At 43.3% G+C, this 59,911-nt stretch overlaps 2 protein-coding genes across 4 annotated transcripts in view; both read left to right on the forward strand.

The window, feature by feature from the left end:
* The first annotated feature begins 13,774 nt into the window (after positions 1–13,774).
* HEBP1 (heme binding protein 1) lies at positions 13,775–38,434 on the forward strand. 2 transcript variants are annotated; one of them, XM_025995197.2, is made up of 4 exons: positions 13,775–13,932; positions 22,541–22,679; positions 24,871–25,051; positions 37,845–38,434. In XM_025995197.2, the coding sequence occupies exons 1-4, from the start codon at positions 13,855–13,857 to the stop codon at positions 38,014–38,016; spliced, it is 570 nt and encodes a 189-aa protein (XP_025850982.1). In that variant the 5' UTR covers positions 13,775–13,854; the 3' UTR covers positions 38,017–38,434. The 2 variants fall into 2 exon arrangements, with proteins under 2 accessions (XP_025850982.1, XP_072622103.1); XM_072766002.1 differs by lacking the exon at positions 13,775–13,932 and adding an exon at positions 14,303–14,353.
* An 18,968-nt stretch (positions 38,435–57,402) lies between these two features.
* Positions 57,403–59,911, forward strand: part of GPRC5D (G protein-coupled receptor class C group 5 member D) — an 8,654-nt gene continuing 6,145 nt past the window's right edge. Inside the window, exons 1-3 of one of the 2 annotated variants that reach the window (XM_025995593.2) lie at positions 57,403–57,591; positions 57,701–57,846; positions 58,570–59,507. In XM_025995593.2, the coding sequence (XP_025851378.1) occupies positions 58,613–59,507 (895 nt within the window). In that variant the 5' untranslated portion in view covers positions 57,403–57,591; positions 57,701–57,846; positions 58,570–58,612. The remainder of the gene's footprint in view (positions 57,592–57,700; positions 57,847–58,569; positions 59,508–59,911) is intronic. The other variant, XM_072766003.1, reaches the window with a different exon arrangement.

Raw genomic sequence — 59,911 nt, forward strand, 5'->3', positions numbered from 1 at the left:
AAAAATTAGGACAGAAATTGATGATATATAATAGAGCAAATCAACAAAACCAAAGACTGGTTCTTTAGAAAGATCAATAAAGTTGATAATCCTCCAGCCAAGCTAAGAAATGAAAGAAAAGATACAAATCACCGACATCAGAAATGAAAGAAGGATCATGACTACTGGTCATACAGACACCAAAAGGAAATAAGAAATATAAGCAACTCCATGCCCCAAATCTAACAATTTAGATGAAATGGCCTAATTCCTCGAAAGACACAAACCACCAAAATCCATGCATAGAGAAATAAATAACCTGAATAGCCCCATCTCTATTAAAGAAATTGAATCAGTAATTAATAGCTTTCCAAAAAAGAAATCACAGGCCCTGATGGTTTCACTGGTGAATTTGCCAATCTATATGGAAGATAATTTAGCAATAGCTATCAAAACTTAAAATGTGGGATCCCTGGGTGGCGCAGCGGTTTAGCGCCTGCCTTTGGCCCAGGGCGCGATCCTGGAGACCCGGGATCGAATCCCACATCGGGCTCCCAGTGCATGGAGCCTGCTTCTCCCTCTGCCTGTGTCTCTGCCTCTCTCTCTCTCTCTCTGTGACTATAATACATAAAAAAAAAAAAAAAAAACTTAAAATGTATACATACTTTGGCCCAGGAATTTTTCTTATATATACTTGCACATGTGTAGGGGGTTCTTCACTGCAGCATTGTTCTCATTATCAAAAGATTGAAAAAATGTAAATGTCTATTGATTGGCTACTTTCTAAGTAAAGTATGATACATTCCCACATGGGAATCTACACAGCTGTGGGAAAAATGGGTATGTTCCTGGTATATCAATATGGAATTATTTCTAAGATATATTGGCACCTAAAAGAAAACAATGTACTAAAACCATGAGTATAGTATACTGCCATTTGTGTAATAAAGAGTAGGGGGAAGAATATATGCATGTATTTGTCTACACAAATCTGGAAAAATATATCTGAAAATAATATAGCAATATATGCTTCTGAGAAAGGGCAGTGGGTAACTGAGAAACAGAAGCTAGAAGGAAACTCTTTACTACATATCCCTCAGTACATCTTGGATTTTTTTTTTTTTCAAGTAAGCTCCATGCAGAGCGTGGAGTTCACTGAGGGGCTTGCACTCATGACCCTGAGATTAAGATCTGAGTTGAGATCAAGAGTTGGATGCTTAGAAAACAAAACAAAAAAAGAGTTGGATGCTTAATGGACTGAGCCACCCAGGGGCCTCACATTTTTAATTTTTCAAACGTATACTTTACTCCAAAAAAGTACATGAAAAATTTTAAAAGGTGACTATTTTCCTCTTGTCCCCTCTGACTTTGCACCAAGGAATCTGCATTGATGCAGGAGATACAGGAGATGCCAGCAACCCATTGTGAGCAGCTCAGATCCACACCACAGGACCACATACCAAAGTATTCAAGAAGAAGTTAAAGAGAGCAGTGAGGCTAAAGAGAGCTAAAGATGACATCCAGGTGTTGATACCATAGAATCGGGAAATTATAACATTGTTCTAAATAGGGTAAGATGGAAGAGGAACTTCCCAAAATAAAGGACAAACCATTCCATGTAGATCTAATTGGGAACTCGATCCTTGTATCATTCTAGCTGCAATCTTAGTATAGATGCTGTCATCAAAAAGAAATCGCTGACATTACAATTGAGTTATGGATATGTCAATAAAGTTCCTCTCTTTTGATTCCTCTTTTTCTCCAAAATTGCTGATTATGATCAACCTCTAAATTTTAAACAAGCAAATTTTAAATGACATTTTCCTTCTCCCTTCTAAAAAAAATGTCCTTGGTATAGGATGGAACATTAGACTCTAACACACAAACACACACATACAGAATCTCTCCAATAATTGTTTCATGTTGCCAGCCTTCCTCCTAGAGTTCTGCTTCTCTCACCCCACCCTATCCCATCCCACCTTCATTTATTCAACAAATATATGACAAGAATTTATATTTCTGACCAAAGGTACTGGAGACAGAGTCCTAATCAAAGTTCCTCCTCTCGTTATGTATACATACTAGTGGAGAGAGGTAGAAAAAAATAAAGAAAAGCATATAAATAAATTCAATATTTTCAGATAATAAGTGCTCTGGGGGAGAGGGAACACTCGAGATTGGGTAGTCAAAGGAAGACTCTCTGAAGAGGTTATCTGAGACCTGAATGATGAGAAGGAGCTAGCCAAGTGAATTTCTAGGGCAAGAACTGGATTCCAGGCAGGGGAATTGTGAGTGCAAAGGCCCTGATTCTTGAGGAATACGAAGAAGACTAGTATGGCTGAGGCATAGGACACTAGGAGAAGAGCACTAATGTATTGGGTGAAAGAAGTAGGCTATATGGGTGAGTGTGCATACCTACTTCAATTTATCTCCACACTATCAGGCTGGATATATCATGCCACCTGCCCCCTTGATACTTCAGTGTGTTTTTCCTAAGAACAAGGATATTCTCCTGCACAACCACAATACGGTTATCAATTTCAGAAACTTCAACACTGATACATTTATCTAATCTACAGTTCTTATTCCAATTTAAACATTCAACTAATGTTTTTTATACCATTTATTAGTACAAAGTCTGGTCCAAAGTCACAGACATGTAGCTGTCATGTCCCCCTAGCTTCCTTTGATCTGGATCAGCTTTTTTAACCTTTTCTTGTCTTTCAAAATATTGGCATTTTAAAAGACTACAGGCCAGTAATTTCATAGGATTTTCTTCCACTTAGGTTTTTCTAATATCTTTAATATTAGATTCAGGTTACAAATCCTTGGGTAGAATGCTACATGGGCAATTTTCTGTTCTCAGAGTATCAATCCAGAGAAACATCATGCCTTATTGGCAACGTTAATTTTGATCATTTGGGGAAGGAATTGTCCAGGTTCTTCACTGAGTTGTTACTCTTTGTGGAGAGATACACATTATTTTATACCCAACAAAACTAACAGTGATTCCTGGGTTCAGTGTTTTGGATTATTTAGAAAAAACTTTAACTTTTAATTTATTGAAATCAGGGTCCAAAGAAGGACCATACAATGCATTTAGTTGCTATATCTCTTACGCCTCTTTTGACCTCAACAAGGGATCATAAATTTTCTTTTTTAGATTTTATTTATTCATGAGAGACAGAGAGAGGTAGTGACAGAGGCAGAGGGAGAGACAGACTCTCTGAAGTGAGCCTGATGCAGAACTCGATCCCAGGATCCTGACAGGATCATGCCCTGAGCCAAAGGCAGACGCTCAACCCCTGAGCCACCCAGGTGCCCAAGGGATCATAAATTCTTACCAATTCTTACAAGCATGGAGTTCCACAAGGTGGAGAAGCATCCCAAGCACACGTTGCAAGGTCATTCATTAGTCTATTTCTGGCACCTGACACAGAGAGCTCATGAACTTTTGGTGAACTGCTAGATCCTCACTTGCCTGACATGTATGCACATGGTCTCATTCTGCTGCGGGGAGTAGCTGTGCTGTGGGCTCTCCAGACAAAATTAAAATTATGGTGCTGGGCAAGGAGAAAAGCTGGGGCAGGACTCCAAGACATTAGCATAGCTGGAGTCCCCGCGAAGCCTGGGCTGAGACTGCTCATGGCATGGAAATATCCAAGCACCTCCTCAGGAGGCAGAGGTGTAACATGGAGAAAGAAAGGCCTTCTTTGTCATTCCCTTGGGCTCAACTGTCCAAGACCATGTGTTCCTTGCTCTGACAGCCGGTGTGGAGAAGAGCTTAACTCCGGCTGGAAATATCTAGATACTATTACAGGGAATTGTAGAAGCTGAAAAAACTCACTTCAAATCCTGCAAACTTGTTGGGAAGGCTGGGTATGAGTGTGAGTGTGTGTGTGTGTGTGTGTGTATGTGTGTTGCAACAAAGGCTCGACTTCCAGCTTAGTGCAGGCTCTAAAATTGGGGAAAACTGCTCAAACAGCATAACTTAGTGAATGTGAAGCATAGTTTAGTGAATGGCAAGATTTGGGAAGCTGCAGCTCCCAGGAACCAAAAGACTCTGAACATTGGCAAAATGGGTTAACAGTTGTGTGAGCTGAGGCAGTCAGTACACACCGCCTCCTTTAGGCAACAAAAACAATGACCATTTTAAAGTAAGAACTTCAGCTGTGCTATAGCGGAAAACTAATGGTTGTTTGGGGGAGGATATATTTGTCCTTATTTGCTCAACTACAACCAAGAAGCAAAGAAGCACGCAGGACTGACTGAGTCTGCATCTAATCTGCAACCTCGGGATCCCTGGGTGGCGCAGCGGTTAGGCGCCTGCCTTTGGCCCAGGGCACGATCCTGGAGACCCAGGATTGAATCCCACATCAGGCTCCCGGTGCATGGAGCCTGCTTCTCCCTCTGCCTATGTCTCTGCCTCTCTCTCTCTCTCTGTGACTATCATAAATAATAAAAAAAAAATAATCTGCAACCTCACTCCTGAGGAAGGGCCATATATATAGTAACTACTACTGTCCTACATACTGTATTTTCTTTCTTTCCTTCTTTCTTTTCTTTTCTTCTTTCTTTCCTTTTTTATGTAGGCTCCTTGCCCAGTGTGGAGCCCAATGTGGGGCTTGAACCCACAACCCCTAGATCAAGACTTGACCTGAAACCAACTGAGCCATCCAGGTGCTCCCTACATACCGTATTTTTACAGTTGCTCAGGCCAAACACCTTCAAATCATCCTCAATGCCTGACACCCCATTTCACCAGCAGAATCCCTATTCGCCCATGGGCCCCTGCATTGCTCGGTCAGTTAAGTGTCTGTGTTCGGCTCGGGTCATGATCCCAGGGTCCTGGGATCGGGTCCACATCAGCTCCCTACTCAGCAGGGAGTTTGCTTCTCCCTCTGCCTCTCCTTCCTGCTGGTGATCTATCTCTTTTTCTCCCTCTCTCTCTTAAATAAATAATAAATAAAATCTTTAAAAAAAAAAAAAAAGAATCCTATTAACTGTACCTCCAAGTTCACCCAGAACGCAATCACCTCTCAGCATCCCTGAAGTCTTCATCCTTGTCTGAGCCATCAACACCTTTCACCTGCATTAATTACCTCAAGGGCCTACTAGCTGGCCTCCCTGCTTCCACCCTTGCCCCTACCTCCAGTGGCTTCCCATCCTCCTCAGAATAAATCCAGAGTCCTCACAATGAACCTGAATGACCTATAAGGTCGTATATGATCTGCCCTATACCCCATCTGTATGAGGCAGGATTCTCATACAAATTTATATAAATATATGTATTTATTTGAATTTATACTCATATATTTATATACAATCTTATCATATTTAATTTTATATATTGCATATGTAGAGATTTATTATAAGCAATTGGCTCATGTGGTTATGAAAGCTGAGAAGTCCTGTGGTCTGCTGTCTGCAAGCTAGAGACCCAGGAGAGCCAGCAGTATAAGTTCCAGTCTGAGGGGAAAAGACCAATGGTCCATCTCAAAATCCGACAAGATCTTGAATTCTCCGTTGCCCCTCATTTTGTTCTATTCAGGCCTCTACCAGATTGGATGAGCCCCCCCCCACATGGGGGAGGGCAATCTGGTTTACGGGGCTACTGATTCAAATATTGATCTCATCCAGAAACACCCTCACAGACACACTGTGACACAGTGTCACAGACACACACACCCTCACAGACACACACAGAATAATGTTGAGGCAAACACCTGTATATCCTCATGACCCGATCAGGTTAACACATGAAATTAACCATCACATCACGTCAAGTCATTTTTCTTCTTTCTTGGTTTAAGATGCATTATACAGCACTTATTGTATGCCAGGCACTGTCCTAAGGGCTTGACAACTATTTATTCTTATAACAAGCCTATGAGTAGGTGTTATCATTATCCTCATTTTACAGATTAGAACCGTGAGCCCCAGAAAGGACAAATAACCTGCCTGAGGTCACCAAACTTGTATGCAGTAGAACTAGGATTTGAACCTGGGCAGCTTGGCTCTAGAGCCCATGCCTGAAGCCACTCTTGGGACTACTACCTTCTTCCCTTCTCAATCACCTCCAGCCACACTGGCTTCCTCACTTGCCTCAATATACCAGGTATTTCCTACATCAGAACCTTTGCCTATGGTCTTCTTACTGACTTAAAAATGTTTCCCCTTGCTATCTCCTCAATTATTCCCTCATTGCTTTGGGTCTCTGTTCAGATGTCACCAGGCTGTCTAAAGTGACATACATTGACACACCTCTGCCTTAACACACACCACCTGCCCTATTAGATATTTATTGGTGACTCTCTCCCACATTGAACTATAAAAAGCAAGGGTTTTTGTCTGTCTTGCCACTGCTCCAGCATAGAGCCTATGTAAGAGCTTAGTAGGCATTCAATAAACATGTGCCAAATGGGTATAAGACTAAACAAACCAGACCAGAAGAAGGGTTGAAAATTAAAGGAAGGGATCCCTGGGTGGCGCAGCGGTTTAGCGCCTGCCTTTGGCCGAGGGCGCGATCCTGGAGACCCAGGATCGAATCCCACGTCGGGCTCCCGGTGCATGGAGCCTGCGTCTCCCTCTGCCTGTGTCTCTGCCTCTCTCTCTATCTCTCTGTGACTATCATAAATAAATACAAAAAAAAAAAAGAAAATTAAAGGAAATAGGAAATAGGGGGAGGGGTAATTGGGGGATGGACATGAAGGAGGGCATGTGAGTAATGAGCACTGGGTGTTATATAACTGATGAGTCACTGCCCTCTACCTCTGAAACTAATAATACACTATATGTTAATTAATTGAATTTAATTATTTTTTTAAATGAGGGGAAAAGAAAACTAAAGGACGTGACCTTTTGTTTTGTGATTTGGAAGCAAAACCGCAAGGAAGCCATTCCCTGGTGAATAAATAGCTGTAGTAGTGATTTAGTGTTATGTTCTAAGAGGAGGCAGAGGACAAACCATCACTTTTCTGAGCAGAGAGGGGACTCCCCTGAGGTTGGAGCATGTGCACAAACACCTGGTAGGATGTCCTGGATGAAAAAGGCTCATTTGGGATGCAGTCTTTATGCAGATGAGGGAAGAAGGTAATGAAGAAGGAACTCCTTCGTCTCCAAGCCTCAGGCTCTTGGATCTGCACTCAGAAGCATCTTGGTTGGGCAGCCCAGGTGGCTCAGCAGTTTAGCGCCGCCTTCAGCCCAGGGTGTGATCCTGGAGACGGGGGATCGAGTCCCACATCGGGCTCCTTGCACGGAGCCTGCTTCTCCCTCTGCCTCTCTCTCTCTCTCTCTCTCTCTCTCTCTCTCTCTGTGTGTGTGTGTGTGTCTCATGAATAAATAAATAAAATCTTAAAAAAAAAAAAAAGAAGAAGCATCTTGGTTGCACCAGATTACACTCTCTGCTAATGTGAGGCAGGAAGACCAATTATTTAGCCATTCTCTGTAAAAATCTTAGTGGATAGATCCCCTCTACCTTGACCAAACGTTCTAGCTTTCTCAGTAGTGCATACAACTGTGTTCTGATGCCTTATTGCCAATCATTATTTGACTTGCAGATGCCTTGCCTAAAGGGAAAGAATGGTCCCTGTTCTGTCCTGTATCTGTTCCATCATTTTCATAACCTACTCACAGGGAAAAGAAAAACCTTCAACCTACAAAAGCATAGACATCTATACTCATCTCTTCCTCCTTCCCTCTTTGTATAATGGAAGATATGTCTAACCTCCTCAGAATGGTCTCCTCTATTTTAACTTCTTAGAAATATCACCCGGTTGACCACCTCAATCCTGCATCTTCCTTCTTCCTTGCTCCTTCTTTTCTAAATTAAAACTTCAATCCTTACCATGTTAAAAAAAAAAAAGTATCTTGACCTTCCCTCCTCATTCAGCTGCCATGTATTACCCTCCTCTTTTTAACAACCAAACTGTGTCATCTACTTCTGGTAAATCTACATTCTCCTTGGATCACTCAGTCTGATTTTGCACCTCTCAACCCTTATTGTAACTGTTCTTGCCAAGATCAGAGGCATTCCTTAAGAAAAAAAAAAATATATATATATATATATTTAAGAGAGTGAGAGAAAGAGAGCAGGGGAGGAGCAGAGGGAGACAGACAAGTAGACTCTGCACTGAGTGTGGAGCCCAACCCGAGGCTCGATCCCATGATCCTGAGATCATGACCTGAGCCAAAATCATGAGTTGCAGACTTAACTGACTTCCACCCAGGCGCCCCGAGATCAGAGGCATTCTTGTCGTTACACCGAATGGATGTAGCAGTCCCCTTCAAACGACTTCTTAATAGCATCTGATACTGTCCATCGCCGCTTCTTGGATATACTCTTCTCTTGGCTTCTTGGCTCAGTGGCTCTATGGATTTCCCCTCCTTATATCACAACTTTTTCTCATTCTCCTTAGTGCAATTGTCCCCTACTCTGGCCCTTTGAATGTTGGCATTCCTCAGTGTCCTCTCAGGGCTCTCTTTTCTTATTTTACCTACTCTACCTGGACAATTTCATCACTTGCAAGGTGCCTGTGAGCAGCCGAAGATAGACTTTCATATCTATTTCTCTAACCTACATCTCCCCACTGAGACACCACAGTTGAGCCTTATCCTCAGCCTCAGCTTTTAAGGCTTGGAAACTTGGTTTACTGTTTTTCAGAGTGCCTTTTTTCTTAGAGGAAACAAAGTTATAATCGTCATGTAGAAAAGATGCCAAAGATGTTAGGAGCCATCTTCAATGATTTCACTGATATTATTAGTGGTATTGTTAGCATATTCATCATTTTAACTAAAATGCCAATTTTTTAATGTGCAAGTGATCTTTCAAACAATAAACTGGGGACTCCTGGGTGGCTTAATGGTTAAGCATCTGCCTTTGGTTCAGGTCATGATCCTGTGGTCCTGGGATTGAGCCCTGTATTGGTCTCCCCACAGGGAGCCTAATTCTCCCTCTGCCTATGTCTCTGCCTCTCTTATGAATAAATAAATAAATAAAATATTTTTTAAAATAAATAAATGAAACAATAAATTGAACCCCATTCTGAAAGGGGTGGGGCGACCAAAAATAAAATGGCTCATCATTCCTGTTGCAATAACATACAACAATGGAACGAGTTTCCAATATTCTGTCTAATTTGGTGGAAAAGATTTTATATCATACAACCTCAGTATAGAGTATGTTTTTGGGCTTCAATTCAAAGGAAGAATAAAAATAAGACTCAAGGTCAATTAGATGTTATCCAAAGTCATTGAACCTCATCTCCTTTTAATTAAGGCCAGGCTCAACTTTTGACTTCCCATGTGACCCACTGACCTGGGAAAGTAGGTTGACTTAATGAACATTTCCTGCAAAGAAGGAAGAGGCAATTACCATATGTATCCAAAAAAAAAAAAAAAAACTTCCATCCAATTAAAGTGACTTTCCTCCAAATCTTCCTCTCTCCTCAGCAACTGAATTCTCCTTACCACACTCACTTCACCGGTTTCTCTTCCCACAGCTCCTGGTTTTGCTCTCTTCTCCTTGTATATGGTGAGTAGGCAATTTAACATGCATACAAGTTTGGTTGATAGAGCTCTGCTTTGTCCTGTCTTAACACATCAATATTACCACCTGCATTACTTCATTCTTGGCCTGGGTAAACTCTGCGTCTAAATGTTTCTCCCATCAAGCTCCAACCCTTTTTTGAGTGGGTTCCTCTGCTGTAGATATCAACCCCCACATCCACCCTCCATCTCGTGAACTCATCTCTCTTCCTGGGTATCATTTCCTGGGTAAACTCTGCGTCTAAATGTTTCTCCCATCAAGCTCCACCCTATTTTGAGTGGGTTCCTCTGCTGTAGATATCAACCCCCACATCCACCCTCCATCTCGTGAACTCATCTCTCTTCCTGGGTATCATTTCCAGGGAAACAAGCAGCTGTAGTGCTTGCTCTGATTAATTATCTAGTTCTCCAGTGCCTTCTTCCCCACCCTCTTCAGCACCTGGTGATTTGGAAATGGGAGGGTCATACTTCCTCCTCTACAGCCCTAGATGCTTACAGAAGGTGCTTGCGTGTGAACCCTACCCTCTCTGTTAACTAGCTGCCTGCTCTTAGGTAGATTACCTAGCTTGTCTGTGTCCCCAGTTTCTTAACCTACAACATTGGGTAAGTACAGGTACCTTCCTTCCAGGATTAGGGTAAAGTTTAATGAGATTAAACAAATAGAGCACCCATGGTGCTACGGCTCATATCCAGCCCTCAAGGAATATAAGTACGTTATGGTTGTCCCTCTCCCACAAATTCTGCTTCATTGTAACATTTTACCCTGAGAACCACTGCATAAACAATATATACGGTATCTTTTGTCTACAATACACACGCAGCCAACATTATTCAACTTTCATACTTAATAAATTGCAAAGGGAAGTATCTTGCAACATATCAAATTCTTCAAAGGAAAACTCCTAATAATCTGTTAAATGATGCATTTTAAATAATCTTTAAAATGATGCATCCATGTGATGCCCTTGAGGTCTGTGGGTTCAGTTCTTAGTAGAAGAACCAACTTGACCCTGGGGGTGCGGAGAGTCTAGCCCTTAACAGTGCACGCAGTGGTTTTAAATGCCTGGGCAATATCAATCCTGCCAACAGCACAGTGAGGAGACATTATTACCTCAATATTGCAGATGTAGGGACCGAGGCTTACAGAGGTTTGGGAATTTGCAGAGGAGGCATAGCCAAGTTGGAATCCAGATCATCTGACCCTATGTATTCTGATTCCCAAATGTTTTTGCTACTTGACCATGCTGAGTAATAGGTCCCATTTCACTGTAACTACTTTAGTAACTAAAAGATGATTAGATTTAATATCAAGAATAGTTTTGGGTCACCTGGGTAGCTCAGTTGGTTGAGCATCCAACTCATGGTGTCAGCACAGGTCATGATCTCAGGGTACTGAGATCGAGCCCTGTGTCTGGCTCCATGCTCAGTGCAGAGTCGGCTTGAGATTCTTTCCCTCTCCCTCAGCCCTTCTCCCTGTTCCCACCTTTCTCTCTCTAAAATAAATAAATAAAATCTTTAAAAAAATAGTTTTGTTAATCATTGGACAGTTATTGAGCAACTCTTTGGTAGGGTAAAGCCAAAGAAAAATAGATCTTTGTCCTTTACTTATTTTTTTTTTAAGATTTTATTTATTTATTCATGAAAGACACAGACAGAGAGAGAGGCAGAGACACAGGCAGAGGAAGAAGCCAGCTCCATGCAGGGAGCCCAATGTGGGGCTCAACCCCAGGCCCCCAGGACCACGCCCTGGGCTGAAGGCAGGCACTAACTGCTGAGCCACCCAGGGATCCCCAGATCTTTACCCTTTAATAAATTAGTTTGTAATAAAGGGGACATGGCTATGAGGAGGAAAGACTCAGGAACTCTCACAAAGCAACATGCAATCTCTTATGAATTGTAAGTTACATGCTATTTCACATTTTAATGTCTCTGGATGATTTCAAATCAATTAAATGTCATAGCTTATTAGGTAGCATTTGTTTTCTTTCTTGACTAGCACATAAAATAACACTGACTCATACTCATCATTTTAGAGTCAAGAATATATAAAACAACTAAATAGCCACTTATTTTATAGCAATCCACAAACATTAGTCAAAAGTAAATATTTTTATACATAATTAATAAAGTTAATATCTGTTACCACAAAACTAGAAGTCATCAGTATCACCCTTATTGATTCCCACTATCTGGCTCAGGTTCAAGGTCCCCTCTGTCAAGATGCAGGCATAGCCAAAGTCCCCCAGGGTTGGTTCAGAGTGGCCTGCACAAATGAGGCTATCAATCAGGTTAACAATTCCAGATGACAATATAACCAGTGAGTTAAATGTGCATATAAAATCTTTATATAGGCAGAAACATTTGAATACACAAAATGGTAGGTGAGTTCAGATAGAAGGGCCACACAGTGTTTCTGGAGATACAATGAACGTGTACTTTCAAAGAATTCAAATATCAAGGGGTGCAACAGAGGGTAATGGTCTGGTGGAGGCATCTCCGTAGCACAAGGGGAGGAACATACAGAGGGTATTTGGCAAGTAGTGCCATATGTAGCTCTGTAAGAGATCAAGTGACAGGGAGCAAAAAAGTGTTATGTACTTTTTTTTTTTTAAGATTTATTTTTTTATTAGAAAGAGAAAGTGTGGGCTGCGATCGAGGGGGGGGAAGGGAGAGACACAGGGAGAGAATCTTCAAACAGACTCCCCAGTGAGCTGGGAGCCTGCCTAAGGGGCTCCATCTCACCACCAATGAGATCTGGACCTGAGCCGAAACCAAGAGTGGACACTCAACTGACTGAGCCACCAGAAGCCCCATAAAGTGTTGTGGATATGGACACCACATTCATGAATTCAAATCCTGGCCAAGCAGTGCATTGGTTTTTGACCTTAGGAAAGTCACTTAATTATTCTGAGTATCAGGTTCCTCCTTTGTAAGATGGCTATAAAATACGTATGTTTAGTGGTTTAAGAAGTAGAGATGATATTATAAAATACTTATGGAGGAACAGGCAATCAACAAATGGTAACTGAAGTGGTGAGAAGGCTTTGATTGGAAGGACGGAATGAGCAAAGCCGTGCTTTGGGAAATTAAGGTGGAATTTGTGATTAAAACTGATTGGAGGAAAGAAAGTAGTAAGGAGAAAAGTAGTTAAGATGGTTTTTCGGGGGATCCCCAGGTGGCGCAGTGGTTTGGCGCCTTCCTTTGGCCCAGGGCGCGATCCTGGAGACCCGGGATCGAATCCCACGTCGGGCTCCCGGTGCATGGAGCCTGCTTCTCCCTCTGCCTGTGTCTCTGCCTCTCTCTCTCTCTTTGTGACTGTCATAAATAAAATAAAATTCTTTAAAAAAAAAAAAAAGATGGTTTTTCGGGCCCCGAGGTGGCTGATTTGGCTCAGACCATGATCCCAGAGTGCTGGGATCGAGTCCCACATCCGCTCCAGCTCGGCCGAGAGTCTGCTCCTCCCTCTCCCCCTCCCCTGCTCATGCTCTCTCTCTGAAATAAATAAAATTCTTAAAAAAAAAAAAAAAAAAAAAAAAAGATGGTTTTTCAGTCATCTAGGTGAGAGGTAATAGGGTGGAGGGGGAAAGAAACCAGGATATCTATCAGTGGAGATGCAGCAATCAGGTGTCTCGGGGCGGGGACGACAGAGGTTGAATCTTGTCCGTGCGGTACGTGCTGGGGGCAGAGGCTTGGGGTGGAGGCCAAAAAAAAAAGCACGAGAGGAATCCAGAGGCTTGGAAGTCTGGCGCTCAGGTACCTGAGAGCGGAAGCCCGGGTGGACTGAGTGGGGGAGGGAGGGAGGGATGTAGAAAGTCACGGCCAGGGATCCCTGGGTGGCGCAGTGGTTTGGCGCTTGCCTTTGGCCCAGGGCGCGATCCTGGAGACCCGGGATCGAATCCCACGTCGGGCTCCCGGTGCATGGAGCCTGCTTCTCCCTCTGCCTGTGTCTCTGCCTCTCTCTCTCTCTCTCTGTGACTATCATAAATAAATAAAAATTAAAAAAATAAATAAATAAAAAAAATAAAACCTAGCTGTAGGCTGGAAAAAAAAAAAAAAGAAAGTCACGGCCGCCTAAATCCCAGATGGAGGAGAATCTGCGTCCAGGCCCTGCGGAAAGTCAGGCTCAGCGGAGGAGGAGGGGCCGGCGGCGGCGGAGGGGCGTGGTCCCCCGAGCCGCCCCGCCCCGAGCCCCGCCCCGAGCCCCGCCCCCGAGCCCCGCCCCGCCCCGCCCCCAACGCCTCTCCGCGGGGCGGAGTCCCAGGCGCCCGCCGCCCCCTCGCCCTCGCGGCCCGCAGTCGGCCGGTGCGTCCGGAGCGCTGCAGCCTCGCCATGCTGGGCATGATCAAGAACTCGCTGTTCGGGAGCGTAGAGACGTGGCCTTGGCAGGTTGTGAGCCAAGGGGGCAAGGTAGGCCCGCAGGGCTGCCGAGGACCTGAAGCGGGCTGCGCCCCCCACCGCACCCTGACCGGGGCTGGAGCGGCTTGTGACGGGCGGTGGGACGGCGATTGCCCCAGAATGTGCGTCTTGGCCTCTGCCGGGGGCGGGGGGCACGGCCGTCCAGTGCCCTGGCGCCCGGCACGGGAGCTGGGAAGGAGGAAGTAAGAGGGAAGTTCCGAGCAGCAGGCTGAGGGCTCCGCCGGAGGAGGTTGCTCCGAGGGCGGGCTCCCGGGGTGGCGACAAAACAGCGCCTGTTGAATGCATTGGTTCATTTTAACATCCCAGGCATTCTGAGCATTTGTTTGCTGAGACCGAAAACGTTCATGTCCGTAAAAACTTCCCAACTACAGGAGCAATGAGTGTAAAAGAACAAGACCTGTGCTCCACAGAGGTGTATGTGCAAGGGAGGGAGCATGGGGAAGGAACAAGCCATCCTGCCAGGGGGCTGATGAGGGGGGGGCCTTCGGAAGACACTTCCTCTGGGCCTCCGGATGTTAAGAGTGCACAGAAAAGGGAAGAGTATGTGCAAAGGCCCAGAGCTATAAAATGGTATGCGGGCCAGTGGAATTCCCAGAGTTGGGTCCTAGAATACAGGATGGGTGAATGAAGCATAACTGCTCTATCCCCCACCTCCCAAGATTTACATCAGTGCTAACACAAGCGAATTGGACTGCCCCTGAAAACAGTCTGCCACTAGACGATAGTCTCCTTGCAAACAGGTACTTCATGCACTTGGCATACTCCCCTCCTCGCTCAGAACCTGGCATGTTTAAGGACTGTGTTGTCTGGGGGCCAGGTTCTGGCATTTAGTACTATGATGGTCACACAAAAACCCTCAACCAGACTCTAGTCTGGACTTCAAGCAGCTATAACCAGAGGCCTGTCACTTCATCTGAGTTCCCTCAGCTGCCACTGGAATGACCAAGTTTAGGCCAGATCAGGGGTGACATCTGCAGATGCCTACAATCCTCCAGGCAGGTTATGGAAATGAGTGAAGCTGGCTGGGTCAGACTCTAAGGCAAGGTGGGGACTGAGGCGAAACCAAGAGAGAACTCAGAGCCCCATCTGGAGAGGCAGTAATCTTGTTAGGCAGTGATGCAAACCAGGCTTGCCAGATTTTTAAGGAAAACCAGAAATCTGGACTTCATGTGAGCTCTCCCTAGTTAAAATTAATTTATCCAACAAGTAACTATTTGCTGAATGCCATCTGTGCGCCAGTCACTCTTACAGGCAGTAGGGATAAAGCAAGGAACAAAACCAACAAAAATTTCTGGCCTCGTGGAGCTTACCTTTTAGTGGCTAACACACAAACAGGTCAAATATATCTTTCTTTATCAGATGGTGATGAGGGCTGTGAAAAAAAACAAGTGAGGAAGGGAGGCAGGAGTGGGGAATTTTAGGAATGAGGCTGTGGTTTTGAGTGGGGCAAACATGTCAGTTTCAACTGTTGGCAACTGCCTACAAATGTTTGCAAACTGCAGGCCATAGGCTCTGTCTGTGGCTAGACGGTGACTGTGTGCCATGTGCATGCCAGTCTGTGGATCAGGCCCAGCGCTATCTAGGGTACTTGTTGGCCCTAATGCTTAAAGAATCTACATGTTACCAACAGCTCCCCGAGTGCTTTCCTTTCTGTAGTGGAATCCAGCTCACTTGGTCTTTTGGGGGGGACAATGGCCAACACAAGGTCTGGGCTGCTCTGCTGCCTGTTTGCCCTCAGATCCCTCCCTGGCTCGTTCCCTGCGTCTCAGTCTGGAGTCTGCAGTGGGGGTTGATTCCAGTTGCTTGCTTCCTGGGCACCAATGTCAGTCGACTTGCAGTGAGGTTCACCCAGTGGGAGGTACCAGTGGGAGATAAGAGGGTGGGAGGAAGGGTAGAAGGTGTTTCTCCCTCTCCTCCCAACTATCGGGTCTCTGGCACCAAGAGTTTCTCTGTAGCTCTGGCTTTTTCTAAACAGGCCACCATGGTTCTAGCTTCCATCGAGTGATCCAGGTATCTGAGCTCAGGTAACAGAATCCTCCCTCTTCGTCTCCTAGGGTGCTCACTCATGTCTGGGTTGCCTCACTGTTCCCTGTTGGGCAACTCAGCTCTTCTGTTATCTGTGAAATTAATTCCTTGAAACAAAGTGCCTTAGTTCAAAATACTCTAGTAGTTTCTGTTTACTGTTAGACCCTTAGTGATACAGTGTCACCTGCCACTGATTTGGTTCCTCTAGGGATAAATACAGCTCCCTGATAAGCATCTTCCCTCAACATTTGATGGGAATATGGCACCGTAGGCGATATTGCTACCAGGCTGATGCGAATCATTTAACCTGAGTGATCTCAGTTTCTGCAGCTGCAGACTGGGTATAAAAATCTCTCCCATCTACTTGCAGAGTAACGAAAAATATCACATCTTTTAAAAACATGAAAATGCTTTGTAAACTAATACACCCTACAAATGTAGTGATATCATTACATCAGAACTCAGCTCTGCTCTTAATAACTGTGTAGTCACAGGCAACTTACTTAACTTCTCTGAAACCACTCTTGAGAGGAAATAAGAATGTTTGGAAGTTTAAATGAGATAACCAGTTATAAGTTGTTCAACAAAATACCTAGCACTTGGTTGGGTATGGTAACGGTCAGCTTCCCATCAGTTTCACAGGTAACTTTGGGTAAGCTACTTAAACCTCCTAACCACTCTGAACTCTGAATATGTATTCTCGACTGTAATATGAGAATGACAGTGCCCCTGTGACAATTACTTAACTATTCAAAGATACTTATAAGCCTTTTTTAAAAATATATACAAATTCAGGGGGCTATTATTTTGAAGACAGACCCTCCCTGAAATTATCTCTCTTGCCCTGGAAAGCATCTGGGTCAGGAACCATTGCCCACTTTCTTGGGCAAATTGATGACAGACAGCAGGCCCTGTGTGGCTCAGGTTTAAGCATACCAGATGTTCAGGACTGATTGTGATGGCGAGGTCCAGGCTACCGCATAACTTATCAGGTGCCTCCCACATTGCCTCAGGAAGGAGGAGGGCACATTGCTCTCTGTGTTGGATTAGGTGGGTGTGTGGATGCTCAGAGCAGGACTGTTGTTAATAACTGACATCTTAATGGGATTTTTTTTTCCAGCCTGTGCACGTTGGTTAGGACCTGACAACCTGGGTTTGAATCCGAGCTCTACCACTTGCCCACTGTAACCTAACCCCCTGTCCATCCAGTTTCATCTGAAAATAAAGATAAAAGCACTCACTTCTTCTCAGGATCATTGGAGGGATTGAATGAACAAATCTGTGCAAAATATTAAAAATAATACCTGACACATAACAAGTACTGAGTTAGATTATTTTCTTATTTTTTTTAAGATTTTATTTATTTATTCATATGAGTCAGAGAGAGAGAGAGAGACAGAGACAGAGAGAGACAGGCAGAGAAACAGGCAGAGGGAGAAGCAGGCTCCATGCAGGTAGCCTGACGTGGGACTCGATCCCAGGACTCCAGGATCACGCTCTGGGCCGAGGGTGGTGGTGCTAAACCGCTGCCCAGATTATTTTCTTATAATGAGAAAGCTGGCTTCCAGAACCAACATGTATACCTATCATAGCAGGTAGCAAGGAAAAAAATTGATGCAGAGGGCCTTGCAAAGCCCATAGCAAGAGGCATTGTTGCAAGATCCCTGTCTGGAATTTGAACTTGACCAGGGTTCCCAGTAAACATTGAAAATTGGTGTTGGTGGCCGTGGGCCAAATCCTCACCTGACTGGGAGCATAAACTGGCTGGATCTGGGACAAAGGTGGGCTTATTATGTTCCATATGACAAGTACACACACTAAAGACGTTAAATTTGAAGAATCCAACGTGTTGGCTGTGTTAACCTAGGTGCTTTATTTTCCACAGAGATAGAGAAGACTCTAAATTCTGCTCCCTGGAGAACTAGAGTAGTTTTATAATATCCATCTCTCAAACTTAAATCTTCACAATGATCCCATGGTTCAAATGAAAGTTTATAGACATAGATGCTATAAAAACAGATGGGACCTGCCGGAGTATCACCTTAGGATATTGTGAGTTTGCTTTGCTCCAGCATAGATACAATTAGACTGACTTCTCATCTTCTACTCAGCTATTTCTATTGTATTCCTTGTCATTAGAGTAAAACCAGGCTTTACTCCACAGCGTCCTTTCCCACAAATACTTATAGTACCTACTATATGCAAGACATTGTACTAGATGCTAAGAGAAACAGTGGTAAACACAGATTGCTCCTGACCCCAAGGGGCTTATGGTTGCAGATGGAGATTAAACACATTATTATTGTGTTGTGAAAGTACAGGAGCCTATAAAAAAATCTCATGGGAACTTGTTTTCGATTAGGATCCTCTTTGAGGAGTGACCTTTAGGTTGGGACTTTCTGGATAAGTGGGGTCTATCAGGCAGAGACAGGAAAGAGATATTCCAGGCAGAAGAAGGGGCAAGTACAGAGGTCCTGGGGCAGGATTGACCATGGCATTGAAGGAAACAGTGGAAGGCCAGTGAGGAAGTACTCTGGGTATAGTTGGCAAGGTAGGTAGAAGCTAGGTGGTACTTGGACCACCTGGGATAGGTTAAGAACTTGGTGAATGAGGGCTTTTAGCTTTAATTTCCCCTTTTACTGATGACTCTCAAAGTTACATCTCTATATCAGTCTCCTGCTGAGCTCCAGACCTACATGTCCAGCTGCTTGTCTGTAACAGAAGGCAGGTGAAGTGATAGATGTGAAAGGGCCTTTCTAACCTTAGTCTTTGTTATCCACCTTTGGAGTTCATAGGAAGCAGGGATCACTCAGGAAGAGGAGGTGGAGCTGAGCCATAAAGATTGGTAGAATTATCATGGGGGCCCTGGCTCTCTGAATTAAACTGGATTCCTTTCTTGTCAGCCTTTCTTCCCTTGCCCTGGACTGTCTGCCTGAGGAACAGGCTGAGAGCACAGATCACCTATACCATCCCCAGAACTCCTTTCTCTTCCAGGACCCCTCCCACTCAAAATCCCATATTTGGATCACAAAGTCCGTTGAATTAATTTATTTTGTTTTGTTTTTAAGATTCTACTTTTTTTTTTTTTTTTTTTTTTTTTTTTAAGAGAGAGAGAGTGAGAGAGAGAGGACAAGCAGGGGGAGGGACAGAGGGAGAAGCAGACTCTTCTCTGAGCAGGGAGCCCAATGTGGAACTCAATCCCAGGACTCTGGATTCGTGACCTAAGCCTAACCCAGGTGCCCCAGTTGAACTAATTTGGGGTAGTTGAAACCAACCTGTGCTCAGCTCACCGTCACTGGAACAATGGTTATAAAATCCTCCCTATGACAGCCTGAGTTCTTCAGAGGTCTGGCCTCTGTCAGAATCTCCAGCCCCTCTCTTGCTGTTCCTTGTTTGACAGCCTTTGCTCTAGCCCCAATGAGCCACTTGTATTCCTTGCCTGCAGCACACTGTTCTGTTCTGCTCTTTTATACCTGTGGTGCCTGCTAACTGAAATCACGCTCCCCAGACTATCAGAACATTTACTGCATCATAAAATAATTTCATAATCTTCTCACCACTCGACTAGACTGCCCATATCATATTAATCTCCAAATCCATAGCACCTGGCAGAGGTTTTCAATAATACTTCCTCAATAAGTCCATGCATCAGTGACTGAATGTCTAGCTAAATGATCTATGAGCACCTTGAAGTCAGCCTGACCTAGCCAGACACATAAACACACACCCATGCCCCCAAAATAACCTAAGTAGTCCTCCTCTGTGTTCTCAGTGCCCTGCCTCTCTTAAACATATCATGAGATTATAACCCTTTTTCCTGGCTACTTCTATTAGACCATACGCTTCCTGATGTCAGAGACTGTGTCTTTCATCTCTGTCTCTTAGCACCTGGCACAGTACCCAGCACATAGTAGAAACTCCATAGTTGTTGGTTGAATGAATAAGAAAGGAAAGAGCCAACCAGCTCTTTTCTCCAGTGAGAGCTTGTCATTGGTTTCTCCATCTATGAGAGAAGAAGCTGCATTAAATGACTTCTGATGCCCCTGTTCTGAGTTTGACACAGACATACAAATGTCTATCAGAAAGAACTAACTCAATAGCTAAAGAAAGATGCTGAAAAGCACTCACATTGTCCCCCATGGAGTGTAGAGCCCTGCAGTAAGCATCAGACCAAGGTTTGGAGGTTGGAATTCTGGTTCCCTTTTCACCACTTAATAACTATGTGTTCTTGGGCAATTCTATTCCTCTGGTTCTTCATTTCCTCTTTGAGAAAATTAGTTGGATTGGATGAACTTTAACCTCTTTCAGGCAGAAAATTCTGTGATTCACAGAGTAGCTTTTCTAGAATTTTAAACATAAGTGGCAAGACTCAATAGGCCAACAAATGAGGGGTGAATCTAGTTTCTACTATGACAGAACCAAGAAAGGTCAAAACTCCCCAGATTTATACATCATTTGCTACTGAAGGTCCTTTGGAAATGTTTCACTTTGCAAGGGGAGGACCTCATAGCAGTCCTCAGAATTAGTAGCCACAGTGGATTTGCAGCTTCTGGAGCTATTTTCCTGGCTCCATGTGGAGGGAAGTTGATGAAATTGGCACTCAGAAACCTTTCCGATTTTCCCAGCCCCTTTCTCACTATTCTCCTTTAATTGTGTATTACAAAAGAAAAAAAAAAGGTATTTTTTTCATTCTAAACATAAAATTATAATGTAAATGTACTTTTTCAGACTGTACAGGCCCCTTAGCCTGCCAGCCCTACCCACCTCCAGAGAGTCATCCTATCACCTTTGGAGTTGAGAACTTGCAGTCTAGGATGTGACAGGGAAGCCTGTTTGCCCAGCTAGGGCAGCCAAGTCCTCTTTTAGTTCATAGGAACTGTTTTTCCTATGTCTGTTTTTCATAATTGTTAGTAAGAGAGGCAGCTCCTTAATCACTAAACAGACACCTGATCGTTTATGATACTCCATGGTATAGTTCTGGTCCACAAAGACTTTATAGCAGATTTTTCAACCTGCACCAGTATTCCATTACCAGATAGCAAAATCAATATAGAGTACATCTCCATTCTCTTAGTGGAATATGGAATAAAATTCACTTGACTAGAGCAGAAGTCAACAGGAAAGAAAGAAAAGGCCAGTAGTACTGGAAAGCCTCCCCTCCATCAGGGTACAGTATTATCTTGTGAAACTTTGTTTCAATCATGTGGATGTTCTTGACAGGGCATGATGTAAAACTGCATTTCTTGTTTTGGATCATGATTCTTTTTCAAGTTTGGAAAACATAGTCTTATAGTGTATGTTTAAGGAATACAAAATTATATGAGATACCAAAAGGCAAGGAGGAGGGGGTAAAGAAGAGCTGTGTGGGTCTGTTGGGCAAAGGAAAATGACCTTAGGACAGAAACTTGCATGGAGAGTGGTCATGATCAGCAGGGGTCCTGCCAGGGAGGAAGGCTTTCTGGGGAAGTGGCAGTAGCGATGGGCATTCAGGGGAGTCGGTACAATTTAGATGAATGGGAATGAGGAGTTGCATCTGGGAGTACAGAGTGAAGAGAACTTTACTCTGATCCTTCTTGACCTGTGGCTCTGCTTCTAGAATGACGTTAATCCTGGGGCCTTAGAGTTTGTGGCCTTATTGTTGCAGCTCCTTCTTTCCTCCTTTCCAATTTTCTTCTGTTTCCTGGCTCTCCTGTCATTCAGAAGTTGGATCTCCTGGCTTGATCCTCTGATTTACTTTTCTGTTTTCTACTTCTTTGCTTTTTACTTGACTTTCTGGGAGATTTCCTTCAGGTTTATCTTCTGACTTCTCTACTGAATTTTTCATTTCTTTTTTTTTTAATTTTTAAAAAAGATTTTATTTATTCATTCATGAGAGAGGCAGAGACATAGGCAGAGAGAGAAGCAGGCTCCATGCAGGGAGCCCAATGTGGGACTCGATCCCAGGACTCCAGGATCACGCCCTGGGCCAAAGGCAGATGCTAAACCACTGAGCCACTCAGGGACCCCCTATTTTCAATTTCTAAAAGCTCTTTTATCTCTAAACATTCTATTTTTATAGCATTCTAGGGATGTTCTGAGTGGCTTGGGACGCATATCTTCTCTTGGCTCCCTGAGGATATTATTTGAAGCTTTTTCTGCTGACAGTACATTTGTAAGAAATCTCAGAAATCTTTTTCTCATGGCCCTTCATACTCATACTGTCTCTTCTACCCTGTCACCACGCCCAGGTTCGTTATGGAAAGTTCTTTAGCAGTTCTAGGGATGCCTGGGTGGCTCAGTGGTTGAGACCCTGCCTTTGGTCCAAGGTGATATCCTGAAGAGCCAGGATCCAGTCCCACATCAGGGTCCCGGCATGGAGCCTGCTTCTCCCTCTTCCTGTGTCTCTGCCTCTGTGTGTGTATGTGTGTGTGTGTGTGTGTATCTCATGAATGAATAAATAAAATCTTTTTTAAAAATAAAAATAAGTAAATAAAATAAAGCTCTTTAGCAGTTCTTATAACTGCACCATTACAGCTTCTAGAGTGATCACAGGTTGCCACTTTAAATCTCTTAAGCATGTGTATTCTGTGTCTAGGAAGAAGTCTCCTATGAGGAAAGGACCTGTGAAGGTGGGCGGTTTGCCACAGTGGAAGTGACTGATAAGCCTGTGGATGAGGGTCTAAGGGAAGCAATGCCCAAAGTCATGAAGTACGTGGGAGGCACCAATGACAAGGGTGAGTATCCCTGAGGGATGTGACTCTGGTCTCAGAGGAAAGCTTGCTAGGTCCCGTGACATCAGGGGAAAATACAGCGAGGGGCCACAGGACACCTGTCACCACCTGCTTCAGTAGCATGTGAACTTGTACTGTGTGCACAGGATGCTCTAGGGGACCACACCAATGTCATCCCTGCCTACCCACCAGTAGGCGGTATCCCTGCTCCATATTACTGATGGATGCTTCTCGTCCAGGTGTGAACTGTATAGACACTCTGGTTTTTTTTTTAATCCCACAGCTCTGATAGTATCTTTGGATTGGTTGACTGAATGAAGAAAGCCAAGTCACAGAGCCAGGCCAGCCTCAGACTTGAGACCTCTTGCCTCCAGGCTGACTATCTCTGCTCAGTCCTCTGATCGCTCAAAATCTGTGGGGTACTGAGGCTTAGTGAATAATGAGTATGGCAGGTCCTCAGCTCTGTTCTGGCAAATGAAGGGTCTGAGAATTTGGGGGCTACTCCATTCTTAGACTTGGCACTTTATGCTGGCTGGAGGATAGGGGTATTTTTAAAATGATGAACCTGAAGTTTCAGTGTACCTGTCAATATATAAACCATGTTTAAATATGAATTTAACTCTAAAGCTCTCTAATTTGGACTACTCTTTAGAATCAGTGCAAACCCAAAATGGGTCAGAAAATGAGGTGAAAAAAGAGATGTGATGTTTAATTTTATGGATATTTTTTCAAGCTGATAATTTGGAAAGTCAGAAACTGGTATTAACCTCAGTAACATTTGGTAGTAAAGAAACCAGGCTTTGGACAATAAGTCAATTAGTAGGAGGTCAGGAAGAAATCTTTTCCTTCTCGGGGCACCTGGGTGGCTCAGTGGTTGAGTGTCTGCCTTTGGCTTAGATCGTGATCCTGGGGTCCTGGGATCGAGTCCCACAGCAGGCTTCCCGCAGGAAGCCTGCTTCTCCATCTGCTTATGTCTCTGTCTCTCTCTCTGTGTCCCTCATGAATAAATAAATAAAATCTTTAAAAAAAGAAAAAAAATATTTTCCTTCATAGTACTGTTGTAACTTTTTTTTTTAAGAAGACAATATGTATAAAAATGATAAAACTGGGGGTGCCTGGGTGGCTCAGTTTGTTGAGCACCTGACTCTTGATTTCAGCTCAGGTCATGATCTCAGGGTCTTGAGATTGAGCCCCACAGCTCTATGAGCAGCATGAAGTCTGCTGGGAATTCTCTCTCTCTCTCTCTCTCTCTCTCTCCCTCTGCCCCTCCCCCCCTTAAGTAAATACATGTCTTTAAAAAAAATTTTTAAATGATAAAACTCATTAAAGAAAATCTTGAAAATAACAAAACAGCACCCCTGATCCATCTTTTTTAATATGATCATTGTTGTCTTCTGAATGTATTTCTTTAGAGCTTTTTAATAGACCTTTAAAATGTAATCATAGTGTTTGTGCAATTATATATCTTTCTGTTGTTACTTATAACTATTTTCCACTATTGCTCAATACTCTTCTTAAGTCTGATTCTTAATAGCTACATTATATTGCATCATGTGTCTATAATTTACTTACACATATTCTTTTTGGAACATTGATATGGCTCCCAGTCTCTCACAATTATTAATTCTGCTGCAATGAATATCCTATTACCTCTAGCCTTTTCCATATTTTGATCTTTTTTTTTAAGATTTTATTTATTTATTCATGAGAGACAGAGAGAGAGAGAGAGATCAAGGCAGAGACGCAGGCAAGGGGAGAAGCAGGCTCCACGCAGGGAGTCTAATGTGGGACTCCACCTCGGATCTCCAGGATCATGCCCTGGGCTGAAGGCAGCGCTAAACTGCTGAGCCACCCAGGTTGCCCCTTTTCCATATTTTGGATTACTTGCTTAAAATTTATATTTAAATAGAAAATAATTAGATACCAGGATATTTACAGTCTTAATGTATATTACCAAATAATTTTTTTCCAAATGAGTTGGGTCACTACAGTCCTATTTCCAAAGTACACAAATAAGAGCTTTTTTTTAAATGTATCTGACTATATATTTTTTAATGCCTAAAAAGGTTTGTTATTAATTTCAAGAACAAAAAATACTATCTTGGAAGAAGAATGAGACTAGCAGATCTTCCACAGTCCTGAACAAGTTCTGTCTATAATACCCATCTCACTCTGTGGGTTTTTATGTTTTCAGGAATCGGAATGGGGATGACAGTTCCTGTTTCCTTTGCTGTGTTTCCTGGTGATGATGGCTCCCTACAGAAGAAATTAAAAGTCTGGTTCCGGATTCCAAACCAGTTTCAAAGCAACCCGCCGGTTCCCACCGATGACAGCATTAAGATCGAGGAGAGGGAAAGCATCACTGTCTATTCCCTGTAAGGAGATGATTCTTTAGGCATCCAAGGGTAACATCTGATTTCCATAACCACTCCTTGATCATCTGCAGTGAGCATTTGCATTAAATGTGTATTTTATTCCAGTTTTATAGAGATAGAATTAACATATATTAACTTAAAGTATACAACATAAAATGCTTTGATATATATAAATATTATGAAATGATCATCCCAGTAAGTTCAGTTAACATCCATCATAGTTATTTCTTTCTTGAGTTGAGAACTTTAAAGATCTGCTTTCTTAATAACTTTCAAATATACATTATAGTATTGTTAACTATAGTCACCTTGCTTTGCATTATTACATTCCCAGGACAAATTTATCTTATAGCTGGAAATTTGTACCTTTTGACCACCTTCACCCATTTCTCCCATTCCCTACCCACATCCCATCTCTGGCAACCACCAGTCTCTTCTACCTATGAGTTTGGTTGTGTGGTTGTTTTTTTTAAATTCTACATACAAGTGAGATCATGTAGCATTTTCCTTTCTCTGAAATATCACTTAGCATAATATCCTTAAGGTCATCCATGTTATCACAAATGGCAGATTTTCTGTGTTTTTTTAATGGCTGAATCGTATTGCTTTGTGTATATATACCACATCTTTATCCATTCATCTGTTGATGGGCCTTACATTGTTTCCATGCCTTGGCTATTGTAAATAATGCTTCAATGAACAATGGCAGTGTAAATATCTCTTCAAGATAGTGATTTCCTCCTTTTTTAAAAAAAAAATTTATAAGTGATCTCAATTCCTTTATATATATATATATATACCCAGAAGCCCAGAAGTGGAATTGTTGGATCATATGGTAGTTCTTTTAGTTTTTTTGATGAACCTCCATACTGTTTTCCACAGTGGCTGCACTAATTCACATTCCCACCGACACTGCACAAGGATTCCCTTTTCTCCATAGCCTCACTAACACTTGTTTTCCCTTGTGTTTTTGATATTCGCCATTCTAATTGATGTAAAGTGGTATCTCATTTTGGCTTTGGTTTGTATTTCACTAGTGATGAGTGATGTTGAGCACCTTTTCATGTACCTATTGGCCTTTGTATGTCTTCTTTGGAAAAATGTCTATTCAGATCCTCTGCCCATCTTTTAATCAAAATGTTTGGCTTTTTTGCTATTGAGTCATAAGAGTTCTTTATATATTTTGGCTTTTAATTCCTTATCAGATATATGATTTGCAAACATTTTCTCCCATTGAGTGAGTAGATTGCTTTTTTGTTACAGTGATGGTTTCCTTTGCTATATAGAAGCTTTTTAGTTTGACAAAAACTCATTTATTTTTGCTTTTGTCACCAAATACAAAAAACTGTTGCCAAGATTAATGCCAAGGAGCTTACTCCTTATGTTTTCTTCTAGGAATCTAATCGTTTCAGGTCTTAATGTTCAAGTCTTTAACCTATTTTACATTGATTTTGGTGTATGGTATAAGATAGAGGTCCAATTTCAATCTTTTGCCTGTTGCTGTCCAGTTTTCCAGACACTGTCTATTGAAGACACTGTTTTTGGCTTCTTAATTCTAGGTAGGTTGACCATATATACATGAGTTTTTTTCTGACCTCTCTATTCTGTTTCATTGATCTATATGCCTATTTTTATATAAACACCATACTGTTTTGATTACAATAACTTTGTAATACAGTTTGAAATTAGGAAATATTCTTAGCTTTATTCTTTTTTCTCAAAATTGCTTGGCTATTTGGGGTCTTTTGTAGTTCCATACAAATATTAGAGTTGGTTTTCTTTTTCTGTGGAAAAATTCCATTGGAATTTTGATGGATTTTGCATTGAATCTGTAGATTGCTTTCCATAGTATATACATCTTAAGAATATTAATTTTTCCAGTGCATGAGCTTGGAATATCTTTTCACTTATTTGTCTCTTCTCCAATTTTCTTCATTAATGTCTTAGAGTTTTCAGTGTATAGATTTTTTACCTCCCTGGTTAAATTTATTCCTAGATATTTTTTATTTTATTTTATTCACACATTTGATAGAGAGAAAGAGCAAGAGAGAGAGAGAGAGAGAACATGAACAAGGTGAGGGGCAGAAGGAGAAGCAGACTCCCTGCTGAGCAGGGACCCCCCAATGTGGGACTCCATCCCAGTACTCTAGGATCATGACCTAAGCTGAAGGCAGATGCTTAACTGACTGAGCCACCCAGGCACCCCTATTCCTAGGTATTTTATTCTTTTTGATACAAATTGGGTTTTTTTCTAATTAATTTATATTGTTGATGAATTAAGTTAAGAAATACCGAGTCCTGACAATTTCTCATTTCATTCTCTTTAGCTTATAGCCCACAAACATTTGCATTGTATCTGAATAAATACTTTGCCAGTTGCCAAATTGACTTGGATAGAGTATCCCCTCAGTTTAAGCTAAGCACCTGCATTAGTCACAGTAAGGTTCTGGGAGACTCCAGGAATATCTAAGCCAAACTCTAGTTTGAGGTCATGAATACATAAATGAGTATATGAATATATAGGACTTGAGGGACCTCCTTTTTTATTCCATGCTCCCCTTGAATGCCAGACGACAAGGAATATTTGCCAGAACTGGACTGCCACCCCCTTAGTTGTTCACTATCCATGGTCCTTTGAGCAGAGCACACATGCATCCTATTATCATTATCATCCTATTTCCAGGGCCTTATTTGAGGTCATATTTCTTTTGACTATAGAGCATAACAGGGTGGCAGATGGTTACATATTTTTATTCTTTGGGTCTGAACTCTTCAAAAAACAAGTCTCTTGTAGATAATCAGTGACTCCCCATTTGTTAAAATCCTACATTGTAACAAACGCTGAACCATGTACAGTCAGAGACCAGGAACTTTACCAGTATTAACTATAAGTGTGGATTTGGTTCTGCTCTAGAAAAACCTAAAGAAAAATAGGTTAACAAATAATCTTGCATTGGGCCTGAACATGTAACTTTCTCTGGAACTGACACTAATGCTGGGAATGTGAGCTTGTATGCTCTGAGCAGCCCTAAGCCAGGTGCTGCAGAGCCCCCCAGAGGACAGTGAGTGTACTGCAGCGGGGCCCCTAGCTCTTCTACTCCAGCCATCCATCATTCAGACTCTCCAGCCTTCACTACAGAGGCTGCAGAGAAAGCAAACTCTAGGAACAGACTATCTTTCCCGAGGGCAAGGACTAGAGTGGGGAAGCGAGGTGGTGGCGGTGGTACAAAATTTTAAGGAGGCACCCACTTTCAAGTGCACAGCTGTCTAAGTGCAGGATTGGCACTGAGAGTGAGTGCCTCCTTGAACCTTGGGTGCTGTCTTTTCTGTCTCACCCTTATTCCTGCTCCCTCTTTTCCATTCTCTTTCTCGAGTCTTGGGATGCAAGCTGGTACACCCTGATGAACAAGTATATTTTTGTTTGAATCCCAGAATGATGCTCGGGGAGTCACTGAGCCTAAGACAGTTTCCCCATCTGCTAAGTGCCTGTAACAACCTACCTCATAGGATTACTACTAAAGAATATCTTTTAGTACTTACTAAAATGCGTCTGTTTTTACAGATGACTTACTATGTATGACCTGTGGTAGGTTTCAGTAATTATTTTTTCCCTTTGCCCCTTTTGATTTCGTAAGGAATAGCATTGGCATGATTAAATCAGTTCACTTCAAGCAGACTTCAAGCAGACAGGGCTGGTGTTTTTACCAGAGCCAGGGTAATGAGTTGGCACGATGCTTTTCTTTTGTCCCTAACTTTTTAGTATGGAAATTTTCAAACTTATAACAAGATAGAATAAGGTAATGAAATCCTATGGAACTCATCACTCACCTTCAGTGATAATTAACTCAACTCCAGGGCAGATTTGTGTCATATGTACCCTCACAACTGCCACCCAGCCCCTCTGCTGGGTTATTTTGAGACAAACTGCAGACATTATATTAATTTCATCCATAAATACTTCAGTGTGGCTACAAAAAACTTTTTATAAAGACAATCATAATGTCTTACTCCTCCTAAAATTTTAACACCATTTCATTAGTGTCATAATAATATAAAATGTCCAGGGTTCAGATTTCTGCCACTATCTGGTAATTTGCTTTTAAAGTTTGTTTGCACCTGGATCCAAATAAAATCCATCCATTGCAATTATCTGGTGTACCTTTTAAGCTTTTACTAACCTGTGGCTTTTCTCACTACCACACCTTTTCATTTTTCATTGCTACTTATGGATCATTTGTCCTATTGTTTCCCATAGTCTGAATTTTGCAGACTACCTTTCCATTGGCATTTTAACATGTTCTCTGCCTCTGGCATTGCCTGTAAATTATTAGTTAGAACCAGAGGCATGGTCAGATATAGGTTGGCGCTTTCAACAAGGATATTTCATAAGTAATGGTGTATACCGCCATCAGGGACTCATAACGTTTGCTATCCTCTGTTTTTGTGATGTCAGTGGCTGTAGATCACCCTTACTTAGATGCCTTGCCTCAATAGAGTTTGTAAAAATGATAATGTGTCTATCTTTCCTTCATTTATTAGCTGGAATACTTTGATAAAGAGAAACCTCCCCTCATCTGCTGTTTGGTTTCCTTGAGTCGGAGTCACAGGGAAAAGGCAAGATACCTTCTCTTTAGCTTGTTGCCTTCTCTTTGTCTGTTTTCAGAAGAATGATTTCATTCCTGAACTTCCTCTACAGGCAAGGTGATGGTGATCCCTGTTTTTTGAGCATCAATATAAACATACGAATTTAAACATAATTGATGTGTTTCTGTTCTTTCAGTTGTTCTTACTGATGCTGAAATTGTCCCATCTTTGGCCAGTGGGAGCCTCTTCAAACTGGTTTCTTCGTCCTTTTGATATGACTCTAGTACTCTATGGTAGCTTCCTTGGCTTCTGGTATGACAAAGTGTTGCAAACACATTTTGGCATTTCTTGCCCTAAAGCTGGAATTAGCTGTTTCTCCAAGGAACCCTGGTTCCTTATGGTGGGATGGAAAAAAAGCTACTATCAAAGTCAGGTCTGTGGAAGATTCCTGTTAATTCCCTGAAACCTAAACAGATGAGTGCGATAAATACAGTGTCTAGCTTGGCTCTGTGGATGCTTTTTTCGCCTAACACCTGGTCCTAAAACTAGCTTGTGTTATTCCTCAGCTAGCCACTTGGTGTCACTGCACAGTCAAATGTGCATTTAAAAGCCCCTTCCTGTGGAAGGCAGAGTGAACGAGGTAGTAGATGGCAAAAGTACTAGTTCAAATACATGGTAAGTGCATTTGATGGCAAAATTACTTCTAAAATGAAAGCCTTGCATCCTTAATTCAGGCTCCCTTTTGTATGACCTTGGAAAGGGATTTTCAGAAGGGATTGTGCATTTATTAGTAGTATATATTACCTGTCAGTGGGTAGAAGGTTAAAAAGGAATAACACTCTCAGAATCTTAGTATTCACAAGATGCAATAGAAGTATCCTTCACACTTATATGGGTGGCCATATTCCAGGTCCCTCTGTGTTCCCTAAAGGCCACCTAGGTTACAGCACAGCTTCCTTAGCGCAATGTGGCACTGGTTTCAACAGAGACCAATGGCAGGAGAGGATGGATGGTAATGAAATTTCTTAGTGAAATGGTGAAATGTAAAAGAAAGAATTGGAAACAATGATCTCATTGTCAGGGTGACCTGTGATCCAATCCTAGCTCTCCTGCTCCATGGCCATGGGACCTCTGGTGTGTTACCAAGCCTCTCTGTGCCTTGGTTTCTCTAAGTACAGAATGGAGGTACCTAACAGCCAGGGTTGTTGTGATGAGGAAACATGGTGTCCATAGATGCCTACACAATGCTGGACGTTAGGTAGATGCTCAGTAAATGTTAGCCTGTTTCTCTTGGAAAGAAAGGGCCCAACTGCTAACCCAAAGGGTGCTCCATTTTATTGCTTAGGAGCACTTTAGATCAGTGTTAGCCAAGTTCCTAGATAATTCCAGCACCCATTTGTAATCACAGGAGGCCCTAGCCATGGATAACATAACACAGCTTTGCCTCTGGTTTGCTCAACACCCAAACTCTGTCATCTTGATTTCAAGGAGCCTCACCTGACCACTCTATCAAAAATAGCACCCCTCCTTTTCTGTCTTTTTACCCTGCTTGACTTTTCTTCACCTTACTTATTCTCACTTGCGTTATATAACCCATTTGTCCATTTGTTCATTGTTCTGTCCCTCACTAGAATATTCTTGAGGGCAGGGCTTGAGCTATCCTCTAGTAAGTGCTCAGTTGAAAGTTGGGCAATAAATAAGCTAGTGAAAGTCTGGGTCCTTGCCTTCCCCACATTTCTCCTTTTTTGCTGTCCTCCCTAAAGATCTTGGTCCTTTTCCATTGTCACCCTTCCATTGGTATATCTCCAACCCGACCATCTCTCCAGCTCCCTGAAATGTCTTAGCATTTATCAGACTCAACATGATGACCAAGATGATGCCATTTACACATGTATTCATTCATTCAAAAAAAACACCCCATGTATTCATTATTCACTTTTTCTGTGCCAAGAATTGTTTCTGGTGCTTGAAATAGAGCAGGGGAACAAGCAAAGTATCCGCTCTTTGAGGCAGCAAAAACATCCTGGTGGGGAAAACAGACGAGAAACAAATGTCCCTGATATTTCAGGCCTGTGTTATTTCAGAGATGAAAAGTGGTATTTGTGGATTGAAACTATAGGGAAGCATATTTCTTACTGGAAAACACTTTGGCATGAAGTATTTCCCAGTAAGAGGGACAGGCAATGAGGTGATGAAGCCCTGGCCCTGGGGAGCTTATGCGCCATCTGGACAGACATACAGAAGGTATGCCATGTAATGTGTGTGCTCAGTGGCAGGTTCAGTTCCATTTGGCAAATGTCTCTTGAGCACCTCTGACACTGAAGCCTCCTCACTTCTGAGAGTCCTGACAGTGACAAGGTTCTGAATCAAAAACCTAATCACCATTTCCCCCCACAACTGGTCAAATAACCCCTAGTCTTTTATGGATGGCTACTTGGAAGTAGCTTCAATCACCATTTCTGGGTGGATGAGCCCGAGTCAACACAGCTGGTGCTACTGCATCTCCCAAGCACCAGCTCCCTGGGAGGCGTCTCCACATAAACCTTCCCAAGGTTTCCCAAATCAATACGTCAAAAATGGATTTCCTCCCAGACCTGATGCCCTGTGTTCTGTTTCACTAAAAGTCCCCTCCATCCTCCTGCTCATCCCATTCAAATGGCATCCTGACACGTTCACCTTCCACATCAGCTGTTGGCCAAGTCCTTGTCACCTCCTGACCGTGCCTTCCCTTCCATCTGCAGCTCCTCTTGCCTGAACTATTGCTGTGTCCTCTTGATTATTTCTAAGTCTTCCTCCTCTGCCCCTCTACAGTGTCCTTTTCTCACTGCCAGCCATAAAGCATGAGACCAATCCTACTACCACCCTCTGCCTCTCAACTCTGCTTTGGACCTCGGACCTGCCTCTGACCTGCCTCTGACCTAGGCACATGTTAGGATTGGGAACAGAGCCCCAGCTGGTGATAAAATGAGATGGGGGATGGATAGACTTTGAGTTGGGTTCCCAAATGTCCAGCCAGGCAGTGAAGCCTAGTAAAAATGCTTTGTCATGGCATTTAATCCACGATGTGGTCCTGCTCTGTGTCCACCTGCTCTCAGGATATGCCAACCTCCTACCTCCCCCCGAACACCTACACATGCAGCATTCACTTCCACTCACCCAGCTCCTCCCATGGCCCTTCTCCAGCCTCTGCTTATTGGAAACTGTGTGAGGCCCGGCATTTTTGTCATAGTGTTCATTACTGACATCAAGAAGAGATGCTCAATAAACAATGGCTTAATATCAGGTCTTCCATGATGCCTTCCCTTCATGTTATAAGTCAGAGCTAATCATTTCCTATTCCCCACCCCCAGAGCATTCCATCTGTACCTTCTGCCTTCATTCTAGTGCTTCCATCTGCCTTATATAATTTTTATGTGTGTTTCTGGCCTGACCACTACAGTGAGACCTCACAAGGGTAGAAAGACGTCTTTATCATCTTTACAACTGTGTGGTGTCTCACTTGTGTTTTGTGCCCTGTCATGTTCAACTTGGCAAGCATGGTTCAGTCTGACTGAATGAAATAAATGCCTTATGATGTGAAGCTTCTTTCCTATTGACTTGGAATTATCAGCTCCTAGTCTCAACACTACTTTTGCCTAGCACAGAGCTATGTGCATAGCAGACTCTCCCTCAAATTTGTGTTCATTTGTTGATTTGCTAGACCAAGTCAGAGAGTCAGGCTCAGACCATCCATTTCTTTGTCTATGTCACTGCATGCCTCAACCATTATGATTTTGTTTTTGTTTTTTTTTTCCCTTGGCCCAAAGCCTCCATTTGTTAGCCCACCTCATTGATGCCTGCCTCATTCCCACCCCGCAAACTCTTCCAGATTGTTCCAAACGCTTCCAGACAGCTCCTTTTGTGTTTCTGGAATCAAGGGTGTTGTGTGGAATCAAGGGGGTTGTGTGTCTTTACTCGGTTCCCATAGTAACCAAATTCTTTCTTCCAAATACTGATCCCTGACATGGGCGGGGGGGCGGGGGGGGGATGATAAAATACAGTGCCCTGGAGGAGAGTTTCTTTGAAGATGGAGACAGAGACTTGTTAATAGGCTTACAAAAATATTGTATAGACTTCATGTTAACCTCCTTTGAGGAGCTCAGAGTGCTTTATGAGAATTCTGGAAGTCACACTCAAATGTGCTTGTGAGCTTGGAGAGCTGTGGGCACTGTGTTCTCCTCTGTGTACACCTTGGAAGCTGAGGCAGGGAGGAATGAGGTGGCTTATCCCAGAACGAGCTGAGGAGCTAGCACTGGGCCTCTGTCCTATACATGAAGGCTATGCACCTGGTTGGGTTTGGTGTTCTGGCTTATTTGTGCAGTTCTGTGACTGGGTGAGGGCGTGTTGGTTAGGCTGGCCGTGAGAGGAACACATGTATTTGCTGTTTCATAACCCATTCACTTGCTTATTTTCTAGAAAAATGCTTCCATGATGAAGCAAGAAGGAAATTTTTATCCTCATTATCAGCTTCTCAGTCAGCCTGGGAATACATATTTTTAAATTGGTCTTTTTGTTGTTTTGGGAGGGTTTTTTTTAGTGCATTTAAAAATCCCCAAATGATGACATTCTCTGTATCACTTGCTGGGTCTTCTTGTATTTCTCAGACAGCTCCTTCTCCCGTGGCCCTTGCCAAGGGCTCTCCTTCCACCCACCACTTGGGGACTAGGATTCTCAAGAGTGACCTGCTGACACCCTGTCTGCTCACCATCTAGGCCTCGTCTCCCTCCTTACCATGATTATAGCCAGTACCCACTCACTGAGGACTCCCAGTAACTGTCACTAGGCCCACCTCCTTCCCAAATCAGGATCTCTGGCTCCAGTTCTTTCCCAGGTTGGAGGAAATTTGCGCAGTGCCTGACACATAGGTACACGAATATATTTCATAGACACACCCTCATATCAACATGCACCCAAACCATATCACTGGAAGCCCTGGAGAATCCTCAACTTCTCCCTTTCCCTCTGCCCTCCCCTCATATCCAGTCACCTGTCAAGTTTGCCTTTGTCCAGAGGCCTTTGCCATCTCACACTTGACTGTTTCCTGGCCTCCAGTAATTCCATCTCTTTCCCTCCAGTGCCACCAAAGCTATCAAAACACAACCTAACACAATCATGTCAGCCCTTACTTTCAAAGCAAGGTCCACCTTTGCATCTAGGATCAAAATCCTTGGCATAGCATTCAAGGCTCTTCCCAGTGGGCTCCAGTCAATCCAGTTTCCTTGTTTGAATTCCCACCACTGTTCCCTTAGTGTGTGCTTTGGATTTTATTATATGAATGAGTGAATATGGAGGCAAACAGTCTTAAGCACTATCATCTTGAGGTCTATCAACCTGAAGACCTGAAGACACTAACTTTTGTTGTTTACTCCAGAATTGTTGATTTAGCCAAAGGATCTAACATGTGTCAGGCACTGTATTAGGCGCTCAGGCTACACCAGTGAACAAAACATAACAAAGATCCCTGCCTTCATGGGGCCTATTCTACCAGGAAACTCAGACCATAAACAATGAACACAATAAATGAATTATATAGTATGTTAGAAGGTCATAAGTGCTGTGAAAAAAAGAGAAATTAAAAAAGAAAGAGAGGAAGAGAGTGAAAAGAAAAGAAAAAACAAGGATAAAAAAGGAAAAAGAATGAGAAGGGGGAGCAGGGTTAAAGATTAAATAAGATTTTGAGAGAAGGGCCAGTCGAGAAGGTGAGATTGTTCATCGAGCCACCTCTTCATTACTAGTCTCTCTTCCTGGCCTGATATTTTTCTTAATTTTTTATTTGTTTTCAAAGATTCTATTTATTTATTCATGAGAGACACAGAGAGAGAGAGAGAGAGAGAGGCAGAGATACAGGCAGAGGAGAAGCAGGCTCCATGCATGGAGCCTGACGTGGGACTCGATCCCAGTCTCCAGGATCACACCCTGGGCTGAGGGCAGCGCTAAACCACTGAGCCACCCGGGCTGCCCTTCCTGGCCTGATATTACTTGAGATCACTGTCATGTCCTTCATCCCAGGAGGCAGGGAACTAGATGGCTGTTCTCAACAATTGCAAAGTAACAGTAATAGCTGCTGTTCATTGTGGGCTTACTGTGCGCTGGGCACTACGCTGAACTGTCCACCATCTTGTCTCCCTTCATCTTCACAACAGCCTTCTGAGATTGATAAAATCAGCCCGATTTAACAGATGAAGGACCTGAAGGTTAGAGAAGTTAAGGCATTTACCCAAGGCCATGAGCTAGAAAGGGGCTGAGGTAGGACTGAGCATACAACTAGCCCTTTTGCCACCAAATGATCAGTGTAGGTATTTGAGGACCACTCCTTCTTTAGACGTTTCCAAAACCCTGTAGACTTAAAGCCAACATGGTTTGTTTTCAAGGATAATAATTGAGTGTCATAGCATGAGTGTGGGATACAGGGGACACTCAATTCCTGCTCCTACATTCAGCATCTGATCTGTCTCAGGCAAGTGGTTTGCAATCCATAGAAAATCTCTGAAAATAATTGCATTGTCTTGCAGGCTTTTATTGCCAGAACACTCTTTCCTTAATGTTCATCCTCGGTCTCCTAATCCAGTTTCCTCTCATTTGAGCCTCAGTGAAGCTAGAGTTCAACTTTCTTCATCTGCCTTAAAGTCTTTCTTCAAGATACTTGAACCAAACCTCTTCTATTCCAGATTGGTCTCAGTTCTGTCCATGTTCTATAGCAGTTGTCTAGACGTTGGAAGAACCAATGCCTTAGAGATGAAATCCTCGGTATTTTTACATCAATAACCCTGTAATCAACATACTGAATGCTTGTCGAGCATGACTAACCACTTATAAAAGAGCAAAGTGTGACTCAGAGAACCCCACCAAAAATAATGCATTTGGCCTAATCTTGGCCTGGTGCAGATTCAGACTTTTGAGTCATAAAGCTCATTAGAAATGGGGACATATTTGACTCTAATAAAGATTTTAGTGCAACCCAGATTTAGAGTGGTATATTTAGGGTAGGCCGCAGGATGAATTTTGGAGCGTAGGCAGATGACGTAAGGAGGGAATAATCATCTTGAAAAGACAAGCTTTATTCCTTCTCTGTCACCACCTTCTGCCATTAAGAGAAAAGCCTGATTTAGGCAAGTCTTTTTACTTACTAGAAAAAGAAGGCTTTCATGATTTGAGCAGGAAAAGGGGTTTATTAGAAGTGATTTCTTTATTTGGGGTATGCTTAAAGCTTGCCAAGGGGCCTCCCAAGGTTTCCCTGGGTCCCTGCCTTTGGTCGCTCTGTTTTTTAACAAAGCTGCTACTTGTCACTGCTCTGCTGTGCTCACTCATCAGAAAGGATCTGCTGGGGGAGAAGCATTAGCTGCAGCTCCTCCTTAACTAATGCCCCTGCAGCCTCCTCCTTCCCCAGCGACTCTCTCCATGTCTGTTTCTGACTCTCATTCTTCCCCTTGCCTTCATCCCCAATCATATTTCCACCCAGATGCATCATTTTTACTCCCAGTACGCTGTAGAGAAGGAGTCAGAATGCTGTCTTCCCATGAATAGTACTCAGGAACAAACCAATTGCATTTTAGTTGGGCAGTGCCCCTACCCACCCTCCAGATCCCTTCCAGCTAAAACCCTACCCTTTTCCCACTATGTGTTTCTCACTTTCCCTTTTTGTTTTTTGGATTATTCTGCTGCCCCTCCTCCTTACTCTACCACCCTTGGATCGTAATGTAAAATTCTTTTACCATGTCAAGAAATTATTAAAAACGCAAAAAAAAAAAAAAAAAAAGAGGGGCCAAGAGGAGGAGCTGCCAAGGCAGTAGAGAGCTAGAGAGAAGGGTAAAGGCATGGCCTAGGGGAAGGTCAGCCTACTGTCACCCAGGGACAATTCAGAAAGCAAAGGGAAGCTCACACTTAGTACTTGACTGTCATGTTTCAGGCTCTGCATTGGTGTTATTTCACATCCATTATTGTATTTAATGCTCATAACAACCCTGGAGGAAAAAGACAGCATATCCCAGGTGTACAAACGAGCATCTGAGGCTCAGAGGGGTCAAATCCACCCATCTGGGAAGTGGCAGATGTGCAGTCTCACTACTCTAGTGTGCTTGTAAGAGCAGCAGGTGACAACTTCTTTTTTAAAGATCCCCCTCTCTTGGAGACCATGTTTTCTCTTAACCAGCCCCTTGCTTTTGTCCCTCAGGCAATTTGGTGGTTATGCCAAGGAAGCTGACTACGTAGCTCATGCCGCCCAGCTCCGTACTGCCCTAGAGGGCACGGCCACTTGCCGGAGTGACATCTACTTCTGCACTGGGTATGACCCTCCCATGAAGCCCTACGGACGTCGCAATGAGGTCTGGCTGGTGAAAGCATGAGTAACGCGCTGAGTTAGAACTTCCCGGACGGGTGTTTCTGTGTTTCCACTTCCTCAGGGGAGAAGGAGGGAGCACAGCTTCCAACTGTATCTCTAGCTTAATCCAACTTTCCTTCAAAGCCATGTACTGCCAATTTTCTGAAACATGTGTATTTTGTCCATGCTCTTTCTCTCCCGGTGGGAAATAATTCAGCCAAGATAGGCAGCATCCTTCGAACTGACTGAGACATTTCTGTGGTAGATGAGAAAAAATCCAGCAAACATTCTCTCAGCTCTCTGGGTCCCTCAGAACTGATCTTTAAAAATTATTGAACCTGTGTTTTTGTTGTTGAGGGAGGGAAATGTGATTTGTGCATGATCCTTCCTCTGTGATTCTTAGGAGGCCTTTGTCTGAAAATAAAGATCTTTGACTTAAAACAGCTGAGACCAATCCAGAGTATAGTGATTTCCAAGACCGCACAGTCTTATAAGGAATATCATTATGAGTACTAATGATGATATTTACTGTTACAGGAATCCCATATTTAGTTCCAAAGTCCTTCAGAATATAAAGCCACAGATCCCGGGGTGGAAGGGCATGTACCACATGCTTGCATACATCTATATCATAGACATTTACCATGACCATGTCACAGTGATTCTACAATCATAAGTGGAGGATCCTGTTTGCAGTTGTGATCTACAAAGGGCTCCAGGAATGACAAAAGTAAACCAAGGAGAAAAATCATCACATTCTGATACACATCCCTGGAGGCAAAAAATCTGCTTGGAGGCTTTATTCGTGAGGGTAAGATGAGGTGACAAAAAAATGAGGTCCAGTTTCATGAATTGAAGAAGAATGAGCAGTTTGGCCTGCAGAGAAGGAAAGGGACCCCCTACCACCACACCCAAGGCTGTGAGGGGCAGGTGGGAAAGTGGCTGAGCTGGAACAGAATGTGTGAGTAAGGAATAGAATGTGTGAGCAAGCAAGAGGACAGAAGAGCCTAGCAGGTTACAGGACGTGTGGAGTGTATGCTGATCTCTCAGGATGCACCAAGGCCTGGCCCTATCAGCAGCCCTCCCCGGGACAGCTGGACAGGTTTTAATGGAAAAACCCACCTTGGCACCCATCAGAAAGTTACTGCGTGAGCAGTGAGGAAAGAGATAAAAATGAGCTTGAATCCTCACCAAGAAAGGTTCCCCATTGGACATAAAATGGGATGTGCTGGGACACCTGGGTGGCTCAGTGGTTGAACACCTGCTTTTGGCTTGGGTCGTGCATGATCCCAGGGTCCTGAGATCAAGTCCTGCATCACGCTCCCCGCAGAGAGCCTGCTTCTCCCTCTGCCTATGTCTCTGCCTCTCTCTGTGTGTCTCTCATAAGTAAATAAATAAAATCTTTAAAAAAGAAAAAAAAAGGGATTTGCTAAGGAAAGGGGTAAGAGCTATGTCATCACCTTTCCTGGCAACCGTTCAGAACACCAATCCCTTCTGAAGATCAGTGGGAAAGCACACTGAGTCTTGACCACCTGGCAGACACCATGCTGGGTGCCTTATGTGATCCCCATGTACCCCGTATATGCACCCTGTGAGAGAGGTATCATTGTGACCCCCACACACAGCTGAGGGCCTGTAGTCTCACACCCTGAACTCAGGGCCAACACAAAGGTGCAGCCATGGGGGCCTTAGGGCATGTCGAAGAGTTTGAATTTTAGGAAAAGTAAATGAATGACTTTGAGCAGGAACACAACATCATCGTGTTTTAAAGGGAAAATTCTGTCCTCAGTGTGGAAAATCGATCAGAAGGGAATGCAACCAGAGGTAGGAAGACCAGTTACAAAACTCTAAGATGATGGAGGCCTAGAAGCCAGGGTAGGGGCATGGGGGTGGGGAGAAGGGAACCGTTGGAGAGAAACAGGATCAACAGGACTGGGAAGGGAGCAGGTGAGTGAAGTGAGGGAGAAGGGGTCAGGTGCAATGCCCAGGAAGTTGGCTGGGGTGGGGTGGTTGGGGCTGCCACTCTCAGCAGTGGGGAGCATAGGGAGGAAGCAGGTGATCAAGAGCAGCGTGCACTAGACCGGGGTTAGGTCCCCAGAGCACCTGACTGAGGCTGTCTCCTAGACAATTGGAAGTGGGGTCTGATGCTAAAAAAAGAAACCTGAGGGGCGCCTGGGTGGCTCAGTCAGTTAAGTGTCTGCCTTTGGCTCAGGTCATGATCCCAGGGTCCTGGGATGGAACCCTGCATCCAGCTTCCTGCTCAGCAGGGAGCCTGCTTCTCCCTCTCCCTCTGCCACTCCCCTTGCTAATATTCCCCAACCCCTCTCAAATGAATAAAGTCTTAAAAAAAAAAAAACAAAAAAACAAACCTAAGCTGCAGACATACATATGTGCGGAGGTCATGAATATACAAATGGAGTGGATGAATCATGCCCTCTCCCAGAGAAAGGCTGTGGAGTGAGGAGAGAACCTAGGTGAGAGCTCAAGGGAACCTCAATGTTTGGAGAAGAGCAGAGGGAAAGAGCCTGATAACAATCAAAAAGACACAGCCATTGTGGACATTGCTGCTATGAACATTGGGGTGCAGGTGTCTTGGTTTTTCACTACATTTGTATCTTTGGGGTAAACCCCCAGTAGTGCAATTGCTGGGTCATAGGGTAGCTCTATTTTTAACTCTTTGAGGAAACGCCACACAATAGCCAAACTGGAAGGATCCTCAGTGTCCATCAACAGATGAATGGATAAAGAAGCTGTGGTCTATGTATACAATGGAATATTCCTCAGCCATTAGAAACGACAAATCCCCACCATTTGCTCCAACATGGATGGAACTGGAGGGTATTATGCGGAGGGAAGTAAGTCAATCGGAGAAGGACAAACATTATACGGTTTCACTCATGTGAGGAATATAAAAATTAGTGAAAGGGACTATAAGGGAAAGGAGAGAAAATGAGGGGGGAAAACCAGAGAGGGTGAAAAAAGCATGAGAGACTCCTAATTCTGGGAAATGAACAAGGGGTTGTGGAAGGAAAGGTGGGTGGAGGGATGGGGTGACTAGGTGATGGGCAGGCACTGAGGGGGGCACTTGGGATGAGCACTGGGTGTTATACTATATGTTGGCAAATCGAACGCCAATAAAAAAAATACAAAAAAAAATTTTTTAAGTTTACCTGATTAGAAAATACAAAAACAAAAACAAACAAAAAAACACACAAAAAAAGACACGACCAGTCATATGGGAGGAAAATGAGAAAATCAACGAGGAGGAGGTGACCAGCCTGCATTACTATATCAGTAAGTGCCACTGAGGCAAGTCTGCCTCCACTGGATCATCCTAGGGCTTGTCACCATCTCTCTTCCCTGGACTCCTGCAGTGACCTAATTAGTCTCACTTCCCTTCCATCTGTTTCTAGGCAACATCCAGGAGGACTTGGCTTTAAAACTCTCACTTTGCCTTTAGACTGAAATGTATACTCCATTTCTTGCCCTGCCAGGCTGTGTGTGATTTGGCCCCTGACCACTCCTTCCCCTTCCTTTCTCTTATCTCTTCCTCTAATCTTCTGGCCTTGGTGAACTTTTACTTCCTTGAATATACTAAGCTCTTTATTGTCCCAGGGCCTTTGCACTAGCTGTTATGTCTGCCTGAAGCCCTTTTTACCTCTTTTTCAAGCAGCTGGGCCTTCTCATCCTATAGGTCCTAACCTAACCCACTCCTCCTCAAAAAGGTCCTCAGTGGCCCCTCTGTCTAACCCAGGATCCCCCCACAGTTCTCCATCATAGAGTTGTGTTTATGTTTTCCTTCTTAAGACAAACCATCATTTGCAGTTTAGAGACTAAACTCTTTCGAGATTTAACTCTTTCTCTCTCTCTCTCTCTCTCTCTCTCTCTCTCTCAATAATAAGAAGGAGGCCCAAACCTACTTTGTTCCCCCTTATGCCCCCAGCACCTAGTTCAGGGCCACATTTAGGGATGAATTCAGCTGTGAGTAACAGACAACTGAACCAACAGCAGCTTAAACTAAAACACTGTTATGTCCTCACGTAGTAAGAAACCTAGCAGTAGGCTCAGCAGCTCCATGCTTACATCTCTGTCTTTCCTTGCTGTTTCCCTCATGGCTGCAAGATGGCTGGTGCTGCTCCGGCCATCACATCCATGTTCAAAGCAGGAAAAAAGGGAGAGGAGCAAAGGCTGTATCAATAGTATCTGTCTAATTTTATGAGGAAACAAAAGCAGAAGCTCCCCCATCAGATTTCCATGTATATCTAATGGGCCAGAGCTGACACAGAGTCACCTACATCTGCAAAAGAGATGAGGAAAGTGTTCGTTTGCCTTCCCAGGCTCTATAGTGGGGAGCAGCAAAGAAGAATGATATTCAGAATGGCTTTGGAGTAGCGAGCCTACAGGGGCTTCTGCTAGGAGACAATGAGTAGGGGTGTATACTAGGAGCCTATAATTTGGGATAGTGAGAAATGGGAGACAGCTGGAGAGACGGGTTGAGGCCAGATTGCAAAGGCTCTTAAAGGTTTTAATTCTACATTCTTACTTATGAGCTGATGCAAATGGCACAGGAGCACTTTGCCACCTCCCCTGGCCATGTCTCCTCCCCCTTTGAAGCCCCCAAATAGTGGAGCATCCCTTAAGATTAGGAAGAGATTGGTTTTAGGTCTCCTCTCCCTCAGTGAGGACATGGGGTGATTGGATGATGGTGATATAGTGAATTCAGAGAAAAGAGAGCCAGGAGCAAAGGAAATAAATTGTTTATTCTCGATCTGGATTTAAAATGAAAAACAGAACCACGGAGACCAGGGTTTCTAATTGCCAATCTATGGACAAGTAAAGCAATCTCTTTTCCTGACTCCCATGTCTTGTCTGTATCTTCCCCAAAGTAGAACTTGAAAAGATCCTCTGGCCCCGTCTCACTCCTCCTCTCCCTAGGGTCTAGAGTTGAGCATATGGCTAATATTTTAGATCATGGTGTAATGAAGTTGGAAAACAGTAAAGTACAGATATTAACAAATATCTAAACAATGCTCAGGGTTTAGTGCTCAGGAACACAGCCTGGAAGTGCAGATAGAAGGATGCTCTGCCTCATTCAGAAGCCATCTTCCTGTGGCATTAACATCCTTGTGTGCTTTGTGAGCACCACCCAGTAAACTGTGTCCCGAACCTAACACAGCACAATACCACACTCTCCTCTTTCCATAAGGTCATTGTGGGTATAAATACGGTGGAACATTTGGCTAAGTTCAGGGAATTGGTCATCACTTGTTTAAGGAAGACTTCCTTCACTTACATTTGGCTTCTCCACTCCTGAGTAATACTACTTTGATCTTGAGCACGTAATTAAAGCTTCATAGCATGCCACATCGATGGGTATTTATTTGGTTGAATACTGTAGATCCTGCCTTTGAATTTATATTCTTGACTAGCTCTATGGTTTTTTATTTAGAAATACTTTGTCTCTATAGCCATCATCATCTGGGGAGAGACTCAGGCAATAGACACAAATGCAAAATCAAGAATCAACCTGCCCACGGTGAAAATGCCAAAGTGGACTGGATGGAGGTGCAGCAGGAATTGGTATGGGCTGCATAGAGCAATCTCGTAGTCAAACTCCAACTAAAAATTGAATTTAGTTTTTGTTGGCAATGAATTCATTAGACCCTCATCAAAAGGTCATCTGATGAGCTGGCTCACACCCAGCTTCTCACGTCATGCCTCATCTCTCCTGGGCTCCTCATCCTCCAGCAGCATGAGAATAAATGCTGGTTCCCCTAAGGTGCCCCTCACTTCCCCTGCTCAGTGCCTTTGCCCGCACTGCTAGCACACCTAGAACCTCCCCACGTCTCCTCTGCATGTCCCTCAAATATCAGCTGAAGAGACTGAATTCTTCCCTAATTCCTCCAGTTATTCCCCTCTTCCCTATGTCACCCCCCCCACCCCACCCAGAGCATAAGGACATGTGCACGGTGAATGCTCAGTCTCACTAATGTAGATTATTCTGAATTTCTAAAAGAGAGCTTTTGATAACTAACATTTATGGAACATTCGTCAAGTCCCAGGCACTATGCAAACTCATTGCATGAATTGCCTTATTTATCCTACACAACAAGCCCGTGAGGTTGTTACAGGCTCTGCACCTCTACCCGTTTACAGATGAACTAGGGCAGCTCAGGAAGGCCTATTAACATACCCCAGGCTGCACAGATGGTACCTGACAGAGCCAGAATGCGAGCTCAGGAAGCTTGACTCCAGGACCAAATACTCCCAAACATTCAGTTCGATGTCTGGTTTCCTCATCTGGCAAGAAGGAAAGGAGGCTGGGAGGGAGTTGTCTGGGTGGATGTGCCTTCCTCCTTGTATAATTTATTCCCAGGTTCAACCAAAGTGGCAATGATAGAACCCGATATCCCTAGGGTATGTCCCACTGCCTGAAATTTAGGTGAACAAACCCCATGAACTTCAGAGACAACACAGATATGCAGCAGCAACCTGTCTGCCACCTGTCCAACCAGCAGCCCTGTCTGTCTTGTCTCTCTCTCTCTCCCTCTACAGATTAAAATTTAGCTAAAAGATCTTATGCCGCCAGTGCAAACACAGAACCATTGCCCCTCCTTAAATAATATCTATAACATACTTCTGAATATATAATACGTGTCTTCAATCATGCTCTCTCCACTCTTGATTTTAGAGTCCTTTCTTCTGGGCCACCCAAAGGGGGCATTCCCACAGGGTGTTTGCTGGGTGAGCAGAGTGCATCAAGAATGGAGAAGCCTACCCCGAATAGCCAGGGGAATTTTAAAAAAGAAAACCATATCTGGGGGCATCACAATGCCAGATTTCAGGTTGTACTACAAAGCTGTGGTCATCAAGACAGTGTGGTACTGGCACAAAAACAGACACATAGATCAATGGAACAGAATAGAGAACCCAGAAGTGGACCCTGAAATGTACGGTCATCTAATATTTGATAAAGGAGGAAAGACTATCCATTGGAAGAAAGACAGTCTCTTCAATAAATGGTGCTGGGAAAATTGGACATCCACATGCAGAAGAATGAAACTGGACCACTCTCTTTCACCATACACAAAGATAAACTCAAAATGGATGAGAGATCTAAATGTGAGACAAGAGTCCATCAAAATCATAGAAGAGAACACAGGCAACACCCTTTTTGAGCTCGGCCACAGTAACTTCTTGCAAGATACATCCACAAAGGCAAAAGAAACAAAAGCAAAAATGAACTATTGGGACTTCATCAAGATAAGCTTTTGCACAGCAAAGGATACAGTCAACAAAACTAAAAGACAACCTACAGAATGGGAGAAGATATTTGCAAATGACATATCAGATAAAGGGCTAGTTTCCAAAATCTATAAAGAACTTATTAAACTCAACACCAAAGAAGCAAACAATCCAATCATGAAATGGGCAAAAGACATGAACAGAAATCTCACAGAGGAAGACATGGACATGGCCAACATGCACATGAGAAAATGCTCTGCATCACTTGCCATCAGGGAAATACAAATCAAAACCACAATGAGATACCACCTCACACCAGTGAGAATGGGGAAAATTAACAAGGCAGGAAACAACAAATGTTGGAGAGGATGCGGAGAAAAGGGAACCCTCTTACACTGTTGGTGGGAATGTGAACTGGTGCAGCCACTCTGGAAAACTGTGTGGAGGTTCCTCAAAGAGTTAAAAATAGACCTGCCCTAGACCCAGCAATTGCACTGTTGGGGATTTACCCCAAAGATTCAGATGCAATGAAACGTCGGGACACCTGCACCCCGATGTTTCTGTCAGCAATGGCCGCAATAGCCAAACTGTGGAAGGAGCCTCGGTGTCCATCGAAAGATGAATGGATAAAGAAGATGTGGTCTATGTATACAATGGAATATTACTCAGCAATTAGAAACGACAAATACCCACCATTTGCTTCTACGTGGATGGAACTGGAGGGTATTATGCTGAGTGAAGTAAGTCAATCGGAGAAGGACAAACAGTGTATGTTCTCATTCATTTGGGGAATATAAATAATAGTGAAAGGGAATATAAAGGAAGGGAAAAGAAATGTTGGGAAATATCAGGAAGGGAGACAGAACATAAAGACTCCTAACTCGGGGAAACGAACTAGGGGTGGTGGAAGGGGAGGAGGGCGGGGGGTGGGGGTGAATGGGTGACGGGCACTGAGGTGGACACTTGACGGGATGAGCACTGGGTGTTTTTCTGTATGTTGGTAAATTGAACACCAATAAAAATTAATTAAAAAAAAAAAAAGAATGGAGAAGCCTACAGTAGAGGCAGAGCTCAGTCATGCCTCAACCATTCCAGAAACGAAGAGGAACCTTTAGCACTTGGTTGTACCTGCAAAGGCCCCATGGAGGAAGTGGAGTTACGGGAGTTCATGTAACTTGTAGGACAAGGGCTCAGTGGTCATTGGAGAATACCGTCCTTGATTCCTCCCCTCTCTCAGAGGATGAGGTGCCCACTGTCCATCCAGGCTGATCCTGTCACCTGCACTGGGGCCAGGTATCACCTCTCTAGGCATTCTGGCCCATCTTGCTCCATCCTTGTGATTTCAACCTTTCCCTCTCCCCCGACTCTCTCCTTTCCACATAGAATCATCTCACACCCTCCAGTTGAAGCAGAGACACTTCCCTTGGTCCTATCTTGTTTTCCAGTACATCTCAGTTCTCTCATTTCCTCCACAAATTGCTTTACAAATTGCTTTACACACAGAGTGTTCATTTCCTTTCCTCTTGTTCACTCTGTTGATAGATGTTAAAACTTCCTCTGAAATTGATCTTCATTCACAAAGTCCAACAGGCATATTTTGGTCTATATCAGGGTGGATAGCTCCTCTGTATCATTTGACAGAGATCCCCCCTTCTCCCTGGCTTTTCTCCTTTGGCACCTGTGGTCTATCGGTCTCAAATGCACCTACCTCAGATTACTCTCTACTGCCTTCGTGGGCTTCTGTCTCTTCCTGCCCTGCCCTTAAGTCTCTGGTGTTCTCCAGGTGGGGGCACACCCTACCCTCTTCCTGACACATCATGTCATTCTGCACATCTTCCCAAGGTGAGCCCATCCACGATGTCACAGATCATGCCCGTGGGCTCTGTGACCATTCATGTGCTGGTGACTCCCAAGTATTTGATTCCAGCCCACCTCTCTGACTTAACTTCTGTATACATCCCATCTCTTTTCAAAACGTGGCCTGCAGGCATGTGGAAATAAGAAATGGGTCCCTTTATTCCCTTTCACTAAAGGGAAAGGAGAGAAAATGAGTGAAAATATCAGTGAGGGTGACAAAACATGAGAGACACCTAACTCTGGGAAATGAACAAGGGGTAGTAGAAGGGGAAGTGGGCAGGGGGTTGGGGTGATTGGGTGATGGGCACTGAGGGGGGCACTTGGCGGGATGAGCACTGGGTGTTATGCTGTATGTTGGCAAATTGAACTCCAATTAAAAAAATTTTTTAAATAAAAATACATAAGAGAATAAACTGTCAGATTTAAAAAAAAAAAAAAAAGAAATGGGTCCCTAACTCATAAGGGTTAATAGGTCATTGATAAGACTCACCCTCATTAGGGGTCTTTTTCTGGTAGGAAGGGAGATGGATGTATTCATTTATTCTTCAAGTGACACACACCTTAGCATAAATCTCAATATTTGTCAGCATATCTCACCAATGAGATGTGATTTCTTGAGTGCTGATATTTAATGTTATTAGTTCTTACACTCTCAGCTCCCAGCAGAATACCAGGTCTTAGAAAAAGCTCCAAGCCTGATTATGGGATGAAGAAATGAAAGAATGTACTTCCTAATTCATGCAGTTGCTGAGAGACAGCTGGAAAATGAGGGTGGAGGGGCACCCTGGCCACCTGTCTCCCTGTCTGCCATCGGCTGGGTGCCAACAGGAAGCTGGCACATAAAGAAAAGTACAAAAAAAGCAAAAAGAAATCTACAAGCTCCAGAACGCATTTATCAGACAAACTCCTTGACATTCACACACGCAATTCACAGGTACCTCGGACGCAATGTGTCCGAAACTGAACTCTTGGCCCTCACAACCTTTCCCTCCCTCAGTCCTCCTTGGCTCTCCAAAGAGCACACCATCTGCCTCCTAGCTCGAGTCAAAGACTTGGAAACCATCCTGGGAAGAGATAAGTCTTCTTTAGTTTCTGGGTGGTCCTCAAGCAGCTTCTTTCTCTCCCAAACGGCTGTCATCTGAGATCAGAGCATTCCTCTTGCCAACAAGGCCATTCTCCTGCTTAGAAAGCCCCTATTTTAACTTGATCAGTTGGCCAGGTGTTTCCCCACTCCTCTGACAGAGGGATGGGTGGGGAAGAGTGGGGAAGACCCTCAGGGTGCCTGAGTGGCTCAGTCAGTTAAGCATCTGCCTTCAGCTCAGGCCATGATCCTGGGGTCCTGGGACCCAGCCCTGCATCAGGCTCCCTGCTCAGGGGAAGGTCTGCTTCTCCCCCTCCCTCTACTCCTCTCCCCGTGCTCGCTCTCTCTCTCTCTCTCTCTCTCTCTCTCTCTAATAAATAAAATCTTAAACAACAATTAAAAAGAAAAGAGTGGAGACCTCTCCTGGAGCACAACCAGAGTGCTTCAAGCCAAGCCTGGCCAAGAGTGACAGTTGGGGGCACTCCACACATTTTGCTGACCCCCTGCCTCTGAGTCTTCCCTGTATAAACCATGCTTTAGCCTGTGTTTATTGCGTTAGGCTCTACTCTCTGGCTTCACACATTGCTGATTCCTTCTGCATCGTTCATTCATTTACAAATAGTTATCAAGCCCTCACTATATGCCAAGCACGGTCACGGGCAATTAGATTCATCAGTGATCAGAACAAAGACCCTTGTCCCTGTAGAGTTGGGTAATATAGGTAGTACACAGTAGAAATAATAAATCATTTACTACCTTATATTTTATAAAGTAATAAATGCTATGGCCAAATTAGAAGGTAGAGCAGGCTAGGAGAATAGGCAGCATTAGAGGATGGTGTGAGATTGTTACCAGTGTGGAAAGGCCCCATGGAGAACAAAGATGGGGCAGCAAGAGAGCACATTAGCCACGTGCTCCTCTGGGGTGTTGGGGGGGAGTACATTCTAGGCGGAGGAACCAGCCAGCGCAAAGCCCTAAGACAAGGGGAGCCTAAGTGACAGGAAGAACTGACAGGTCAGAGGGGCTGGAGCAGAAAGGCGAGAGCACAGAAGGTGAGGTCAGAGAAGTAATGAGAAGGATGGGTCATTTCAGGCCTCAGAGGCCACTTGAAAGCTTTGGCTTTTCCTCTGTATAAAAGAGAGGGGCCTACCGCAGGATATAAGGGGGCTGGTGGGGGAGAGCCTGTGAGATTCAAGAGACTCTCTGGGAGTGGACTCTCTGTCTTGCTGGTGTTTGAGAGACAGAGAATGACGGAAAACTGGACCCCTGAACCCCCACCTGCTTCACCTCTTCCACATCCATTTTTCTAATTGCTCAAACCAAAAACCTTGCCATCATCTTGACTTTTTCTTTCACATGCCATACGCAGTTTAATGGGAAATCTTGTTAGTTCTAGCTTGAAAATATATATAGACTCCAATCATTTCTCACTACTTCAGTGTCACAGGCCAGCCCAAGTCACCTGGGAGAGGACACCTCTCTGACCATCCGCTTCCTGTCTTGTCCCCACCCCTAACCCCAGGACTGTGGCTCCTACAGTACAGAATCAGTTCAGCAGCCAGAGGGATTCTTTCAAAGGTTGGCTTTGATTATGCCTCTCCTCTGCATAAACTCCTGTGACGGGCTCCTCTCTTTTATACAGAGCCGAAGGCAGATGCTTAACCAACTGAGCCACCCGGGTGCTCCTGCTAACCGCCCTGTAACTCTCGGGTGTGAACCCTGCACCATCTGATGCTCAGTTCCTGTTTCCCTCTCATCCTTTGCTGCAGATACAGATGGCCTTCTTTCCATTCCTCAGACACTCCACACTTGTTGGCATCTTCCCCGGCTGCCTGGATTGCTCTTCCTGCCCCTCCGCATGGTCGTGGCTGGCTCTTTCCCATCCCCTGGGTCTCTGCCCTCCTAACCCGCCCTACCAGAGGCACCCCACTCCATTATTCCCTATTACAACATCTTTTATAGTACTTTCCACAATCAGTAAATATGTATATATTTTTATTGACTATTTTACTTCCTGCTCTCCCACCAAACTGTAAGCTCATCGAGGCAAGAAACATATCTGTCTTCTTCACAGCATTTAACACAAGAAATACTTACGGATGCTCCATAACAATGTGTTGGATAGGGGAATAAATGGATTATATTAAGTGTAATGCAATATAAAGCTTAAATGCAATAAATAAAATTACCCTCAGAATAACATCTATACTCTTTACAATACAAAGCCCTGGGCCCCTCCTGCTCTCTCACCAGTTTTTGCCTTGCCCCCCACTCACTTACTTGCCATTCCTGGCCTTGGCCACTGCACACGCAGACTGTGTCCTCCAACTGGAGCACTCTGACCCTTTGTTTCACATAGATTGGCTTAGACATCGCTTCCTCTGAAAGGTCTTCTCTGATCCTCCCCTTTGTGTGCCCACAGATTATTTACTGAATACCTAACATTTCCATTATCTGCTCACTCCCCATTCACCCCATCTGTAAGCGACCTGAATACAGACAATGGGTCCTAGATCTCATTAGCTGTGACATCTCAGGCACATATATAGTAGCTGGCATGAAATAGATGCTCAAAAAAAAGTCATTAGAAGGACTAATGAGCAAATGAATGAATTAATGCTGTAATACATTTCTAGAAAAAGGCTCTAGAAGTAAATAAATGGACTACCTTATTCTAAATAAGGTACCTTATCCTAAAACCTAAAATTTGAATTTAACATAATAGTTCACATGTTGGTAATTAAGGTATGAAAGTTCTTTAAAAATTAATAGTATTCCTAGGTTGAACAGTCTTAAACTTCTGTGTGCTTTGTACCATCCATTTGCTTTCAAAACTTTTCACCCAGACCACATCAAATTATCAGAAAAATCACTGATGTTTTTTCTCTGTGTAAATATACTCACAGGAAAGAGAAAACATTTATTTAAGCTGAGAAATATCAAGAAACTTGTCCCAGATCAGAGAGATAATTCATAACTGATACCCAAACCCAAGCCAGATTCCAGTCCAGAGCCCATTTGATGAAACTAATACACACTGCTGACCTTTGTCCTTTGCCTTTTTAATCCAAAGTTGAAAACCCTACAAATTCACCCAAAAAGGTTGTTGTGATTGGTAATATGTTAATACTTACTAATCAGCGCTAGAAATTTTTCTTAATCTCAGCCTAAATAATAAACATAATGTCTTTTAATCATTTTTCAGTGTCAGAATTAAATGCAATTATTTATTCTCTTTTCTGTTCACCAAGGCAATTCAATTATTGATTCAGAGTTATTGGTTCAGATTCAGTGAAAAGCAAATGTATAATTTATTCAAATGTTCTTTCAAGCTTCAGAATTTCCTCTAAAAAGGAATGATTAGGACTTTGAGAGGAAAATGAAGTGTAACAATATCTCTCATTTTATCTCACTCAAACTAATTTTGTAATGTTCCCTTCTATATGTTGGAATGATGTTGGGAATGTCCAGAAAGTAGAATTATTACATTTATAAGGAAATTTAAAGACTTTGGAATAAACATCCTTTTATTGGAATGCTCGTGCTTCTGATCCTCTAGGGACATGTGCCTTTGGCTTTTCTGGGTTGATAGCCCCCCCTCCCCCACCTACCCACCCAAGTAAAACATGTCAGTTTTTATTTGGAGCACTGAATGAAGTTTCAGTGCACTTCAAATCTTAAGAATAGGAACAATTTTAGAGGGTAGATGGGAAATTGGCATGTGTTTGAGAATATGACAAGAACAACCTTGAAAAGTATTATCTGTATTTCTACTACAGAAAAAAAGCTGACCTGTCACCAGGACATTTTATCACTGGGTCATACAGAGCCTTCTATTAAAAGCCAACAGTTTATTAAAGTTACATTTAAAGTTACAGGCATTCATGTTGTCCACAAATTTTCCGGAGATATCCATTATTTCTAGTATTAGCTAAGCCAATATTTGCTATCTTGTTAAATATCATGCACACTTCCAGATGCTAATTTTTGGTCATTTGACCATTCAGTGGGTAAGGAGGTAGGTATTGACCTCTAAAAATGAAAAACAAGAGAATAACACATTGGTAAACCAGTCAAAAAAAAATCAACCCAACTTTACTAGTATAGATCTCTCTAAATGTGTTAATGCATACTTGATTCTGCAAATCCACTCAGTAGTAATTGCCAATGTCACCTTTGCCTTCGCCCAGTATTGACTTGGCTGTTTAGAACTCTGTAGAAATAAACATTAACTTGTAGAAAACTCATAGCAATGCAAATAATTCTTGAATACAGACATGTACATAAATTCCATTCAGTGAAATTTCAAGTGAACACCTTGAACAAGAGGATCCATTTCCCAGATGGCTTTTCCATTCTCATGTCTGGTGCTTTGGCGTGGATGGCTAGAAGACTGGACTCAGCTGGTGCTGTTGACCAGCAAACCTACATGTGGGCTCTTAGGTGGTTTGGGATTCTCAGAGCTTCACAGCTGTGTCTCAGGAGAAATCATCTGGATACCAAGTATTCCAAAGGACCAAAGCAGAAGCTACAAGTCTCATTTTGACCTCACCGCAGAATTTATACATCATCACTCCCACCATATTTTATTGGTTACAAGAAAATCAGCTGAGATTCAAGTGGAAAGGAATTCAATCCCATTTCTTGATGGTAGGAATGCTACATAACGACCATCTTTTAAAACTGCCATGCCTTTTGGAATCCTTGAATGTGTTTGACATGTTAAAATATAGTTTTCTTCCAGGGCACCTGGATGGCTCAGTGGTTGAGCTTCTGCCTTCAGTTCAGGTCGTGATCCTGGGATCCAGGGGTCGAGCCCTACATCAGGCTCCCCACAGGGAGCCTGCTTCTCCCCCTGGCTGTGCCTCTGCCCCACTCTCTATGTCTCTCATGAATAAATAAATAAAATCTTTAAAAGATATATATATATATATATATATATATATGGTTTTCTTCCAAAATGGTAGTTAAGAATGCCCCAAATCAGCCAAATATGCACTTTTACTATCCAGTATCATGTCCAAAAATATTTGGCAAATAAGATATTTTCCCAATTCAAGAAATCTAAATCTTATTTCTGAGTTTATGTATCATACTTTGCTAAATATCTTATCTGATGGCAACCAGAAATTGTACTACATATAGTAGTAAGTAGATATGGTCAGCACCAATATCTGAACAATATATTTCTACAAGTTTTGCTAAGTGGCATCTCATTTGATTTCAATAAATCCATGAGGCTCAAGAAAAATTTCTTTAGGTGCCAAAGACTCATGATGAATAAACCATGACTGTCAATCAGTTTTTAATAACTCTGACATAGTTTCTAGTCATATTTGTTGTCCAACTCTATAATTCTTTTACAATTTTTCCAGTCTAAATGATATTGAATCAACATATTTTTCCAACTCAAAGATTATACTTAATCCAGTTGTAAGTAAAATTAAACAACACAAAAAATCCTCCACAAAAATTTTCCTGTCATTCATACCTGATCTAACTAGAAGTGTTGACATCTTACATCAGTGCTTTGATCAAGTTGAATCACAAAATTTATATGAGACTATAATTATGTTCTGCAATAATACAGATTTGATGAGACATTATGGTATACAGAACTTCCTTGATTTATAATGGGGTTACATCCAGATAAACCCATCACAAGTTGAACATATAGTAAGTTGAAAATGCTTTTAATACACCTAACCAGAAGCATCTGGGTGGCTCAGTCAGTTAAGCGTCTGCCTTTGGCTCAGCTCATGATCCCAGGGTCCTGAGATCGCCCAGCGTGTCACACTCCCTGCTCAGCGGGAAGTTTACTTGTCCCTTTCCCTCTACCCCTCTCCCATGATCATGCTTTCTTTCTCTCAAATAAATAAATAAAATCTAAAAAAAAAAAAAAAAACTAACCTACAAAGCATCATAGCTTAGCCTAGTCTACCTTTTTTTTTTTTTTAAGATTTTATTTATTTATTCATGAGAGAGGCAGAGACACAGGCAGAGGGAGAAGCAGGCTCCATGCAGGGAGCCTAATGTGGGACTTGATTCCAGGTCTCCAGGATCATGCCCTGGGCTGAAAGTGGCCCTAAACCGCTGAGCTACCGGGGCTGCCCAGCCTAGTCTACCTTCAATGTGCTTAGAACTTTAGCATAAAGTTGGGCAAAATCATCCAATACAAAGCCTATTTTATAATAAGGTGTTGAATATCTCAGGTGGTTTATTGAATACTATACTGAAAATGAAAACCGAATGGCTGTATGGGTACAGGCTGGTTTTAAGTGCATGGGTTGTTTACCCTAGTGATCGCATGGCTGATGGGAGGCTATGGTTGTCACTGTCCAGCATCACAAGAGAGCAGCCTGACTGGATGTGGGTAAGTCAATTCCCCTTTCCAAGAGCCCACCACCTCAACCCATGGGGACAGGTGACCCCAGGTAGAGTGTGGCCACAGTCACGGGTCAGGAGCAGAAATGGAGAAGCCAAATGACCCAGAGCACCAAGGAATGATAGAGAGTAGGTGACAGAGAACCTGTCTTAGGGAAGCAGTGAGGAAATGGGAGACAGGATCATACCTGAGCCCAGGCTCCAAACCCCCAGTGCATGCTTCTTGTCCCATCTGACTTCATGTTCAAAACACAATTTCATGAAGATAAAATTAGGAATTTCAAGATAGAGACCACAGAGCATGAAATTTCCAGCATGGGATCCTTCTGAATGGAGGTCTCTGAACAACTACATTGGTTACACATCCATGAAGCCAGCCCTGTAGTTGCTAGGGAACAAAATGAGCAAAGAACCCATTCCTGGTTAGCAACCCCCCTCTTACACAGCCAGTCCTCACACAGCCAGTCATGATAGTTACAGGGTTTCTTGAAGGACACAGAACATCTGACACTCTCTCATAGTCTATGCTTTTTCTTTCTTTTATGGTCATGACCCACATGTCATGTCTCAGTGCTTGTCTCTTTCAAGGCTTGTCCTCCTGAGATGGGAAGGGTCAGGAAGGCAACCTGGGATAGTGGCAAGAATATTCCAACAGTCAGACAACCCTGGCTGTCCCGTCTAACATTCTCTACCTTGGGTACATCTCTTCATCTCTCTGGGCCTCTGCCTCCTTATTATGAAATTCATCATGTTATAATATCGGCCTTCTTCTTATTAATTATTAATGGAAGGGTTAGACTAGGTAACCTCTAACATTCCCTCCAGTTCTGTTTCTGGAAGAAGGAGACAACACAAATTGGTATTTGGCAAAAGGCATTTGGCCTTTTGACTGTTTTGTCTTCATTTTTATTGGACTTGTTATAATCAATATACTTGGATTCATCAAAGCCATATCTGGGCTGTTTGGTGTGATGCTGTTGCCACATAAAAGCCAAAAGAAAGGAGACATGAGTAATGTGGATGTGTGTAGGCAAAGGAGGCCCTCATTTCCTTAAGGCCTAGCAGCAGATGGGTTAATTCCATGACCCTAGATTTTAGAATAGCAATAATTAGTACCTGAGACAAGCTCTTTTATCTAAGGTCCTCAAAGGGCTTTGTGGTCATTAACCCATTAATTCATCTGCCTCAAGCCATCAAGGTCACAAAGAATCTCCTTAGAAGAAGTGTATGCCAGAAATGGAAATATCACCACAGTGAGGAGTAGCCATGAGTGGTAACTAACTGGAAGGGAGGAGGTGGGGAAGGGGTCACTAGAACAGTTCTCTGGAGGAATTAAATGGAAAATCCTCTACTGTTCTACAGACAGCAATTTAACCACTCATTGGGCTCTTTGAGCAAATTCTCACGGATGTCACATTTCATCACCTAGAAAAACTCTTCACCCTTAATGTAAACTTTAGATTAGATTTTACAGTTTCCAACAAACCACAATTATGCCTAAAGCAAGTAAAGGAGAGGACTCTCCTCCCTAAAATATTCTTCTCTCAAAGGGGAAAGAAATGGCTCTTTAAAGTTGAGGAGTCTCTAAAGATAGAACACCACTTCAGAATGAATTCGTCTGGGGTTTGTTAAGGTCTTGACTTATTTGCAGGTGGTTCCCATTAAAAAGCATCTGTTGGAAAACCACACTGCTAAAACATACCTTCACAAGACCTGGAATTCTATCATTAGACTCCTTCCTTCAGCTAAGCAGCCCACCCATCACCTGGAAGGTTCTCCCCTCAGGGCCAGGTGATATGAGGGAATAAAATGTGGAACCTGCCCCCTCAAACAGCTGTAAATCTCATCAAGGAGGTGAGGCTAATACAAATAAAATAAATTAATAAATTTATTGCTTGTTACTATTTTTAATTCATTTACTGTTTTCTTTACTAAAAATTGATGCAGAAAATGGGCAGAAAATATAGCTTCCAGAGTTGTGAACAGCACAGACCCAAGATGCTGTGGCGTTGGTGGTAGGAAGTAATCGGTGAGGGCTCCAGAGATCAGGGAAGGCAAGAAAGCTCACAGAGTAGGTAAGAGCTAAATCTTAGAGGTAGGGAAAGTATTAGGTCAGAAAACAGGATCAGTGAGAATAAGCAAAAGGCAATTCAGACCATGGACAACATCTAAGAGAAGGCAAGTAGACGGGAGCTTGTTTCTTTATGATGCAGTGGGAAAGCCAACCTGGATAAACCATAGAGCCAGGAGGCCTGAAAGAAATACATTGGATGAGAAAGATAGGGTCAGATCACACAGGTGACTTGAAACCAGACAACAGGTACTGATTTGGGGTCTCTGTAAGTCCTCTGTCAAAATGCAAATATCCAGGGAAAGAACCAAGGAGTAAAATTGGGGAAGTAGGGGTGCAGTCAGTATAGGCTGAACACTACTCTGAGCTTCATTACACGCTGTCACAGGAGGAAAGGAATTTTTATACCGGTATCAGCTGGTAAATTCAACTGTGAGTTCTATCTTGGGCCCTGGGATGGGGACCCCAATGGAATGAAACCCAGAACAAGTGCATTCTGATGGGGATGAGGAGAGGAAGGATAAAGGGAAATTACACCAAAATCTTTGGCATAACCAGGAAGAGCTGGTCCATGTAGATGCCCACACCTGATGGACAGCCAAAGCCCGAGGAAAGACTTCTAATAGAGAGGAAGAGAGAGTAGTAGAGAAGACAAATGTCCCCTCTTACACAATTTTTCCAACCACCAGTCCTTTAAATGCACATGAGCCTTCTTTATGGCCCAGTAAAACTGATTCCTTTGTTGAACAGATGCTCTTTTGGCTCTCACAATCAAAATCAAGCTGTGGGGAAGACTCGAGAGATGGCTCTCTAGGGAGTAGGTCAGAGGAAGAATGAAGTGCCCTCACGTAACAGCCAATGTGAGGGCTTCTTGAGGCTTCCTAAACACAGTGGAGCATACGGAGAGAAAGCAGTCTTTCCTAAAGTCACCTTCAGGAACCCCCAAGGCCAACGTGCCTCTGGTTAGCATTAGACTAAAAAATAATTATTCTCACCAAAGAAATCTCTGTAGAAAAGTTGCTGTAAAACTGGAATAGGTGTGTCTTTCTGACCTTCCGGTTCTTTTTATAGGTACTGCAGGAACTGAGTGAGGGCCTCCACTCCTTCCGCCCATTTGGGGAGAGATTAAAGAAGCTGAGATTGTCTCCTTCTTACTCATTGGCAGTTACAACCTCGCAGGCACTACAGCCTCAACTTCCAGTGTGGACACAGAGAAGGTAAGTCGGAATTCAGGGCCCATGCCCTTAGCTATAAACCCGAATTGCTCCAGCCAGCTGGTCTGGGAATAAATGGAGAGGAATCCAGGTAGGAGTATTCAATTGCAAAGTACTTTTTTTCCTAATGAATATGTGGGATTTTTTCCTAGGCAACCTCAGTAAAGACATAGATTTTGGGGCTCGACTGTTGAAAAAGTTATCTGAAGGCAGGGACCATTTTGTATAATTCTTTGATGACCAAACAGTAGATATTTAGCAAGAACGTGTTGTGTTGGGTTGACTTAAATTAAAAGAAGGAACAGTCATTAGAACTATGAGGAAAAATTACCTGCCTATCTCCTTCAGGCAGTGCAGTAGTGTTTTCAATGATCCAAAGATCCATTAATGTTGACAACCTTTGTTCTGGAGCCTGATATAGCTGGAATCTCATCAACCATGCAAACATGGTCACACACCCCATTTTATGAAAAAGGTTTTGTCTTAGTTTTCGAAAAGCCTTGATACAAACTGTGACACGAAAATGGATGAAGTATCTGGAAGCTCCAAGTGAAGAGTTTTCTGCTTTTCCCAGCAAGATGCAGCTAAGAGAGTTTTAAGGGTTTGATAGTTTGGGGCAATTTCAAAGTTGGGAGTGAAAGACATTATAGTGGCCAAATAGGACTACCTAACAGGCATTCTTGTGTGTAGATATAGTCAGGAGTTTGTCTCATCTTTCTCCTGCAGGGAAACAGAAATCCATTCTCGTGAGGTCCACCTACAAGTCACCATGTATGAGGACTGCATCAAGTCCACTGAGGACTATTATTTTGTCTGTGACAACGGGGGAGCATGGAGCATTGTTCTCGAGTCCCTGGCAATAATCGGCATAGTGGTTACAATCATACTACTCTTGGCATATCTCTTCCTCCTGCGAAGAGTTCAAGACTGCAGCCTGTGGAATACCCTCCCCACTCAGTTCCTCTTCCTCTTGGGTGTGCTGGGACTCTTTAGCCTTGCATTTGCCTTCATCGCTCAATTCAATCAGCAAACTGCCCCCGTACGCTACTTCCTCTTTGGGGTTCTCTTTGCTCTCTGTTTCTCATGCCTCTTGGCTCATGCCTCCAACCTGGTGAAGCTGGTCCGGGGTAGAGTCTCCTTCTCTTGGACAACAATTCTGTGCATTGCTATTGGTGTCAGCCTGTTGCAGGTAATCATTGCCATTGAGTACGTGACTCTCATGATGACCAGAGGTATGATGTTTATGCATATGACACCCTGTCAGCTCAATGTGGACTTTGTTGTACTCCTGGTCTATGTCCTCTTCCTGATGGCCCTCACATTCTTCGTCTCCAAAGCCACTTTCTGTGGCCCTTGTGAGAACTGGAAACAACATGGAAGGCTCATCTTTGTCACTGTGCTCATCTCCATCATCATCTGGGTAGTGTGGATCTCCATGCTCCTGAGAGGCAACCCACAGCTCCAGCGGCAGCCCCAATGGGATGACCCTGTCATCTGTATTGCCCTGGTCACCAACGCATGGGTCTTCCTGCTGCTGTACATCATACCCGAGCTCTGCATTCTCTACAGATCCAGCAGGCAAAACTGCCCCTTACCAGGCAATGCCTGCCCAGCCCCAGCCTACCAATGCAGCTTCAGAGTGGAGAACCAAGAACTCTCACGAGGTACTTTCCCAGGGGATTTGGGGAGCAGGGAGGCTCTCCTATGGGAGAAACAGGAAAGAAATCGAGAAACAGGATGAACCAAGAGGGAACAGTAAAGAAATGGTCACAATTTTGATGGGTGACTTAAGAATTTCAGGATGGAGATAAAGACAGCCAGAATCAATGTTAAACTTTTATGAAAAATCAGTTCTTCCAAAATACAGAGATTTATGGGGAAGAGACCAAGACAGAAATGAATCAAAGGGCCTAAATAAAGAGGGTGTGGCTCTGAGTGCTCACGCTGGGTAAAGAAAGGCACTCACTATAAAGTGAGCTAACCAGCCCCAAATTAGGCTTGGACCACGCAATTGCATGACATATGATGCTAAGTCCAGATGTTTGGGCTATCAAGTGCAAAAGTCAAT

This window comes from Vulpes vulpes, chromosome 8 (genome assembly GCF_048418805.1).
Source record: "Vulpes vulpes isolate BD-2025 chromosome 8, VulVul3, whole genome shotgun sequence".
Classification (NCBI taxonomy): domain Eukaryota; kingdom Metazoa; phylum Chordata; class Mammalia; order Carnivora; family Canidae; genus Vulpes; species Vulpes vulpes.

Excerpts from the sequence above, each read along its gene's own strand:
- HEBP1 (XM_025995197.2), top strand. The coding sequence starts at position 13,855 with ATGCTGGGCATGATCAAGAACTCGCTGTTCGGGAGCGTAGAGACGTGG. Across the intron at positions 13,933-22,540 it reads TTGTGAGCCAAGGGGGCAAG|GAAGAAGTCTCCTATGAGGA; the intron begins GTAGGCCCGCAG and ends TTCTGTGTCTAG. Across the intron at positions 22,680-24,870 it reads GGGAGGCACCAATGACAAGG|GAATCGGAATGGGGATGACA; the intron begins GTGAGTATCCCT and ends TTATGTTTTCAG.